The sequence below is a fragment of the Nelumbo lutea genome, chromosome 5 (assembly GCF_056320005.1).
Source record: "Nelumbo lutea isolate HS-2025 chromosome 5, American lotus-T2T, whole genome shotgun sequence".
Taxonomy (NCBI): Eukaryota; Viridiplantae; Streptophyta; class Magnoliopsida; order Proteales; family Nelumbonaceae; genus Nelumbo; species Nelumbo lutea.
The window spans coordinates 9,480,969-9,540,996 of NC_142688.1; the positions used below are offsets into that span (position 1 = coordinate 9,480,969).

The 60,028-nt window shown below is 38.7% G+C and overlaps 3 protein-coding genes and 1 pseudogene across 7 annotated transcripts in view; 3 read left to right on the forward strand and 1 right to left on the reverse strand.

The window, feature by feature from the left end:
- The first annotated feature begins 13,944 nt into the window (after nucleotides 1–13,944).
- On the forward strand, nucleotides 13,945–14,909 carry LOC148850233 (F-box protein GID2 pseudogene; annotated as a pseudogene).
- A 10,381-nt stretch (nucleotides 14,910–25,290) lies between these two features.
- On the forward strand, nucleotides 25,291–36,626 carry LIP1 (lipase 1). Of its 4 annotated transcripts, XM_088944583.1 has the most exons (10): nucleotides 25,291–25,548; nucleotides 25,665–25,958; nucleotides 26,040–26,147; nucleotides 27,524–27,664; nucleotides 28,982–29,092; nucleotides 29,200–29,343; nucleotides 29,432–29,472; nucleotides 29,581–29,657; nucleotides 30,762–30,857; nucleotides 36,144–36,626. In XM_088944583.1, the coding sequence occupies exons 2-10, from the start codon at nucleotides 25,749–25,751 to the stop codon at nucleotides 36,458–36,460; spliced, it is 1,245 nt and encodes a 414-aa protein (XP_088800709.1). In that variant the 5' UTR covers nucleotides 25,291–25,548; nucleotides 25,665–25,748; the 3' UTR covers nucleotides 36,461–36,626. The 4 variants fall into 4 exon arrangements, with proteins under 4 accessions (XP_088800709.1, XP_088800706.1, XP_088800707.1 ...); XM_088944580.1 differs by lacking the exon at nucleotides 25,291–25,548 and having other exon boundaries at nucleotides 25,669–25,958; nucleotides 26,034–26,147; nucleotides 27,494–27,664; XM_088944581.1 differs by lacking the exon at nucleotides 25,291–25,548 and having other exon boundaries at nucleotides 25,669–25,958; nucleotides 27,494–27,664.
- A 5,284-nt stretch (nucleotides 36,627–41,910) lies between these two features.
- On the reverse strand, nucleotides 41,911–45,257 carry LOC148850235 (ATP synthase subunit epsilon, mitochondrial-like). The gene is made up of 2 exons (XM_088945040.1): nucleotides 44,961–45,257; nucleotides 41,911–42,246 (listed from the first exon to the last, which is right to left on the reverse strand). Exons 1-2 carry the CDS (start codon nucleotides 45,154–45,156, stop codon nucleotides 42,218–42,220), a joined length of 225 nt encoding a protein of 74 aa, XP_088801166.1. The 5' UTR covers nucleotides 45,157–45,257; the 3' UTR covers nucleotides 41,911–42,217.
- Nucleotides 45,258–57,268: 12,011 nt separating this feature from the next.
- LOC148850236 (Pseudouridine synthase family protein) overlaps nucleotides 57,269–60,028 on the forward strand; it is an 8,203-nt gene continuing 5,443 nt past the window's right edge. For both annotated transcript variants that reach the window (XM_088944584.1, XM_088944585.1), the window contains exons 1-5: nucleotides 57,269–57,856; nucleotides 58,851–58,925; nucleotides 59,033–59,170; nucleotides 59,256–59,303; nucleotides 59,380–59,460. In XM_088944584.1, coding sequence (XP_088800710.1) covers nucleotides 57,503–57,856; nucleotides 58,851–58,925; nucleotides 59,033–59,170; nucleotides 59,256–59,303; nucleotides 59,380–59,460 — 696 coding nt within the window. In that variant the 5' untranslated portion in view covers nucleotides 57,269–57,502. The remainder of the gene's footprint in view (nucleotides 57,857–58,850; nucleotides 58,926–59,032; nucleotides 59,171–59,255; nucleotides 59,304–59,379; nucleotides 59,461–60,028) is intronic.

Below are 60,028 nucleotides of genomic sequence, written 5' to 3' on the forward strand. Positions count from 1 at the left end.
CAACAATGCATGAGAGATGTATCGGTTCTTGGATGAGCCCCTCTCCTATAAATGAGTCCCCCGTTCAATTAGGAGGGTAGAACACTGCTTACACTACTATGCACAAGATAGGTTAGACACCTCAACACATGGGGCTCTCTAGTTGGACCAGATCCCCTTACAAGCTATTCAGCTCAACACATAGAGCTCTTTAGCTCTCCCTACAAGCTCTTCGGCCCATCCATACACGCTCTCCAGCTCACCTTACAAGCTCACTAGCTCTCTTCTTGAGCCCTTGAGCCCTCTAGCTCTCCACACGATCTCTCACCTCATCTCACTAAAATCTCCAATTCACCTTATTTTCCCTTGGCGTTACTGACTTAACTATCGGAATTCATGCCCCTGAAATGTCACCTCGAGGCCTCTGATGTATCTTATAATTACATGTCTCTCAGCAGCCAAGGTGACACCTTACTCAAGCAACTTTCCATCCTTGCCCTTGTGGGCAATTTTGATCTTCATCGGGTCTTTTAGGCTATGTTTGGTTTGAAGGAAAAATGTAGGGAAATGTAGGAAAACCCATGGTTTTCAAAACTGGACCGGACCGGAAAAATTGGGAACCGGTCACCTGACCAGTTCCGTTTTCCCCCAAAACCTCTTTTTTTCCCAAAACTATTGATTTCGGTCAGCAAACCGCTGAACCGGCTGGTTAACCATTCAAACTGTTCAAACCTTTGACTGTTTTCCATTTTTTAAATTTTTTTGTTAGAACAGGCTGATTGTTTGGATCGAATGGTTGGACCATTCGAATCGGTAATCGGACCCCTGACCAATTCGATCACCGGTTCAGGGAAAGGATCTTTCTATTCATTTAACATCCTAAGCTTGGGATTGAACGGATTCTTTGCCCCGGTTCGAATAATTACATTTTGTCTACTTAAAATACCAAAAAAAGAAAATGAGTATCACAACTCAAATAGATTTGAAATTAGAAACACAGTGCTTTGTTGAAGGGCCGAAGGGCCGCCAGTTGAAGGTATCTATACTACTTTATTTCTGTTCAAATTCAAACGATGCTTTGTTGGAACTGTAACTCTGTAAGATATGGCTGCAATAAGTCGTACCATGTCCGATTCCAATGTGAATCCGATCCAATCGAATTTGGATACTGATGGAGCGCGATCTGGCTGGTCTTAGCTGTCCGCTGCCTTGCTTCCGAATGGGGTAGCAAGGAACCTGAAATGGAGGACATGGAGAAGCTCCGGGGGGAACCCGGTGTAGAGGTTCCGAAGCTCAAGTTAGAATCCTTCAAAAGCAAGGTAATACCAGATAGTGTAAAGTTTGCATACCTCCGTTGTCGGGGGGCAGGGGGATCTTATAGTCACCTCGTGCACTCGTCCCGGGGCCCTTGTCAGGTCAAGTGTGATTACCCTTGTGTTTGTCAATTCGGCAGTCGTCCTTTCTGCTGAGATAGAACCGTCGCTGCCTAACCGTCATCTAACTGGAGATGGCGGTGTTAGTGGTGGTGGCAGGTGGCCGTTTAGGGTGCTGCCGCCAAACGTCAAATCCCAAGTCAGTCAGGCGCGGCGCCCTTGGGCACCAACTTCCTTAGTGTCAGGCGTGGTACGACTTGTTTGGTTTTGGTGCCAAGTGATGCGAAGTGCTGAGCGAGGCGGTCTTGAGCTCGGAGGTATCTATAGGGCAGGTCAGTTCGGCGAAGTGTATCCCGAGCTGTTACAAGGTGGGTCAGTTCGGCGAAGTGTATCCCGAGCTGTTACAAGGTGGGTCAGTTCGGCGAAGTGTATCCCGAGCTGTTACAAGGTGGGTCAGTTCGGCGAAGTGTGTCCCGACCTGTTACAAGGTGGGTCAGTTCGGGCCCCCGGTAGGGAGCTCAGTCCGCTAGTGTCCCCTTGTTCCCGCCTAGGCTTGGCCCCTTTTGTCGAGCTGTTGTTTCTGCCACGTGTCACGTAATAGAGAGGTCGGGCCAAATCTTCCTTCATCAATTGCCCCCCACTCCTTGCGCCGGGGGTCTTGCCATGGTGCGGGGAGTTTTCGCGAGGTAGCAGGTGGATTTGTCCCGTCCTTCGAACCTTCACTGCACGAGACGCTTTTGCTAGGGTTCTTTCGGTTTCCGAGAAGGCTGGAAACATGCTTACTCAAGAACGCTGGTGGTTGTGATAGCGCGCGTTTTAAATTTCAAACCAATTCGTGCCGCTGGGACGTGACAGCGGGTCATTTCAAAAAGGCGCACCACTGCTGTACGTGCGCGGGCGACTGTCAGGGAGACGTGTGGCGTGTCAGTTTCGGAAAAGACGCGTGTCGAAGCGACATCGGTTTCAAAAAGACGTGCGCTGACGTTTCGCTTTTTTTGAAAAGACGTGCGCCAATCACGTCTCGACCTTAAGGGTTGTGCGGTCGGTAAGAACGTGGGCCGTCGGATCATCTTCGGTCTGCACGGTCGATTCTTGGTTACTGTAGCTATAAATAGTGGGGGACCCCAGTTGGTTTGTCACTTCTGCGGTTTGTCTACTGAGTTCGCGTCCAACCTTTCGGCTCGCGTCCAAGTCTTTTCCAGCTCGCGTCAAGGCTGGTTATACAGTCTTCACGGTTCTTTGGCTTGTTCTTCAAACTTTCCGGTGAATACTTTCTTAAATCCATCTTTTCCCCAATGTCTAGCTTTGATAGCTCAGACGATTCTTCGAGTAGGGCCGACGTAGGTTCCACCAACCGAGCCGTGTCCCCAGACTGCCTCAGTGATCCTGAGGTGGAGCTTGAGGACTATGAACCAGTGGGCCTAGTCGCTTCGGGCAATTTGGCGTCTACCTCCCGCCGAGGTCGGATGCTAGACAGGTTTGGTCCTTCGACCATGACGCCTGAGGGGCTTCAATCCATACTTCTGTCTTACAATCTTCCTGGGGGTACACATATTTTATTCCTTCGGGTAGCTTTCCTTGGGAGCACGGTCTCGACGAGATCGTGATTTTTCGAGAGCAGCTCGCTGCAGGGTTGCAACTTCCTTTCCATCTTCTTCTCGTCGAAGTCATAAACCACTTCGATGTCACCATTGGCCAGCTTAATCCGAACTCTATTCGGAACCTGGTGGGGACAGTTTCCCTTTTTTGCGAGCAGAACTTCCCCTTGGACGTAGAGATATTCTCCTCTATCTTGATGCTCAAGAGACAGGCGGGTCGTCTTCCTGGGGGGAGACGGGCGTATTACCTTACTCCTCGCCAAGGTTTTAAGCTTCTACACGATCTTCCTAACAAGGTCCCGGTGTGGAAGCGGGACTACTTCGACGTGCAAAGTGCACAAGGATGGCGTTTTCAGACCGGGTGGGGTGAGGCCGCTCCCGATTTAGGCGTGACTCTCGATAAAGAGACGGTTAAGGGCCTCCGGCAAAGGGCGCGGCAAGGCTTAAAGTGCCACCACTACTTAACGGAGGCCAAGCTTATTGCAGCCGACCTGAGTTCGGGTAGGTTTCTAGCTATGCAGTTCTTGCTTGCTCTGTTCTTTTCATTTTTTTTGATGTCAAACTCGTTTCTGCAGGTGTGATGGACGCGGAGAGAACTCGTGGGGGGCGTTTGTTCCAAGGTATGAAGAGGAGGAAGCGGGTCGCCAAGCGAACTCGTACCGAGCTGCCCCTGGATGAGGAGCCCCAGACCATACGCTGGAGGATCTGCCCAGGGAGCCCGAAGTGACTCCACTGGTGCACGAAACTGCCGGGGCGCCTTACGCTGAGACCACTCATACGGGCGCTCCTGCATAGTCAAGTGCTCCTGCTCACTCCGGGTCTACTCATACGCGGGCTGGGCCCTCAGGCTCAGGAGCTCAAAGGGAGTTTAGGAGCGTGTTGACGCCGAACTACGCTCTTCAGAAGAGTAGGGATGCTACTTTCCCTGAGGAGGTCGCGGCGTGGACCGATCTTCCCTTGAATCAGGTCGCTTGCCGCGCCGTAACACATGCCATGGTGGTAAGTTAGATTCTGTCCTCCTTTTTTATTTTGTTGCTTCTGCTGTCATTTGCTCACTTGTTTCTTTTGGTAGGTGAATTCTTCAATTCATGCCTTGGCGGCCCAAGTGGAGGGGAGCTCGCGACAGGCGCGAGCTGCTGAAGCTGACGCTCATGTTGCTGAAAAATCCTTCCGTGCTGCAGAGGCAAATACCCGGGCTGCTGAGGCGGCTGCTTATGCTGCTGAAGAGGCTGTTCGCATCGCGATGGCCAGACAGGCGAGGTCTCAGTGTGACGTCGAGGCCTTTATAGGTAGTATCGCCTTAAGTTCACGATGTTCCACGTTCAAGGTACTCGTTTGCCTTCCAAAGTTTCGAGTTCGTATGTGCCCCCGAGCGCTCTTTTTACTTTATAGGGCCCTTCCCAATTAGGTCCATGCTTACCCATGCCGGGTTCGGGCACCATAATCTTACGAAGGACCAGGTCGCCGACTCGGAAGCTTCGTTGCTTAACTCTGCTATTGTAGTAGCGAGCTACCTGCTGTTGGTATGCCGCTGTTCGGATGTGCGCGAGGTCCCTTACCTTGTCCAGTAGGTCGAGGTTGGTACGTAGCTCGTCTCTGTTCGTCCGATCGTCGTATGTTTCTAATCGCAACGTTGGTATTTCGATTTCGGCCGGGATCACTGCTTCAGTGTCGTAGGTGAGGTTGAAAGGGGTTTCTCCCGTGGCTGCTTTTTCGGTAGTTCGGTGAGCCCATAAGACACTTGGTAGCTCTTCGGCCCATAATCCCTTAGCTCGATCCAAACGTGCTTTCAGTCCGCGCAAGATGGCTCTGTTCATTACTTCCGTCTGACCGTTTGCTTGCGGGTGCGTGACTGACGTGAAATTTTGCCGAATCCCCATGTTCTGGCACCACTCTTGGAACTTGATATCCTCGAACTTTTTGCCGTTGTCGGAGATTAGTACCCGAGGTAACCCGAACCGACATACTATGTTCTTCCAAAAGAAGTTCTGTATGTTTTGAGCCGTAACAGTTGCCAGAGGTTCGGCTTCTATCCACTTCGTAAAGTAATCTACTGCAACAACTAAGAATTTTCTTCTGCCTATTGCTGGTGGGAATGGCCCTAGGAGGTCGATGCCCCATTGTGCAAAGGGCCACGGGCTGGCGAGGTATTTGAGGTCGGAGGCAGGTTGATGGTGGATGTTAGCGTGCTTCTGACACTTGTCGCATTTTCTGACGAGCTTGATAGCTTCTGCCTTCATCGTTGGCCAGTAGTATCCTTGTCGAAGTGCCTTTTGGGCGAGTGCTCTGCCCCCCAAGTGTCCACCGCACAGGCCTTCATGAGTGTCACGGAGTACGAACTCGGCTTCGGTAGGTCGCAGGCAACGCAAATAAGGGAGCGTGTACGACCGTCGGTATAACCGTTCATCTATTATGACGTATTTGGCCGCCTGGCGCTGCACCCTCTTGGCCGCATTGCGTTCTGCAGGGAGGGTTCCGTCTATCAAGAAGCTCGCGAGTGGATCGATCCAGCTCGGCTCTGCTTCTAAGACGGGAGCGACCTCCTCTGTCTCCCCGAGAATACTAGGCCGAGGTAAGTCCTCTATGTACACAGTTCTCATATTGTTGTGACTCGTACTGGCTAACCAGGACAGGGCGTCGGCCTCAGTGTTTTTTGACCTCGGGATTTGCCTGATGATGTGTGACTGGAAGTTGAGCAGGGCTTCTTTTACTTTGACCAAATATGCGTTCATGGAGAGATAGCGTGCTTTGTACTCGCCGGTAACTTGGTTCACCACGAGCTGAGAATCACTGCAGATGACCAAGTGTTTTGCCTTTACCTTTCGCGCTAGGTCCAGCCCGACGATCAGTGCTTCGTACTCTGCCTTGTTGTTGGATGCCGCGAACTCAAAGCGTAGTGCGTATTCTAATTTTGTGCCGCTTGGGCCGCACAAGACTATTCAAGCTCCACTGCCTTGCCGGTTCGAGGAACCGTCCACGTGAAGGATCCAGGGCTCCTCATCCCAGTTCGCGCTTCGCCTGGCCAGGAGAGATGCCACACTGGCTGCTACTTCACGGGGTTCGGACTCTATGGGCTCAGGAGCTCCGGGTTCGCCTGAACTGGGGACCTCGGGCTCGACCTGTGGGGCTTCGTGGTTGAAAGTGCACTCGACGAAGTGTATCCCGAGCTGTTACAAGGTGGGTCAGTTCGGCGAAGTGTATCCCGAGCTGTTACAAGGTGGGTCAGTTCGGCGAAGTGTATCCCGAGCTGTTACAAGGTGGGTCAGTTCGGCGAAGTGTGTCCCGACCTGTTACAAGGTGGGTCGGTTCGGGCCCCCGGTAGGGAGCTCAGTTCGCTAGTGTCCCCTTGTCCCCGCCTAGGCTTGGCCCCTTTTGCCGAGTTGTTGTTTCTGCCACGTGTGCCACGTGTCACATAATAGAGAGGTCGGGCCAAATCTTCCTTCATCAGATACCTTCCTTAATTCTAATAAATCGGATGGGATCGGGAAAAGTTAACATATCGAATTCAAATATATCCCATTCTGATCCGCCACGATTAAATAATATAATAATATATTATTTATATTATATCATAATTTTTTTTATTTAATTTCAATTGAGTTGGATTCAAATCAGACATTCGATAAGATATTTAAATTCGGATTTATAAGATTGGATCGGATATTACTCTTAACCTAATCCCATCCGATCCGTTTGCAGGACTCCACCTTTTCGTTCTAATTTTTTTACGCCTTTTGATTCTAAATTTGTAATCACATAATATAATCTGATATGATGCTATCCACCATTCCACATGCTTTCCTATAATCATTTTTTAACACTTTTTTTTGGGGGAAAATTTCTGATTAGTACGCTGTATTTTGGGCCTAATGCTATTTTGGTCATTAATTAGTTATTAATCAATCATTAAGTGGCATTTGAAAAAAGCATAAATACCCTTCAAGTGTTATTTAATTTTCTTTATCAACCATCTAAATATTAACAAAAAAAAAAAAAAAACTATCCCAAATCTTTGCCTTTCCATTTAAGAAAGTTGGGATCACATTTTAGTGGACATTATTCTGGTGACCTCAACTTTCTTGAATAGAAATGATTTGAGACTGTTAAATTTTTGTCAATATTTGGATGGTTGATAAAGAAAATTAGATGATACTCAAAGGGCATTTGTGTCATTTTCAAATGCCACTTAGTTTTTGATTAACAGCTAGTTAACAATAGGTACTGGATTGTCATGTTTTGAAAATTTGGATACTGAATTGTTGCATTTTAAAGTTTAGAGACCAAAGTGACACTAGACCCAAAGTACAAGGTACTAATTGAGAATTTTTCCTTTTTTTTTTATTTTTACTTTATACTAGTCTAAGGGGAACATGATGGTAAGTGGCTTATCAAAGGTAAATTATTATATAAAAAAAAAATTGGGAAAGGTAAACTTTTTAAGGGCAAATTTCTTAAAGTACCTCTATGGTTTAAGAAATTGACTAGCTCTACCCCTATTGTTTATAACATGTCTTAAAGTACCCTTAAGTTTTCTGACAATTAACTACCTTCAGCCTTGCTGTTAGCATCTGTTAATATTCTATCACAATTTGTGTATATCTGACACCACGTGATATATAATTTTTTTTCAAAAACTCAATATTACCCTTTTATGATCAACAACGAGCCAAACATAATGGCTCAGCACCTCCATTCACACCCATCTTCTAATCTGCATTGTATTGCTTCCTGTAGATACATTATTACTTTTGGATTAGAAAACTAAGCACAACACCATTGATGATGGAGAGCAACCGGTTGTAGAACAACACTGGCGGAAGATTCAACGGCAGCAGGCAGATCACATTGGTAGTTGGAGACATTCACAATTGCAGAAATCTGAGAGGTAGAGAGGTAGGAGCAGACACAAGACTAAGATTAATATTTTTTTCTTCAAATGACCGAACTCACCAGTAGTTTTTCAAGCAGAAATGGAATTGCAAAGATAAAGGGGAATATGATAAGATGGGAAATACACGAAATTTGATCGAATGCCTAATCCATGAAAAACCGAAAAATTGAACCGAACTAAGAAAATTGAATCACAAAATGCAGTTGACAAAATCAATCGGTTTGGTTTCGGTTCAAGATTTTTGAAAAACCGAAAGACTGGTTCGATTTCGATTAACCTATAAAAAAACCGATGGTTAACTGAACCATCCGGTATATGTATTTATATGTATTGTATATATATTTTTAATATGCTACATATTTTCTATGTATTATATATAAATATATATTCATTATATATATATATATATATATATTATATTTATAATGATCTATTTATAAATATTATATATTATATATTTTTAAAATATTTATAATATATTATATATCATTTATTCTTATAATATTATATATATTTATATAATATATATTATAAATATAAAAAAAAATAAAAAAAGAAAGAATTAAACCGATCAAAAACCAAAACCGATTAACTGGTGGTACCAATTTAGTTTTGATTTGGAGAAATGAAAAACCGATACCACCATATGATTCGATTAACCGAACGTTAAACACCCCTCGCATGGCTATCACAACCTAAGCATAAAGAGATTAAATGAAAGAGAGGATGACTCGACACGACCAATTGCAAAAGAGATCCAAAGACAAGAGCATGACACGCAACTATCACAACCTAAGAAAAGAGAGATTAAACGAAACAGAGGATGACTCGACAAGACTTATTGCAAAAGAGATTAAAAAACAAAAGCATGATACGCAAGGCATGCGTGGTACTTGATTTGTAGATCCAAGAACATGGCCGCATTCAGTGTTAGCTTGATGGAAATTTTGCCATCGCCGTAGATGGGGAAGGTTGCATGTCGGCGACATGCCCATAATACCGATAAACGATTGACAATCTGCACCAAGAACCCAGTGTGGTGATGGTGAAGTTTCCTTAATCAGGTTTCTGTGCTGGAGAACCTATTGGCTACTACGGTAATGGTGAGAGTTTGAAAACTTGATGAACAATAGAGGGTAAATTGTATATTTTATTTTTTTTATTAGCACTTATCAATAAAGTCAATTGTCAGAAAACCTAGAGGTGCTTTAAACAATATATAAACAATAAGAGTAGAGATAGTCAATTTCCTAAATTAAAAGGGTACTTTAAAAAATTTGCCCATTTTTTAATTAAAAGTTTATTGGAAAAATATCTATTTAAAATAAATAAAAATTTATGGATAATAATATATTTAATTTAATAAAATAAAACAATAAATAATCACGGTCATCAAGCAATAGAGTGAAAGAGGGAGATATAACTTTTGTCATTGTATTTTTGTTTTATATAGTGGAATAATTGTAAATAGTTAAATAATAATTAACTTAATTTAACAAAAAAATAAATTTAGTAAAATAAATGAGATAAATAGAAAATCAAGTGAGAGAGTAAATATATACACGATCCTACGTCTTACATTGCTAGCAATAATAATTTGTTAGATTGTTAAATTATTAATTAATTAAATAATTTAGTAAAATAAGTAAATAAATAAATAAATAAAATTTTATGTATTATCATCATCACAAGATTGGTAAAGGCTATCTCAAATTATTTAATTAATTTATTTAGCATTGTTAATGGGTCAGGTTAAACTATCGAACTATTAAGCCCATGAACAGGCTTAGCCCAGTTCATGGCCCAGCCTGGCCTAAGACTTGGCCCACAGACCAACCCAGCCTGTGGCACAGCAGGGCCCATATAGGCTCGGGCTAAAATAAAGAATTAAGATCTTTTAATTTTTTATCTATTTTTATAATTTATGTTAATTTTTTTTCATGTTTTAAAAAAAATGGCTTAGCCCAGTTCGTGGACTAGCCTAACCTAAGACTTGGCTCGTGGACTAGCCCCACCCGTGGCATGGCATGGGCCCGTGTGGACTCAGACCATATATTATATATAATAATTATATAATATATTAATATATAATTTTATTTTCAATTTTATTATACACATCAAATTTTATATAGATGAAATTTTCATTATTTTTTCAAAATTTTTAAAAACATGGCTTGTGGCACAACACAAGCCCGTACAAGCTCTAGCCGTATATTATATACAATAATTATATAAATATATAATTTTATTATATTATTGCATATATAAACAATTGTATACATAAAAATCATATAAATTAAAATTTTAAGATATTTTTTATCTATTTTCTAATTTATGTTAATTTTTTTCATTCTTTTTTTCAAAAAAAAAACATGGATTAACCCAATTCGTAGCTTGGCTTGGCCTAAGACTTGGCTTGTGGACTAGCCCGACCTGCGACATGACATAGACCTATACATACTCGAGCCAAGGGCTATGCCAGGCCAACCTCCTAAGTATCCCATGGGAGGGAAGTACAACTCGACTCAGCACGGCCCGCATAACATGACCCAACATGGCCCGATTGTAAATAAAATGAGAGAGAGAGAGTTTCTAAATTGCATATCACTTAAATTTAGGAACTGTAGTGGCAAGTGAAAAATTCAAGTTGAAGGTTAAAATGATAATTTTTGTGGTAATCACCTCCGAACGGGCAGGCGGGAGATAGGGGTCTATGGATGTTTTTGTAAAATTAAAAGATAAATTTAAGAGAATTGGGAAAAGGTAAAGGGGAGTTTCAGGTAATAAGAGTATTTGTCAACTGTTATTTTCTTGAATAATACATTATGGTTTTGTTTATATTTTTGTAGGATAAATTTCATATTAATACATTGTATTGTACTTTAGTTGTAGTAATTTCACTTTCTTCACTAAAAAATGTGCATTTTCACTTTAGTACCCGAACTATAAAATGTGCAACTACAGTCTTTGAATTTTCAAAATGCGCCACTTTAGTCCGTTAACGAACTTGCCATTGGCTGTTATAAATAATTATTACAAAATTGACAAAATGTTTTTTTCATTGCCAACGGACGAGGAGCATAAAGTACCCGACTAATTGGTGGGTTGTTGATGATTTGGTCCCTTCCATATGTTTAGGGGTGTCAATTGGACTAGATTTCAATCCGATTCAGTTTAATGTAAGTCCATTATAAATGAACTAGGTCCAATCCAATTCAATAAATATCTTGGATCAATTTGGATTGGTACAATTCAATATCAGGACCATTCAATCTGTTCAAATTCATTTTGATATAAATAATTTCAATCAAAACACGGTCTATTGACATATTCTCGTTTTATATTAATGGACCAGATATTGGCTTAATCCAATCCAATCCAATCCAATATAAATTTATTACGGACAGACCAAGTCTAATCCAATATAATAAATATTTTTTGGATCAGATTGATTCAATCCAATATGTCTTGTTGTTTCATCCAATCCATCTAAATTGATTTTAGACTGTACAGGGTCCAATCTATCAATCCATTGACATCGGGGCATTCAAGAGGAGATGGATTGGTGATGATTTTGGGTTTCTGTTTATCAATGTTCTAATTTAGTCTCGAGAGAAAGACAAAAAATAATGTCTTCTTGTTAATGGTAATTTTGAGATTTTAAAAGTTTCAAATAGCATGTCATATTACATGCATCAAAGATAATTAATGGAAAGCAAACATAGGACGTAAAGTGATAATTTTTAAAAGTTCAGATATGACAGTACAGTGCCACATTTTAAAGTTTAAGTATCAAATTGAAACTACCAAATCACAGAATACTAATTTACTAATATACAATTTGCCTTTTTTTCTTTAATATAAATTTACTTGTATGTATTGGGTTTAGTGATGGTTACCGGTGGACAACTCCCGATTTAGTCCCAAAACCCCAAGTGGATATTCTACATCGCTCTCTCTCTCTCTCTCTCAAATTAGTTATAGGATGATCAAAATTCGGCTCTCTTTACTTTTGAACTTGCTTACACACTTTCCGGGTCAGACGCACCTCTCAAATTAAAATTAAGCCAAAAATCAACCGAGTGAAAAAGCTATGTTGGATCGGGTTTATGGTCAATCTAAGCCCGATCCTAAAATGTAGGTTTAAGATTCAAGTTTGATCTTTTCAACTTTGAGCCTAATCTGTATTGTAATTTGATGCTCTCAAGTTAAGTTTGGTTTGGGCTTAGCTGAGCTCGGGTTGACCAATGAACCCACTTCAAAATTATATATTTATATATGTATTTATGCAAATATGTTATATTTATGTATATATAAATATGTATGCAAATTATGTATGTATGTATAAACACACACATGTATGTATGAATGTATATAGTTAGGCTAGGCCCCAAGCCGGGTTTGGGCTACCTAAGGGCTAGGCTTGAGGCCGGCCTAAAAAATATAAAAAAAGCCTGACTTCTTAGACCCGAACCTAGCCTAAAGACTGAAAATCCAATCCTAACCCATGTAAAATTTTGAGCTGGGCCCGCCCCAATTGCATCTCTGAAAAATAGGGGTGCAAATGGATTGGATCATGATCTAGTCCTATTTGGTCAAATTTGGATCCCCCACCCGGTTTGGATCTTTGGATCAGATTCAAATCACTCCTATTTGATCTGAGAAGATCCGATATGATATATATTATATCTTTATAAATAAATAAATATATATATATGTTATTTATTTATAAATATATTTTTTATATTATATTTTATAAATTTGTTATATTATTTATTTTTATAAAAAACATGCATATATATAATGAAAATAATTAAAAAATACTTATATTTTTTTGTTTTTTACTTTATTTAGATTAATATATTTTATTTTTTTAATCATTTATTATTATTTTTAAATTGGATTGGATTTATTGATACGATTCATACTATAAATCCAATATAAACAGTGATGAATCGAATTTGAATATACTCTAATTTAAATCCGATCCAATCTGACCCATTTTTTTCCGTACTAGTTTCCAAAGATCGGGAAATTGACCCGGCCATAATACGAATCTGAAAGAGAACAAAACCATGGGATATGACAATTTTACCCTGATTGGCTAGAAAAGGCCGAAGTTGAATCCAAGCTAGCAAAATGGAGGTTGGGATGCTTACAGCAAGCAGTCGTGAGAATACTTGTGAGAGACATTGTGAGCTACGACAAAAGAGAGGTTAGTGCGGAGTCCAGGTCCAATTCCCACCCAGCCATGCTGGCCTCTCGTCGGGGCGCATGGGCGTGCAAGTGGGATCACATCACATGGGAGTTAAAGCGGGGTGAGAGAGACTCAGACGATAAAGCCTTTAAGTAACCAAACAAGTTATTTAATCACAAGAATCCATTGACGTTGGATTTGAGGACTGCCGAGTTTTGACTTGTATTGTTACTTTATTGGACGACTTGGATCCCAGCGATATTACTTCGTGCCAAAAGTTAATCAGCGTGTCAGTCGATGGAGCGGGAAAGAATCTAGAGGTTGCCGCTAAATTCCACATAAGAAAAGGTTGAAGGCTATCATCAGTCATCAGTCATCACTCCTAAAAGTAACTAAACTACGAAAAGAAAGTGTTGTTTGGCACAGCTTTGCTCTGCGCCAGTGGATAGGATATAATAAAGAGCGGCGATGATCAGTGATTAGGCACCATGTCCTAGTGTGTGACAAACGGATGCTTCGGCTGCGACCGCCAGGCGCCAGCACAGCACGGAACGGAAGAATTTGTTCCCTTCTTAACTTCTAATCCTTCAATATTTAATTATTCTATTACAGTTCAACGATATTGGGATTCTTATCTCTTTCTTTTGACCAAAATATCCTTTCACTTTGGTTTAATTTACGATTTTTTTTCTTTTTTATTTTTTATGTATGTATATTACAGAAACACCGTTCATTGATGCAATTCACTAGTTCAGGGTTGTTAGGCATCTTTTATTTTATTCAAAATGAAATTAAGGCAGAATCCACCGTACGTGAATGTGGTTGATCTTCGGCCAGTGCGAGGCCAACTTATTAATTATTGAAAAGTTTGGGAGTTGGGGACTGGGGTACCGAGAGTTAAATTGTCTACTTTACGAAAGGACTCAAGGGCATTTATTTTGCTCTTGTCGTCTTCGAAAAAACAAACCATCATTGGCACCCCTCGTCGTCAGACAGACCGTCGTCATCAAATCAAAGCCAATTTCAGAGCAGAGCTACGGAATCAGCGAGCAGAGAGAGAGGCGAGGGAGAAGAGTCCTCCTAGACCCAGACTTCCGAGATTTAAAATTTCCTTTAGATTTTATTTTTTGTTTTTTGGTTGTATTTCGAGATGAAGAGAGCACTCGTCACCGGCGAAGATCCGACGGTTGATGACGAGAAAAGGAGGAAAAAGAAAAGGAGCGAAGAAGAAGAGGAAGAGGAGAGTAGTCAAGAGGTTGGGTTTGTGCTTCTCGATGAGGATCTGCTCTTCGAGGTGCTGAAGCACTTGGACGCGCTGTCGCTTGCGATCGCGTCTTGCGTTAACAAACAGTGGTATAGGACGGCCCGGGATGAGCGGTTGTGGGAGTTGGTCTGCACCCGACACTGGACGAACATCGGCTGCGGCAATCAACAGCTCCGTTCCGTGGTTCTTGCTCTCGGAGGTTTTCGTCGCCTCCATTCTCACTGCCTCTGGCCCCTCTTAAAACCACCTCCATCACTGTCGCCGTCTCCGTGGGCGGCGTCATCGTCATCATCTACTCCCTCTCTCTCGTCTCCATTTCCGACTCCGGTAATTCCATCAAAACCGCCAATTCATTGGGGAAAAGACGAGGTTCAACTCTCCCTATCTCTTCTTTCGATTCGCTATTTCGAGAAGATGAATGTTAACAACAGAGGCAGATGAAAACGCTTTCTAATCTGTTCATCGCCTTAATTTTTCCTTCTTCTTTTTTTCTGTCGCGCTTGTGTTCTTGGATTTCATCTCTCTTATATATAGATCTCGTAATGCGAGAGAGTCTGTAATAGTTATACTCATTATTATTGATGAATTTTCTTGGATTTCTCTTTTATCCTTTTTATTATTTAATAACTTCTATCTAAGAAATGATGGTTTTGTGAAATGAAAATTACTTTTTGGGATGTTTATGTGTAAATGAACTTAAGAATCTGTAGATTGCTGGTTTTGAGTTTTGTTTTAATGCTTGAATGGGAGGTCAGGGCTTGCTGCAAATGAAGCCGGGAGCCGGCCAAAGTATGTTCTCTCTCTCTGTTTGACGATTCAATTATCACAATACAGTGATCTGATACACATACGGTGTCTCTCCTCCATTGCTATTTTGTTTGTGTGTGGGTGTCTTGTACAGGAATCAACACAAACAGACAAACAAAGTTGGAGTTGTACAATTGTTCTTATTATATGTCTGTGCTAGAGGCCAAGCCTCCCAGCCACGCCCCAACTGTAACATTTGGCTTTCTAATTGCAGGGATGTATTCCTTTTGTTGTCTTGTTCTCACAAGATCCAAAGGCCTGGAGAAAAGCTATGGTGTAGATAATAATGAAATCAAGCTATCCAAAATAAATATTAGGGTAAATTGGTGAAACTTTTTTAAAGTTTGGTAATTGCAATCATCGTCCTCAATTTTTTGGCATAATTGCAAGTTGGCCTCCTCTTACAGATTTATCTTTTATAGATTTCTCTAAAAGAGGCATGATTGCATGAAAATGTTCAAAATACTCTTTATTTAATTTAACCAAAATGTTTATTTTTAAAGTCGTTACATATGAAAAATTACCCCAAATCCTTAGGTTTCATTTGGTTTGTGGGATGGGATGAGAAAAAGGGAATTTTTTTCTTTCATTTGTTTTGTGGGAAAAAGAGAGTTGGAATGAGAAAAATGTGGGATGTCACATCCCGAGTGAGGAACGACTTGTGCAGAGAATACAGAAGCATGAATTGATTCAGTGACAGAGACGTTCGAACCCAGAAGTAGGAGATGGAGGAGTCGCATCAAAACCATCGGCGATCTGCTAACTCCCCTTCCCCATTCAAACCCAGAAACAGGAGCTGGTTCGGTGAGATTTCACCAACGACTCTGGTACTCTGATGTACTTCTTCCCTAACCGCTAACAGAGACGTTCGGCAGAGGATTAATGAACAGAGAATAGGATGGAGGGAGAAGGAGAGGAATATGCGAGTAAGATTTAGAAATGGAGAGAGCTGGGGGTTTGGTCTGTTGCTACCTGTTAGTCCGAAGGTAGGAGATGATGAACAATCACTCCCCTTCCTCTTTTTTCTTCTTCCGAATAGGAAAATTAGGTTTCTCTTTAGTCCAAACGATATACTGCTACGGGCAAAACCGGTACACCAATCACTTCATACCACATATCATCTTGGGAACCTCGGAACTTGCAATAAAGAAAGGTCGGGACTCATTCGCCATTAGGGTGAGTTCACGTTTTATCAAGAAATCTTGGGAGGTAGGGTGAGAGAAAAAAATGAAAATTTCGAAAAAATCAACTGAAACCGAACCGAAAAATCAGTTAACAGAATTGGTCGGTTGGGTGTTTTTAAAAAACCGAAAATATCGGTTCAATTTCGATTAACCAATATAAAAAACCGGTGGTTAATTGAACTGATCGGTATACGTATATTTTTATATATTATATATATATATTTATGTATATTATATATTTTATATATTATAAAAATATGCATTATATATAAAATTATATATTTATAGTATTATATATTATTTATTATTTAAAATATAATATTCTATATATTTATAAATTTTTTCTATATATTTTTATAATTTATATTGTAAAAACTAAAAAATTGAAAAACTGATGAATCGAACCAATGGTTAATCGAACTGATCAATCAATTAACCGACCGATTTCGATTCAATTCCAATTTTCCAAAAAACCAGTACTAGCGGTTCAATTTCAAAAAGTGCCCCAACTGAACGTGAGCACCCCTACTGGGAGGTCATCGAAGACAGTTCGAGTGGGCCACCAAGGCCTCAGTTTCGCCTTAAACACCTCGGGACACCTAAACAGGCATCCCCCAAATCGGCTCTCCAGCCTCATACAGTTGACCTGCCACGTCAACAATATGAATGCGTTTCAAAGCATTCAATGCTTCTAAGATCTCTGAGGCATGTTGTACGCTTAGTGGTAATAGTGGGAGTCTCCCCGCCTGTTGGGAAACGATAAGTGGCCTGTCCAATGAACGCTCCCAAAAATCCCTAAGAATCCGGCCATAAGGTCCGTTACTTCCGAGAATTCTGGAGGCACCTTATCATTCCTCATCTATATAAAAGGGAAGAAATTCTCCCTCGCAAGCCACCCTCTTAGAGAAAAGAATAAGCTATCTACTTTGCTCGAAGTTCTCTTTCAGATCGTCTACATCAACACTAACTTGACCGTCCGAGTTCTTACGCCTAGTCTCACAACCGACACACTCTAGCTCACCCTCTTACCAAGACCCGAGCAGATCGAGCCACATCACCTTTTAATCACTCAAAGGTAAATAAGCAATTTTAAATTCAAAGTTTTTTGGGTTTCATAAAGTTATACTATTTTTTCTACCGAAATCAGATTCAATAATAACTGTATGGGTATCATAAAGTTAAGGGGAGGTTTTTGCAACTGTCTAAACTTCAGGACAGGTTTTAGTAATTTACCCTAAAAATTAAAATAAAAAATCTCTCTAAAAAGTAAAAAAAGAAAAAAAGATTGGGGATTGAAAAGTAAAAGTAAAGACACTAATTAAAGCAATTTATAGTCGAACTCATGTGTAATTGCTTATTATTATAAGATGGACCCATGTTTTCAATGGCAGGATCTCAGAGGTCGGTTGGAAACCAGGACCGAAGATATTGGCACGGCTGATTTTTCTACAACAATAACTCGCCTTGGTTATTCTTTCGCATAGAGACCGGGTTTAATTAGGGTATATTCGATTATGACCTGATTTTAATTCGAATAAGATGAGACTGTTGATGAATGGTGATTTGGCTCGATTTCGTAATTGAGAGACATGTGGATGTGATTCAACATAAGTGATAATTCAACACAATCAGATTGGCACGTGGGCGTGATCCGATACGAGTGACAGATCAGTGTGATTAGTTCACTAGAGAGCAACCTCGGTACCCTGCTACCCCGAACCGAAGCTACTTCAAGTTAAGATCACCTTGATACCAGATCACGACCAGGATAGAGACCAAGTCCGTTGCACATCGAGCCCGGACAGATGAACCACCTCGGTGCAAGATCACCTCGGTACTAAGGCACTTCTGCATGCGAAGCAGATCAGGTTCGTAGAACGCGAGTTCAAGCAGCCCGACACTTCACGGGCAGCTCACTACCTAGTCAGGTTGACCTTCACATGGCAACCCCGAAGATCTCGCCACCAGACCCCGTGCTCTTCGGGATCACGCCTCATAACTGCTAGCACTATTTCCCCGCCCTATTCGGGCAGCAGTGATAAGCCTTATCGGCTAGCAGCGTTATATCCTATTAATACGGAAATGGGCCTCATCATAGCAAGAATCCCAAAACCACTCCGAAAAACCCACGATGACTCCAGTATATAAAGGCTCCACCCCCTGGAGGTAAAAGGTATGCGTAATCTCTGCTCACTAGCTCTCTTGCTTTCTAAGTTACCATCAGTTTGCAAATTACTAACTTAAGCATCAGAGCGACCTCACCGGGTAAGCACCCCCGGGTTCTCTGATTCCCCTTTTGCAGATTAGTCAAGTCCGTTGTCTACTGGAAGCCAAGTCATCACCAGCTAGGAGCAGCTAGATTGCGTCGCATCAATTATCATATCTTCAGATCTAATATGATTTGATCATATTTTTTTAAATAAATAAATTATTAAAAGACAAATAAAATGTAACAATTTAAATAAAGAAATACAAAAAAAAATACAAGTATCTTTTCAACTATTTTGATCATATATATACATGTTTATTTATAAAAAATAAATAATATAATAGATCTACAAATATGCAATAAAAATAATATATATATATATATATATATATATAGTGTGTGTGTGTGTGTGTGTGTGTGTGTATGTTATAGAATCTGATCTCGGATCGGATAGGGGGATCTAAATCCGATCTGATTTCTAATTGGATCCTATTATCTGATCCAAACCTATCACTAAAAAGTTGCATGTGGCAATTTCAAATGATAACAAAATACAACAATAATTGTAAATATATATTGGTGATTTATTGCCTTTCAACCTAAAAACTTGTATCAAATCTTCTTACTTTATAGATTATATCAATATTTCCAATTGATTGTGCTAATTGAACCATTGCTTGCCTAAAGACCGATTAGACTAACTGAATTGTTACTTGACCTAGATTTTAGGTTCATTTTCCACCAAATTGCCTGTCTATAAAAAAGCCATTGACTTGACCAACAACATGGTAATCTAACTAATCAAACCATTGAATCATTTGATTTGTTTAGTAGGGTGATGGAATAGACATTAATTTTATATTTTCGTAATTTCTGTATTCCATTTCCATCATCTAACAAACATGAATGTGGTTTCATTGCTAAGGCTGTTTTAAAATTTTTATTCCCTTTCTATCATTAATAACTTTTTTTCTTATTTATCATACGTAAAAACTGGTTTTATTTCCAAGTTGATTTTCAATAGATAAGTTTTTGTACTATTAAAATTGTTATTCGTGAACTTAATTAGTGAAATTTAATGATGAGAAACAAAAAATACATTAAACATATGATGTAATGAGGGAGAATGGAATGAAATAAAAATGGTATCAATTTACAAGAGGTATTTTAAGTCAAGAAAAAGTCTAAAAGCCTTAGAAATCTATTGCCACTTCTTATAGATTTCAAGTAAATTGTAATTTATTTACAAATCAACATGTAGCTCCAAGTGTCTAGAGTAGTTAAACTTGTCCAACTATCTCCATGCAATTACAATTACAATTCATTAAGTTTTGTGATTTACAGATGTCTATTCAGAGTCTTAGACAAATCTCTAATAGATAGATATCAAACATGTTGTGTAGTTATTTAATATGCATAAAAGAATTCCATTTATGAGCATTTATACAATTCAGCAAGAAGTTAACAATGGAGGGCTCAATTTGTCTTTTTTTTATTTCATTTTAAAGAATCAACAAAATTCTTGATTTTCCCTCAAATTCAAGTATGAAAGCATTAATATATAGGGGAGAAATACTCCTTATAGATTTTTTAGAAACTCCAGGGGTTCTTAATGATTTCCCCATAAATAAAGTCACTAATTTCCAAAGCCTTTTCTAACTTATCCTACAATTTCTCCCATGCCTTCTCTTGGGCCTAAAAAAACTGACTTTGAATTTTATTAATCTTTTTAAGGGAATGTTCATTTGAACAACATTTGAAATAATAGAATTACATGTTATTTTTTTTCTTTTTATTTTTTTTGCTCTATGGGGCTACACAACAAGGGTGGCCCATCCTCTAAGCCCATAAACCCCCAACCCAGGTGTAGGTGGGATATGGTTCCAAGTTTCTCAGTTACAACCACCAAGAGACCTTACCGACTGGCTAGTTGGCACCTTGTAAATAGAAGAACCATATTCAAAACTTATTTGATAAGGATAACTCTTTTATCTTTAAAAGGATTTTTCAATTTCCAATCCTAAGCTTTCTTCTTAATTTTAGTTGTAATGTTATTCAAAGCCTTTTTATCAATTATGCCTTGAATAATTGGAGCACCCAAATATGGGATGCTCGTAGTCTTATAAATCAATTTTTAAAGCCTATCTAGATTTTTTTTTTTAGAAAAAATGGACTTTATGAAATGGATATTTTGGATTAGACCTTCTCGAACAGACGTGGGATCTCCTACTCACGAGAACTCTGCCCACATCTATTCACAACACACTACCCCCGTGAATTGAGAACATCTCCCCTGCATAATACTATGTAGGAGGAGGAGATATCCTCCATGTGTGGCTGCAATATTACGTGAGCAAATGTGGGCAGGAGATCCCGACTCTCTCAAACATCTTGAGATTGGGCATAAACTACTTATAAACCAATGGGAAAAGCTAACCCAAAAAATAAAAACCAAACCAAATCGGACAATCAGACCATTCAAACTAGGAATTGGTCATAGTTCTAGGTTCGATTTTGGATTGGACCACATTTTATGAAAAAATAACATTGGCTTTGTAAAAAAAAACATTGACCCGAGCAATTGAATTGCTAAACCGTTTGACCCGAGCAACGGTTTATAGGTTTTTGGTCAATTAACGTCTCTCTCTCTCTCTCTCTCTATCTATCTATCTATCTATCTATATATATATATATGAAAAAATAACATTGACTTTGTCAAAAAAGAAAAGAAAACGTTGGCCCAAGCAATTGAATTGCTAAACCGTTTGACCCGAGCAGCAGTTTACGAGTTTTTGGTATCTCTCTCTCTCTCTCTTCCTCCCCACCCCCTATTCTATCATGCTATTCTAACACACTTTCTCTCTATCACTTCTCACATCTTACCTTTTATCTCTCCCCCTAGTGGGTGGTAGTTTTCCTCATTTCCCCCATCCCCGTGGGATCGCCCTGAATGGGGCGGGCATGGGGATGATTTTCCCCCCGTAGGGACAGGGATGAGGAAATTTTCATCCCCGTTAGTGGGGACAGGGGGAGCACTCCCGACCCTGTGGGGACCTCGATCCCTGCCCCATGGGATCTCCACTAACACATATGTATATATGTATGCATACGTTATTTACGTATATATGTACACATAATTTTATATATTAATATTTTTAAAAAGATGGTTGAATATGTTTGAATCTTTTCTAATAGAATTGTAAATTTTAATTATTTCATTTTTTTAAATAAAATAAAAAACAAAAAAATGGTTAACATTATAAAAAATAACAGGGAATGGGGATCCCTGTGGGGTTGGGGATGGGGATAACCTTCTCCCTGTTAGCAGGGACAGGGAAAGGGATGGGGATGGGGATTTTCACATGGATAGGGATGGGGAGAGGCTCCCTGTCCCCACCCTGCCCCGTTGCCATTCATAGTCCCCTATAATGCTCAAAATCCAATGGTAAAAAACCATAATCAAAATTATGGAGCCACACTCAAAATCCACATTTTAAAATCATTAAATAATGACAACTGGGCCTACTTATGAAGATGATCAAATAATAGGTATTTGATCCAATCCAAATATCCAAACTAGGGAGATTAGAATTTGAAAATTAGGGTTAGATTGAATCATGATCCAATCCATTTGCACCCTAGTTTTGGTCTAGCTTCAGCCCAGGAGAGGTTTGTTCTCTTTAGGATGGGAACAGTAGGTATTCTCTCGAGTCTTCTCTTAACCCTTCTTATTTACTTCTCTTCTGCTTTTAATTACCATCCACCTAGGTATTTATAATTGTAACCCCTCCCCCTTTCTTCTCTTTCACATGCGAGAGGGGAAAGGCTTCGAGGTTTGATTTAGGGGTAGCCATGAGCTGAGCTACCCCTATTGTTATTATTCTTAATTTTTATAATAATAATAATATATAATATTTTTATTATTATATATAATAATAATAATTAATTATTATTATTCTTATTTTTTTTAAGTATCAAATAAAAATATTATATATATATATTTATAAAACATTTTTCTCAAGTTGAACTTGAGTTTACGAGCTTTTCACTTAAGCCAAACTCGATCTTAAAGTTCTAGTTCAAACCAAGCTCGAGCTTCGTACTACCTTGATAAGCCAAGCTCAAATAGCTTGACTCAAATCCACCCTTGGTTTCGTTATTGGGCAAATAGCCTTTCCGGTTGAGAGAGCTTCTGAATTGGGCATATTACGATCAGAGTGGGCAAATTAGTAATTATATTCTGATTTATTTTGAGTAAAAATAAAACATGCCTGTGAATCGGTGAACTGCTCTAAACATGCCCAGCCCAGAAACGCTCAACAAGAAAGGCTGTTGGCCCCTAACAGCCAAAGTTAATCCTTCTGTTCCTCACAAAGTGTGCCTCACAACATATCCTAGCCGCACATTTAGCTGTTGGCCCCTAAAAACTGCCCACGTCTACTCACAACATATCCTAGCCCACGTCTACTCAGGGTGGCGCTGTGGCGGTTTGAATCAAGTTGGTCCTTCATCATAAATGTCCTATGGGTGAATCACATTGAGTCCCTTTGTGATTTCGTCGTCCGCCACATATGACCACTGGGCCCTTGGATGACTCATCATGTTTTAGTTACAACACATATCACCCCTCTATCTAAAATATGGGATTTTTTAAACAATTGTTTAATAGAATACCAGATTAATTTGGTTATTGAACATAAATCAATGGCCTAACTATATAATTTCTTTTAATGGTCACTAATAGAGGGCGAAAATATTTTCTTTTGAAGGGGATGAAGAAAGAGACTAAACTACACAAAACAGGGGCAACTCTAAAGAACGTTGCCTTGAATTTCATTATCAATTTCATAAATGTTTTTTTTTTCACCATTCCCTCACAGACGTGATTGCATTTCTTTGACCCATGAGAGAAATTCTCTACTAAATTAGATATAATTTAGGAGATAAATAAGAGTTAGAGATTTAGGAGAAAGTGGGGGATAGTGGTGCCACTTTACTAGACATTAGAAAAACTATTGTTGGAGAGGAGATTATTTAGGTGAGGGAGGTAGGGATGGCAATTTTCCCCATCCTCAATGGAGACCCAACTTTCCTGACCCCATCGGGTCGGGGATGGGGATTGAGGTCCTTGCCCCACCCGACCCCGATTATGTATGTATGTGTGTGTGTGTATATATATATATATCAAAATATATTTAAAACAATATATATATATATATATATATATATATATATATATTTATGTTATTTATATTATATATATATACATATCAAAATATATTTAAAACATTGTTTATAATTTAAATTATTTATTTATTTTAAAGTAAATTTATTTTTCAAAAAAATATTGTTATCTAAAAAAATTTTGGGGATTCAGGTCCCCATGAGGAACCCATCCCCGTTGGGGATCGGGGATGGAGGACAAATTTTACCCTTGGCGGGGATCGGGGACGAGGAATATGATCCCCGCCTTGAACCTGCCCCATTGCCATTCCTAAAGTAACGTAGTTTAGGAGAAATTGAGGAGATGAGATTATTTAGGTTATTGGGGAAGGGGTGTGTGTGTGTGTGTGTGAGAGAGAGAGAGAGAGAGAGAGAGAGAGAGAGAGAGAGAGAGATGTGAGTATTAGTTAAAATGCTTGCATGTTAAGAGAAAATGAGGGGAAAATATGAAAACAAGGGAATCTAAGTGCAAAGTAGCATTTTCAATCCGCTATTGGTCTTGGTAGTTCAATCTTTCGAATTGTTACTTGGTCAAGAATCAAGATTTTAGTGTGGTTTAATTTGCATAAAACCTGTAATTTGGTAAAAAAAAAATTGTCCAATCCAAGTAGTTGAATGGTTGATCTATTTGACACTGTAACTAGGTCACAAGTTGCACACTCAATGTATGTGCACATTTTTGGAGGCCATAGCTTTGTGCTTAGATATTGTCCAATTGTTTTTTATTTATTTATTTATTTTGGGTAACTTTTCAAGATATATGCATTGACGCCTTGCCTTGCTATTTTTTCCAAAAATAACTCCTTTTTTGGCTTCAAATCACAATTTTAGCATTTTTATAAATAAAAAAAAATGAATTGAAAAATATAACTCATTGCCACACAGACATAATTTCTTAAACTACCATTATGATTTAGCTAATTGACTAATTCTACATTTACTATTTACATATTGTCTTAAAATACCCCTACTGTTTCTGACAATTAATTAAAACCTCCCTTATTGTTAACTTTCCATCACACTCCGTTTGCATGTGATTGATATTATTTTTATTTCTTAAAATACCCTTCTTGTGACTTGTTCATCACCCTCAACCTAGAGCTCTACCTTCTCCCTTCCCTCTTCCCCCCTCCTTATTTCCATGGCCAACTGAACTACCATTTCTCCCAAAGCTCAAGTTTCAATTGAAATTCCCTTTCTCAATGAAACTTGGAATTTCAAGTCTAGTGATCTGCTCTTCAACTTGAAAAACAATCTAAATAGAACTAGGTTCACACTTCACATCCTTGGCTGACTACAGGTTAAAAAATGTGAATAACCAGTAGATTGGAGCCTTGCGTCATTTCGAGATTGATAAGTCATCATTTCACAAATATTATTATACGATAAATGAGTTATTTTAAAATTTGTTAAATAAATGAGCAAGGTTCAAGTCTCGCACACTAATAATCTTTATTTCTCTCATTTTTTTTAGTTTAGCTAACGTACCAACTCATCCACCCCTGACTTCTGTTGAACTTGAACAAATAAAGAATTAAATGGATAACGTGTCGCGCTCAAAAACTCCGAAGCAGCCCAAGCTGTTTTTGGAACGGCGAAACTTTTCCCCAAGTTTTGGGCCAAGGCCTAAGGCCTGAGGGTGTAATGATTTTATCTTTCCGTCTGGACTCCGGATCTCTGCTCACGAGAATACTGCAAACGTCTACCATAGTTTGATGCGCAATGCCTACCACTTTCACGTATTTTCTATTTTGTGTGATCCACCTCAATTACTTCCCCTCTCTTTTCTGCCAAAACCTCCTTGGCGATCTTATAATAATACGGTATCTCTTCAATATGAGCCACTAGATATGAAAACAAGGACAAGAATCAATCCATGAACTTGTCCTCTTATCCAACGGTCTTTAGTTCATCTGATATCATATTAAATTACGTTCAGGGATGACTCAGAATTCCTTCGACCAGGCAACTACCTCTTCGGCTCTCTCTGGAGCAAACGAGAAACGACCGTGTGTTTGTGAGGATGAAACCCGACAGAAGAGTGTCGAATTGCTCTCTTCTCACGCTTCGTGGGATGCTGAGGGCGATGGTAGCTTTCCTCCTTGTGATCTTCTTTGTATTCGCCGGTGAAGCCAACTGTTCAACTGAACACCCATACCTTCATCGTCGATCAGAGAGGAGTTTGTGTGCTGAGCTCATTCAACCCTACGGTTATCCTTGTTCCGAGCACACCGTAATCTCAGCCCCCCTCTCTCTCTCCCTCCCTCCCTCCCTCCTTATTACTGAGAATTGAGTTTACTTTCTTTAGGTTCAGACGGAGGATGGTTACCTCTTAGCTCTTCAACGCGTTTCGTCTAGCAAGGGCGGAGTTATTAAAGTCAAACCGGGTCCTCCCATTCTCCTTCAACACGGGTTGTTTCAGGTAGTCTTCTTGATAGCAGTTCTATCATTCGTATAATTGAACAACATACACTGTGCATTTATTGTTGTATCATCTGCTGAATGGGTACCGTGTGTTGCATTGGTGGATGCTGGATTGGTAGCTTTTATGTAGTTGGAAAATTTTGCTTTGCAATTGTTTCAGTTCTTGAGCTTTTTTTCCCCAATCGATTCACTAAATCGCCTGAATTCATGCCCATGAAAAGATGGAGAATAGCTGGGTTTTGATGGATTCGGTGAAGGGTGACGTTATTGTACTCTATCATCAATCCTAATTGATAGAGCTCTGAGGAGTATCTGGGAAACTGGAAAATGGAAACAGTGTATGTGCTAGTGGGTGTTATGGGCTAGTATGTTTTAATGTAAAAGGTAGCTATCTGATTTTTTCCCATCGCTTTCCTCCAGAGCAAAATGTAAATTAAAGGATTTGTTTGAATAGTTCTTTATACCACTTAAACTTCGAATCTGCTGATAGCAACACCAATCCTAATTCATTCCAGGGGTCAGTTTGTGGCTTTGTGTCAATAGGCCCATGCATAAACTATAAAGAGTTTGCTTGTGAAATATCCGTGATTTTCCTTTTAATGTGTTCGTTTTTTCATTTCAGGAGTTCAAAATGTTAGGTTGAAATTTGAAGATTAGGTTCAAGTATAGGAAGCTTGATCTAGTTATAAGCCTCGATTTTTTTTTTTTTTTAATTTCTCAATAGGGTGTAAATAAGCCGAGGGCTCTCAGTCAAGCTCATGTTTGCTTGGTTTTACCACTCGCTGTGCCACACTTATTATAGCTTAAAGTCAATAGCTGAATTTCCTTTTCAACAAATGATAATTACATGTGCTCATTAAGACTTTTCAACTTCATTGAGATGTTGCACTCTTTCCTGGATGGGTTTTCCTTCTGAGTGAATCTTTTCCTTCCATAATTTATATCACATGCGTTCTTCTTTCACAGAGGGTGTGCCCAATTTATCAAAAATTGCATGTGCCCAAATTAGCACCCTTTTATTTCTGAAAAGCAATATCTCAACTTTCATTTTTTTTTTCCATTTGCGATTAGTCTCAGGAAAGATATCTTCTAGGTTTTGCAGTTACCATTTTGACGTTTACATATTTTCCATGAGGTTTATTGGTGTTTTCAAAATTTAATGGACAGCTCTTTGGATTGTTGTCTTGTTATTATATTATTGTATCTATCTTGAACATCTCTGTCTTGGAATCTATTTATTTTTCATTTCCCCTGCTAGTACTTGGGGCCTTATGAGATTGCATTTTTATAACTAAGGAGAAAATGGTCTGTAAATTTTTGAATGATTAAGGTAAAAATTGGCAGTTGATTTGGATAATGGTAAAACATGGTCAGGGAGGAGATACATGGTTTGTAAATTCGATGGAACAATCGTTGGGCTTCATCCTTGCAGACCATGGTTTCGATGTGTGGGTTGGGAATGTACGCGGCACTCATTGGAGTCATGGACATATCTCTTTATCTGAGAAAGATAAGGTATGCATACTTTACCATATTTTACCCCTTCTCCTTCCCTTCAAAACGTGTGTTTGTGTGAATCCTGAGGTTCCTATTTGAATATTATGTTTGAACCCTTTTTTGGAAAAAAAAAAGAGAATTACTATTTGAATCATATGATTTGATTCATGAATCTTACCATTTATAAGATTGATGTGATTTGAATAAATTCAATAGATACATCATTGTACTATTTTTTTTTTCAGGGGCTTTTGGCTCAAACCATTACTAGAATATGATTTAAAATACAGGTTAAAGAGACACTATATGTGGGTTAATCAACTTCCAAGTCAAACTAGAATATATTATCTTAAAATATGGTTACGACTTTTAGAATTTGCAAGGCAACAAGATAGCACCTTGTTTCCAATGCATTGCTTATTTAAAATATGGTTCAAGCTTCTCTGTTAAACATCATATGTGACAAAACAAGCCAAGCATTACATAAACAAAAAATGAACAAAAATAAAAATGGCAAGAATAGATAGGATAGAACTCCTATTCCTTTTTTCCAATATATACAGGGATAGAGAGCTAGAGAGAGAAAAAAGAGAGTGAGGATTGGCAATATGAAGGAAAAAAACCTAGGGGATGGAGCCCTGCCTTTGTTCACAGAAGATAACAAAATTAAAATATAGATTTTTTTTTTTTTTAATTTGGATCAGTAACTGTGAGATTTCATTAATTATATGGTAAGACTACAATTTTATGAACCAGGCTGGACAACTCAACCCAAAGAAAAATTGCACCACAGCCCAAAATATTTGATCCTTGGAAAGTGGAAATACTTTGTTTGGCTAAGGAAACTGCCAAATATACAAATCGCTTTACTTTATATACGTATGTACCTTTATGTGGGTTTGATTATTGGACTCCTTATTTCTTTACTTCTCTTCTTTGATCGTGTCCTCCCCCAAGCCCTTGATGTCAACAGTAAGCCCTTGAAAATTTGTTTCACATTAATATTTATAAGTGGTGATAACACACTGAAATATCAAACTACATCTTACTAAGTAAACAGATAAAAGGCATTTGTTGCCAATTTTCTCATGTAGGTACTTTCCTTTTGCTTAAGTTGGCACACTATGTATAATACATACGATGTACTTTCCTTTTGCTCAACACACCTTATTGCATGAGCAGTGCATTGGTGCCAACTTGGTGATAGCGTGATTACTATGGTATATAGATAGAAATAAGGAGTCTTATACATATACATACAAAAAAATATCAATTTGTGTGTATCGTGCATGTGCTTTTGTTTTGTAGCATTATGAGATTTTGCCTCTGTTGCAGGAATTTTGGGATTGGAGTTGGCAGGAACTTGCACTGTATGACCTAGCTGCAATGATCAACTATGTACATGCAATGGCAAATTCCAAAATTTTCTTTGTGGGACATTCCCAGGTCCAAACGTTAAAGACTAGATTGCCTTTATTTTTCCACTGATTTTCTTATAGTGTTGCTGCTTATTCCAATTTAGAACTCATTTCCTTTTTTTATACTCATCATAGGGAACCATCATGGGTTTAGCTGCTTTCACTCAGCCAGAGATAGTGGATATGGTTGAAGCTGCTGCATTTCTTTGCCCTATCTCTTATCTGAGTCATGTCAGTGCTCAATTTGTACGTAAAATGGTCAACATGCATCTTGATCAGGTATCCTTCATATCCAAATATGTTCGAGTGGTCAAGTTTTCTATGACAAATGGTTTCCACTAATGGAGAAGTTATGCTGTACATTCAGATGCTTCTGGCCATAGGCATTCATCAGCTTGAGCTTAGAAGGTCTGACCAGTTTTTTCCCTATGCTTGGGTTGGAATATATGAATCCCTACTAGTTCTGTCTCGATATGAAATTATCATTTTATCATGTGTTTTTGTTGTATCATCCAGTGATACAGGTGTTCGCATAATGGATTTTGTATGTGATGGTCATATTGACTGCAACAACTTACTATCTTCCCTAACGGGTTCTCTCTCTCTCTCTCTCTCTCTGTCTCTCTCTTGATCTATGCGTGTACATGCCCATATTTTTGTTGTTGTCCATCTATCCATAAATTATTTGTACACACATTTACAGATATGGTATCACCTGTAGAACTAGAATTTGGATCTATCTAAAGTCAAGCCCAACCTCACCCAATACAGGTTTGGGACTTGGATTTTGGGCTCTTAAATGCACTTGGTCCTGGAAACTTGGGCTTGATTTGAGGCCTCCGGTAGCTCCAAACCAACCAAACATACAAATATGGAAAATCAGAGATGACAATGTCTACAAGCTGGAAAATGCTGACAAATCCATATACTATGGTCATTCTGATGGAGTCTCATAACATGGTCATATGTGCCATTGTTAGACACAAATATGAAATGTCACATGTATTCATATCAACTAACCTAAAACACTATTATATCCTTGGTTTCTCAAGAGTGCATTCCATGTTATATCTGAGATATTATTTCAAAATATTTTAGTTAATGTAGTTATGTAAGTTTATAATATAAAAAGAATTTATATAGTCTGATAATACATGAAAATTATATGATTGGTATGTAACCAATAACCCAATATTAGAGAAAAGAAGAGCAATATCATGCAGTTGACATGAGTATGGAACAGAGACTTGAAATGGACCTCAAAAATGAGATGCCCTTAGTGTGTGGAATGTGATCATGAAGTGATGTATAAGCCTATCGCAGTACTAATGTTCATTAGTAACTTAGCATATGACATTAAACAGAACGGAATGGTAAAACAGGATTCATGTAGACAATCCCATATAGTTGAATAATGCTTGAGTGATAATGATGATCATCTATTTAGGAGGCAGTACTAAAATGTTAAAGCAACACGGTAATCCACCAGTTGACCATTAAAAGCTACACAACTTACTGAAATGAAAATGCAACCACACATCAGAAAAATTTTGACAATAAATTGACATTAAGAATTACGAGAAAGTTTTAGGTGCCTTAATTGTATTTAGAAAAAGTACTTATATGTATTCTAGTATTTACATTGCCAAATTTCTTCACTTGTATTATAATCTCTTTGAATGCAATTCCATCTGCAGGGAAAAATTGCTGCTTCAACGACTCAAGAATCGACTACTATCTTGATTATGAACCTCATCCTTCATCATCAAAAAACTTGAACCATCTATTTCAAAGTATGCTTTTTAGATTTTTCTGTAGCACTTGGTTTTTGTGGTCCATCTTAGATTAACAGGAAACTTGGAATTTCTTTTACTACTTGCCAGGCAAACTTTATTGTTTCCATTGTCACTACATGATGAATTGATGATCTTGAAGCTTTCCGGTTGACTTATTGTGCCATAAGTGTTCTGAAAAAATTGTCATGTTTGCATAGTAAATTCGTTACAGCATCTTGGTGCTACACGTTTAAAAAAAAAATCTGCTTTACAAGTGTAGGGCCCAAAGGCAGTGGAAAATAAGGTACACTACATCACTATTTTTGCAGAATCTTAAACTTCACATGATAACATGGATGACTTGGCCATATTTTCCACTTCCTGCCTGGTCCTAGGCTCTTGCAAGAACAGGAGTGGAAGTGAACTCAATGTTACATTCAGAATAAACTCAACATTTTTATTCTCATGAATTAAAGTTTTATAGGTCAAAGTTTATCATTTCTATTGTCTATAGGTTGGCATACAAACTAAAGGCCAATTATGTCATGTTGCTAAGGCTTGTATGATATCTCATAAACTTCTTGGATACATGCATTGTTGTATTTCTGGTACGTTGGTTTCCTAATCTTATTGTGAATAATGAGAAAGAAAAAATAAGAGAGAAGAGAAAAAAGAGCAGAGATCATTGGTCAACAATACCACATACCTATATATCTCTCTTAAGAGAGAGACTCTTAGGATTAGAACTATCATCCAAAATAAAGAAAAAGGGGTTCCAATGGCTGATATTACATTCATTTAGGTACATATATATATATATATATATATATATATATATACCAGCTTCCATCATCAGGAGCCTTTGCTTGGTGGAACGCTTTGCTTTGTATAACTAAGTTTTCAACCTCTTACCATGTAGTAAAAAGATTGGACTGTATACAATCTATCAGTTGTAGGAAATTCTTTCAATGTGCAGTCTTTCTGTCCATGTCCAAAAAATGAGTGTGGCAGAAATGAATATGCTTGGATGGATGAATGGTCATGTGCATAGAAGACCATCCACAGTGCCTGTTAGAAGAATTGATCTGTTATAAGTTACAGGGTTTGGACAGATCAAAAAGAACTTGGGCAGAAATAGTAAGAAATGATTTAAACACCCATAATTTGATGATGGATATGGAACTGAACAGAACGGAATGGAAACAGGATTCATGTAGCCAACCTCATATAGTTGGGAGTCTTGGGACAAGGCTTAGATGACGATGATGACAGTACCACAAAGGTTCTTAATTCCATTTCCTGATAAAAAAGGAGTATTTATTTGATGAGAATGAACAAAAATGCAAGCAGATACAAGTTTTTAATAATTAATGTACCGTTTCTGGATTTTTTTTACTTTTTTTTTTTCAGAAACAATTAATTTGCACTTATCAGAGAGAAACAATTAATTTGCAGAAGAAACTCTAAAATTAATTCACTGATAAGAAGAGATCTAAAATAGTCTGGAAAAGAAAGGAAAAAGAGGATTTATAATAGATCCCAAAGATTTAGACTGCATATAATCCACAGAAGAATTAAACTCCCTCAATGGGCTATCAAATACTTAGATGAATGGATCAGCTCAACTCTTTAGAGATTAAACTGGGTTCTAGCTATGTTACCCAGATACGGCAAGGGCATAGGGCTGCAAATAGATCAGATAAATCCAATTCATTTAAGTTAGATTTGAGTATCTGTTTAACCACAATCAGATCAGATCAGATTTAAAAATGTGATTAGTTTATTAATTGGATTGAATTTGGGTGATCTGCTAGGATCTGATTTGATTATATGTAATTATATGATAATATATGTGTTTATGCATGTGTGTGTTTTTTACTATTAGACCCTTTTTAGAATTTTAATTCAAAGTTATTTAGAAGTAGATTTTGGGATTTAGATAAACATATTTATATCTATTTAGAATATATAGTTTTGGTAATGGTCCACACAACAGGGGTTTGCCCTCCCCCAGCCCAGGTGAAGGTGGGACTTGATCCCAGGCCTCCACTACAATCAGCCAGAGACTTTACTGGCAGATTAGATGGCACCTTCCTTTTTTTGGTTAACAGGAGGTTATCCCTATCCAATTTGATCTGATCTGTTTGCAACCCTATCTGGAGATTCTGGGCATGATGTTGGATTGAAATTTATACTAAAAATTGAAGTATTCTATAGCACAATAGGAACCTTTTCTACAGGTATCTAGGTATCATAAGGTTCTAGTAATCCAATTACCAATTATAAGAAATAGAAGATGAAGTCCAGTTCTAACACTCCAATAACCAACTAAAAAAACACATAAGCACATAGACCAGATGCCTGGAGTCCTAAGAAATGTGAATCCAAGATTGACTACTAAGGAAACTACAGTTCTAAGTAAACTAATTACTTCTAGTCAAACCCATATTTGAAATTTTAAACCTCTAAGTGATCCCCAATCATAATAAGAGTTGCTTATAATCTTGGGGCAGATGCAAAACTTTCCACCACTTTACTATAGAAAAGGAAGGCATGAATGATAAATTTGAAATTACTATAAACATTTCTATTTACTGTAACAAGTAAATGGGAGTTTGCTTTAGTAGCTGAAAAACACAAATTACTGAGGATAAGTTTACAGCAGGTATTGAGATGGATGAACTTTAAGGAACCTAGGAGTAAATCCAATAGGTGTGATAAAATGAGGGAAAGTAGACTAAGATGCTCTGGTCACGTGCTGAGAAGACCATCTACAACACCAGCAACAAGGGCACTGAAGTAATTGGGGAAACCAAAAAGGGCATGGGTCTAAGCAGTGAGAAATGATTTAAGGGCCTATAATAATGGATATGGCACTGAACAGAGTGGAATGTTGGATTCAAGTTGAAGTTCTAGAATTAATTGGGGCAACCAAAAAGGGCATGGATCTAAGCAGTGAAATGATTTAAGGGCCCATAATAATGGGTATGGCACTGAACAAAGTGGAATGATGGATTCAAGTTGAAGTTCTAGAAGTAATTGGGGCAACCAAAAGGGCATGGGTCTAAGCAGTGAGAAATGATTTAAGGGCCTGTAATAATGAATATGGCACTGAACAGAATGGAATGGTGGAACAGGGTTTATGCAGCTGGGACCAGGCTTAGTTGAGTTGAGCTGAGTAAGTTTACAGCAGAATTTTAATTTTGTTCCCTTGTCTATAGTGATCATCATCATCCAAGCCTTTAGTGCACCGGCATTTTGAGAAGGTATTTATTTTTTGAAGGCGGCTATGGAATTATATTCTATTAAAAAGAGAATGAATCACTCCATAAACATCAAGGCACTATACATGGAAAAAGTGCTCTAGAAAAAGTCATGTTTGGACAAAGAGAGTTGGAATCAAGAAAGGAAGCAAATCTCATGCCTCTGTACTTCTGAACTGATGGCCAAGATAGGATCATTCCAATTGCATGTCTTTGTACTTTCCTCAAAGGATTGACTTCTGCACATGAATATTGAATTATTGATATGAAGTGTGTACTTCAAATGTTCCTCCACCTGTATGAACCAATGACCACATCACAATCTTTTTATAGACAGCAAACAGAAGACAGAGAAAAGGTAGAAATTATATTTCTTGTTTATGAAGAATACATTTGGGTGGTGAGAACAGGCAAGTCAGTACATGGGTGCTGAAGTTGGAGATTGTGTGGTTCCAGTGTCTTATGGTAAGAAAAATGAAAACAAGGATGGGGAAGGGTGCCATCACAAATTGAAAAGAATGTGGAGTGAGCATTTGCTTCAAGGGAGAAGGTGAGAGACATAATGTGGTGGAGTGAGCATTACCAAGTGAAGTATATCATTGCCATGATTTTAGGGGCTGAAGGTTTGAATTTCTATTTCTAGGTCTGAAATCTAAGTAGAAACTAATGTATTTAATAATATAATGAGAGAGCATATATATGAAGAAAAAAAAACAATGGTATATTCTATGAGATACTAAATTATATGTAGAATAAGATAATAAGACAATGATGTTAACTTCCTAGTATCTCCTTGTTAAAACAAAATTGATATATGTACGTTGATGCTGTTGCATCATTCTTTTGATAAGCATTGGTTTCATTACTGGCAAACTTTTAGCTGTATGAATCATCTACAAGTCCTTACTGGCAAGAGTAAAATTCTCCTTTCTGTTCTGCTGTTTCCTCCTTTCCTTATAAAATAGATCTATTGTTGCATCATTGTCTCAATTGGATATATATGCAGACCCTTCACAGTTTAAAATGATATTTCTGTTGGAAAATTTGCTGAAACTATAGATGCTTTTATACTTGATCTTGGAATTTCTCCTAGCCTAGCCATTATAAAATGTTGCCATTCTACGAGAAGATCCAAAGGTAGGGTCCAGAGAGACAATTTTGACTAAGAAGGATAAATGGTCCATGCATTTTATAGAAGAAAATTTCTAACATACAGGGTACTGGTGACCGGTAGTTGGCCGGTGGTGGGATTTGAAAACCCTGTTATTAATTTTCTTACATATAAGAGCGTACAGTAAAGTGGGCCTATCAATCGGTCATATCATCTCCAATCGCTCCCTCTCTACACTTTATTCTCTCTTGTCAAATCTAAAATCTCTTAATCCCATGCTCTCCCTTTTATATTCCAAATATCAAAATTTTCTTCACCATAAAAGTGAAATTATCTTTTATAGAATTCTTCTTCTTTGTTTTATGATTCTTTTTTTTTTTTATGAATTTCTTTGTTTTACGATATTATCATCTCAGTTGGCCCATTTACACTCCAAGGCTCATAATGAGAGATTTAGTTTCTGAAGAAATTTCTTATTCTACTAAGGTCAGTGTTTTAAAACACAGTCCTTAGGCTGAATTGCTTTCCTCTCCGGGCTAATGGGTCATCATCTAACCGGGTCTGTAAACCCATGATATTATAAAAAAAGCAATAAGATAAAAGAAAACAAAGAAAAAAAACTGGAAACCTGTTAAATGGATCAAATCGATCAACCTTTCATCCGTCTGAATTGACAGGTGACTGACCAAGTCAACGCTATCATGAAAAGTTGAGTTGGAGGTTGACCCAAACTGGAATTGCAACTGGGTGGCAAGTCAACCAGTCGGACTGGCCAGGATGATGGGTTGTAAACATTGATACAGATTTAAATCTTTGGAGTTCCAATACTTTTAAATTATCTCCCTTCACATAGGCATTCGCCAATTTTGTTTATTGGAGGTCATGAATTTGATATTTATGTTTTAATGACTTTCTAACACTGTTTTGCAGTGATACGGAAGGGTACTTTTGCAAAATACGATTATGGGTGGTGGGGAAACATGAAGAAATACGGCAATTTGCAGCCCCCATCATTTGACATCGGTTGCATACCTGAGTCACTGCCATTATGGATGAGTTATGGGGGTAATGATGCCCTAGCAGATGTGACAGATGTGGAGCATACTCTCAAGGAATTGCAATGCAAGCCTGAGTTGCTTTATCTTGACTCTTATGGGCATATTGATTTCGTACTGAGTGTAACTGCAAATGAAGATATATACAAAAACATGATCGGGTTTTTTAGGTCATGGGGGGAAGCCCAATAGTTCTGAAGTGACTGGTTACTCTACTACCTGCTGCAGTATGGAATATTAATTTCTAGTCACTAAATGTAATTGGTAGTTGCATATATTGTAAGTATGATAAAAGTTCATACAACTCCTTTTTCCTTCTAAAGAGGAAATAAAGATTTCAGGTACATCAATTGGTGTATTCCACGTGCACCGCCTTTATAGGATTGGAGATGAAGCAAATCAAGAATAAGGAAATGAGAACAAACTCTTCTGATTTGTTGATCTTACTGGAGAAGCTATCAAGCATATAGTACAAGACATGGTTCTGTGGGTCCAAACTCCAACGTATTAGAATGCAACATGGTTAAGGTTAAGTTCATAAACAAGTATGAGGTTTATCAAAGGCCCTCCACCTTCATTCAACTGTTCGTAAAATAGCAGTAATCCATATTTTTTGTCTATTTTTGGGCGGTATATATATATATATATATGTATGTATATATTTGCCTCTCTTCTTTATAAATTGCCGATGCGCCCTAATACATTTGCAAACTTCGTGTAAAACTTGCAACAAATTTCGGTTATTAACCATATCAATTTTGAGAGGTCAAAATATTTAACATGTGCAGGTGCTAATTGGCGAGTAAAGCCAGAAATGTAGCCAACAAAAATTGTATACTCTACCTAAAAAGCTAAAATATAGGGTAGATTACATAAACGCCCATGCTTTTCAACACTTTACCGCCTTCCCCTATTATCTTACGAGTCTATGATAGAAATCCTTAGTAGAATATGTGAAATAACTAAGGTTTTAAAACCATTGTTGATCCGGACAGTCGAACCGCTTGGCCCATAAACTGATTACGGTTCCGTTTCATCCCCAAACTGTTTCTCCAAAAATCCTTGAATTGGTCCTGGGCGATTGAAATTTCGACCTGTTTAACTATTTTTAATTTTTTAAAGCATCACAGGTTGATCTATTCAGACCAGACGGTTAAACTACCGGTGGCCAAAAGCAGGTCCGATTCCAGAACGGTTTTTAAAACATTGGAAATGACATTACTACCCTGATGCTTAGTTGACTAGAGAAATGAATTGATCAGAGAGGTTACATTTGCTCATCCAGCATTAAAAAAAAATTCAAAAAAAACAAAAAAACGAGACATGGATTTATCATCCGAAATGAACCGACACAAAACCAGACTAATGGGGGAAATTGATATTGTCGTTCTATTCCTCCCTTTACATACTTTGATATGCTAGTCTCTCTTTTTTTTTGCTTTGATAAATTTGATATGTTGGTCTATGAGCCATCTCATTTTCCTTTCTACTTCACTCCAGTATAATTATCAATCTACTTGCAAGAGGACATGGGATGGTTTAAATCACAAAATATAGTAAACTAGCGAGGCCCCGTGTGATGCACGATAAAATTTGAAACCAAATAATAAGATTGAAGGAAAGTAATTCATAGTAAAATAATAAATGCACAAATACTATTAAATTAAGGTTAATTAAACCATAATTATTATTAATAAATTATTGTTAATTTGTAAATAAATTTAAATAATTGTTGTTAGTCGATAGTAAAATAAGTAAATCACTATTTATATAAGTAATTGAATGGTGATGGAGCGGGTTTGGGGCAGAGACCATATTCCCCATTCCCGACCCCAACCACTACTAGGGATAAAAGTTACCCTCTATTCTTGATCCCTGACAAAGACGGGTTTCTCGTGTGGACCCGAATCATCAAATTTTTTTAATTAAAATTAATTTTTTGGAAAATAAATTTACTTAAAATAAAGAACAATTTAAAATATAAATAATATCTTAAATATATTTTGATATATATAATGTAAATAATATATACTATATATTTAAATCAAAGTGGTTCATGTCAATTACCCTCTCCTTTCTCCAAATCCCCTTCCTCCTTAACTCTCTCTCATTTCCACTTCCCACCACTCCCATTTTGCCAATTCAGCACCCTTTCTCTTCATTCCTTAAATAAATAAGATAAAGAAATTAACCAATTTACTATTAATTATGTAATTAAAGTTAATTAAAAGATTTTTTGGAAAATAGATTCACTTAAAATATAGGAAATTTTTAAAATATAAATAATATTTTTAATATATTTTGATGTATATATAATATAAATAATATTTAATTTATAATCAAGGTCGAAGCAAGGCAGGGTAGGGACTCCACTCTCCATCCTTGTCCCCATCCCCAATTAGGGATCCCTATTAATCCCATTCCCCACCCTCGCCCTATCCCTACCTTATTAATCCCCATTGGGTTGAAGAGGTCAAGTACCCAACGAGAATTGGGGAAATTGCCATCCCTAAGTAATTTTGTTAATTAAACAATCTAACTATATTAAGCAACCTAATAAATTAAAGGTTTAAAGTGTTAAAAATTCAGTAAATTAACTAGTGTAAATTAAGTAATTATTATGGAAACTTATAATTAACCATTTTACTATTAATTATGCAAATAAAGCTAATGAAATTAATTAGTGTTAATTATGTAAACCATTGGTGTTATATAACCTAAGAGTGGGGTCTGCAAAGTTTTGACTCAAGATTTCAATGCAACCCATATTTTTCTTGGCAATGGAAGAGGAATATGGAAATGGAAGATTGTTCAAAATCATCCCAAAATACTTTATCCAATTTTTTAAGGAATCGGGTTCTGCTCTATGAGATGTATATCTCACTAATGAGATAAACTATCCTAATATGAAAATGTAATGGACATTAATTAATTATCAATATTAAAAGGGTGGTGACATGACATCATGAGAGAGAGAGAGATTATAGGTAATATATTGAATTAGTTAAGGAATTGAAAGAAAGGGTGCTAAATTGGCAAAATGGGAATGGCGGGAAAGGAAGAGGAACAGAGAATCAAGGAGAATGCAAGGTGGGGGTAATGAAGCAAGGAGAGATATGGCAACTCCTCCTTTCAATGCTTCATTCACACCTTGTATAACTGCAAGCCATTCAGCTTCATTTCATGCTAGAAGGTTAGACCGTTAACTACATTAACATCTCGTCCTTTCTAGAAAATTCATCAACATCCATTTTTTTTAAAACTGTTTTTGATCTCCCTTGTCATACACATTTTCTAGTTATCCACCTCCTCTCTTTTGTTATTAGGAGCTTAGGATTCCATCAATTATGAAAAGCACTTTATCTAAATGAAAACTGGGCTGTGTTTGCTTATAATACAAACACCGAACCGGGGTATTTATATACCCTAGTTTGCGTTTACAAGCGTTTCATTGCTATAAAAAAAAAGTAATGATTAAGATATCAAAAAATGTTTTTTTCTTTTACATCTTTGTATTCTAAGAAACACATATTGTTGTACCTATTTTTTTAATGCATACACGTGCTCTTCTTGTAAATGATGTGTTTGACAAAAATTGTAAGGCATTTAATGATAGAACCCATGTTTTACACTGATTTTAAACAAACAGAAAAAATACAAAAAACGGACACTTTGCATTCATAAGCTGGAAAGAGATTATTTATGCAGAATACATATTTACATTTTCATCGCAACCAAACCAGCCTCAATGGGGCTTAATAGACCTAGTGACCTACAATTGATTCCGGATTTGCTGCACTTGTTTTTCTAGTTATTGTAAGAAAACTATCGTAGTTATGAGTCGGGACCTGTTGCAATTTTTTTCCTACACTTACTGTACAAGTGTCATTGGTACTCTGTTATACATGTGTAGAGGCCCGTGCATGTGAAAACAACTAAATTTTAGGCTATGTTTGGTTTGAAGAAAAAAGTTGGGAAAGGAAAGCAAATATAGGAAAACCTTTACAATTCCCTACCTTTTCCTTCAAAGTAAACATGGCCTTGAGTCTTGGCCAACTTTCAGTGTCAGTCTGTCACACATATTGAGTGGAGGAAAAAAAGTGCAGCAGTCCTGACCAGTAAAATTTAATAAAAAAAATGAGGTTGATGCACAATCTGCTTGTTGACTTGCAACAACGCAGACTAGACCTGTTCATGGGCCGAGTCGGGCTGGGCTTTTATTCTTCATAAACATGATTTTGTTAGGCCCGGGCCCGAACTTGGCCTGACCAATGGGCCTATAACATGGGCCCGAGCCCAGTCCTAAGAAAAAGCCCAAAGCCTAGGCCCAAAGCCCGACCTAACAAAAGAAAGAATTCACCGCCGATGACTGTGTTCACCAGTGCTGAGTTTGTGTGTGTGTGTATGAAAGAGAAAGAGAGACTCACTGCCCGTCTGCCGGAGTTGTGCCGGTGAATATTTGCCAGTTCTACAGCTGCTTGAGAGTGTGAGGAGGATGTGAAGAGAAGAGATGTTAGACTAACAAGAAATGTGGAAAGAGATGAATGAAAAGAGTTAGGCTATTAGGGTTTTTGGGTTTAGTCTATAGGTCGAGTCAGGCCGGACCGGACTATTTTGATAAATCCTGAGCCTAGTTCGAATTTATTGCGGGCCGGGCTTTTTGGCATGAGGTCAAGCCCACAGGCTCATTTGTGTGTTCAAGCCCATCTGAGGGGCAGACCGGCCCGTCGGGCCACCCGGCCCATCAACAGGTCTAATGTAGACCCTCAAGACGAACTCGGCTTCAGTTCAAACGGAATCCGTGTTCTGTGCACCCATGGGTGCATTGGACAAGTGCACCGACGAGCCACGAATCACGTTCGAACACGTTGACCAGGGGAAACAAGTATAACGTTAATGGTCAAAGGCCTGTTCACATGGATTCGGCGATTCAACCGAACACAAACAGCCACAAAATGACAGAAGGTTAATGAAGAGGAAGCCCTGGTCGCATTTTGCATTTCGCCTGTATGCTTTTCCTCCCTCCACTGAACCAGCAGCCATCAATGGCAATGGCGAGAGCTCCGGCGGTATGTTTCTGGCCTCTTCTTCTTCTTCTTGCAAGGGGCTTTTTGTGTCAACAGAAACCACCCACCTGAACAGCCACCAGCGGAAACCGCAACCACCTACTTGGACAACCACGGCAGGAACAGCAGCCACCCGTCTAGACAACCACCAGCAGGAAAATTGTGGCCGGTTTGTTTTCGGTTGAACAGCCAAACCCATGTTAATGGGCCTTTGACCGTTGATGCTATGCTTGTTTCCCCCGATTGACGTATTCGAACGTGATTCGTGGATGCACTCGTCCAGTGCACCCATGGTGCACAGAACACGGACTCGTCCCAACGGGCCTTGCACTGACTGAAGCCGACTGAGTAGCACACTCTGCTTCACCTTCATCCTCGTAATTCTTCAACAATAAATACAGCCACCATCTGTGTATTAAGATGTGTGCCTGCTTTAAAGAGTGGACCAGAGTATTACTTTGGTTAAAGAAACGCAACAAAGAATAATTCATTAGTCATGGTTGAAGGAAGCAAACCTCCAACACCCAACCCCTAAAAAATCAGGGAAGAATAAAGACAAAAACATGTCTTTGACACTTTGTGAGGATAAAAAAAAAATGAGTATTCTCTAATGTAAACCTTTGTTGGACATAGGTCAAGTTTGAGCTGTCTATCGAATTTCCTTACTCAAGCTATAGAAGCAAGAGGCAGAGCCAGAGTAAGAGTAGCAGTAACGACCTTATTACATAACCTCTCTTCCCAAATATAAAATCATGTTGAAACCTGTCTTTAAATGAGAGGTATACACATCAGAGTGAAAAGTCTGTCTATCAATTTAAAAAGTGGAAGAACGCCTTGTTGAGGCAGAATAGCAGTTCCCCGAGATCATTGAGCCTGTGACTTTTCATTCTTCAGGTGTATCCGAACGAATAGCTAATAAACAAATTAGGGAAAGTGTTAATTAAGGAAAAGCAGAAAAAAAATATTCTGACAGGAAAATAGATACCGGTCACTAGGATCAAAAGAACAAAGCTAGGTATAAATAAAAGCAAAAATTGTGGCACAGAATTTGGTAAATAGTAGAGTATTATTTTGCCTACATTGTCTCAGAAACAGCAACATTCATGTTGATTAATCCAACCTAAGAGATCTCTTAAACTGAAAATAAGCCTAATCAGCTAATGCACAACATCTAGTAGAATTCAATCAGATAAAAGTTTGGTGATATGAGATTCCCTACTAAGTGGGGTCCATGTTGTGAGGGCTGGTCTACATCTTTTGTTTGCAAAATCCTGTAGTTGTTTGAGTTCGAGTTTCTACCTTGTTTACAATATTTAATTGATTGATATAGAACCTATTTTGAAGAAGAACAGAGATTCAAAAATTACTAAATTGTTGGCTTCAAATCAGGGTTTAGGTAGACTATTTTTAGAGAGAGATACTGTAGCTAAACAAGACACTGATTCAGTGTTTGCTGAATCTGTTGATAAATTCTCTGGCTAGTCATAGAAGAGACTTGGGATTAGATCCTGTTGCCACCAGGGTTGGGGATAGGGGTGCTCAACAAAAACCAAAAAACCAAACCGAAAATTCCAGTTAACTGAACCGGTTGGTGTTATCGGCATCTCAGCAGATCTGGTGGTTCTAGGAAAAACCGAGAAACCAGTGAAAAGCCGAACCAATCAACTGGTTAACCGATTGGTTTCAGTCCGGTTTCATTTCATGGTTTTTCAAAAACCAGCATTCCCAGTTCGGTTTAAAAAAAACAATAGCCCATGGTTTGGTACCAAACTGTGAGAACCCCTAGTTGGGAGAAGCCCCATGGAACAAATTAAAAGATCCATTGTTTGCTAATAAATTACAGTCAGAAGGAGCGCATTATCTCCAGGAGGCTAGATTTTTGGCTACTAACATGAACATCTCTTCAATTGGGCCCCAAGATCAATAATCCATTGGCTGATAACCCTGGCTATGTATTAGCAGGCCTTGGGAACCAGCTGAATGAGATATTCGTTGTAGATAGCAAAGATCTAGCCTCTCATAAGATTCATGGATTACTCCTTGTCTGTCACATCCATCTGATAATAAGTTAATAACAACCTGAGACTAAGAGCCACCACCAACAACCTTCAGCTTATCCACAATCCACACCTAAGGAGGGCATCTATTCAAGGTCCTAATGCAATGCCCAAATTTCTGGTCTAATCAAGGAGCCTGGGCCATTAGGGCAGAAAACAACAAGAGAACCTCTCTCATCGTGAGCCCCAGAACACCTCCAAATCCCAAGGCCCATGACTTACTAGATATAAAAATTGAATTTGAATACCACTCCCTAAAAGAATTCTGGGGGAGGGGCCAAATGCACAGGATGTTTTATTAATGACATGAGGTTCTTGCTACCATACTCCATCAAACAATTTCAGAAATTGAGACTCTGTAATGCTAATCCACTAGGCAACTGAAAGTGATCGTGTCAATTAGAACTTCCAGAACAGTGAATCTTCTTAGAGAAGTTTCTATTGTTTCACTCTTCCCAAATGCTTCAAAGTACCATTGGCATTGCTTAAGACCTTTTAGTAGACCACTTTACAATCTTCCCTTTCCTAGTCCTAGTAGGCAGGAAGAGAAAGATGACCTCAAATAAGGATGGGACCATGGAAGGGATTCTTATTGGTATGGACTCCAAAATAGTGGAAAAAAAATCCCACAAGTTGGTGGCATCATATTGAAGAGGTGATGAATAGTCTCATCACTAGCCTTGCATAAGATGCCAACCCTAATTTTATATGGATAGAGGCTGAAATCATGTAACTTAAGCATATTTTCCTTGTTGTCTAACATCACATTTTATCAACTGGGGCTTCAATATTCCTAAAAATCCATCACAGAGACTTTCTAGCTCATCACTGCCCTACATCAAACGCATTCCCCTTAAAAAAGTTATAGGTTAACCAAAAAGAAATGTAAGTGATTGAAGTTGTATTTAGAGTAGAAATAAGCATGATTACCCCAATCAACAAAGATTTATTCCAAGTCTTATAAGGACAAATAACATATAGCTACTTATGATCAGAAGCAATCCAGGAATGGCAAAAAACGGCCGAAGAAAATCATCCCAACAGGATTTCCGGAAAAGGTATTCTTTGGCGGCGAATGCCATGTGTTTCCACTCTCTGCCGAGCAGAAACAACTGCACTGACATTGTGAATGAGAAATGGATCTCTGGAGGAAAGAAAAGGGAACGATTGATCCGAAATGAAGTTTCCATAAATGAATTTGGTTTTGTAATATTATCCCCGAAATATTTCCACATTAAGGCCATTAAGACCATTGAGATCCTAAACACTGGAACAGACTTTTCATAACAGAATCCACCGAAAGATCAAGGGAACTAGAATCTCGAGTTCCATCTCATCTAATTCGATACTTCCAAATTGACCATTCAATTCAGTAATCGCAAAGTTTTATGCAAGAATAACCTTTGCGGGATTTCAGATTAAACAAAATGCAATAACGGATCAGAAACAACAATCCAGAGTTACTTCACTATTAAAAAGATGCCAATCATCCATAGAATCACCAATTTAGATAATATTATTCATTGAAAACTGAGAAAACAAAACAAGCCAAGAAGGAGGGAAGCATACCGGGTTTCTGAGGTTTGCCGTCGGTCCATTTGGACACAGCGAAATGGACCTTCTCACGAGTTAGGGCTTCGGTTTTGTAAGGTTCCTTGAGGCAATTCCGTAGCAAAGAGGCGCAGATGTTGGAGTATGTAATGTACGTCATACCAGCTGCCCTCCAGAATGGCACTGCCGCGCTTGAACTTGCCGCTGACGCCATGGAAAATCGAAATATCGAACCCTCTTCTCCTAATCTCCTCTCCTCTCTTTGCCAATTGATCACTGGTTTTGTATTTCTGGATGCCGATCAATGCCAATGCCCAATGGTAGTTAAAACGAGTTCAAAGCAGATAATCGGTCCAGATCGTTTCATCCGACTCCGAGACCCAGTATCCCTTCCCTTAAAGGATGGAGCCGAGCCGAGCCGAGCCGAGCCGAATACTTGACCATTCGAGCTCGGCTCGCTGAAACTGTATTATTCTCGATTTCAATTCGAGTTAGACATTTAAAGCTCGCAAGGTAGTTTTTTTGTTTTTAAATAAATATTATACATATAAAAATATTTTTTTATTTTATATATATAAATTATTTACTATTATACATAAAAATAGAAATATCATATATATAACAAAAATTATATATATATTCATATGTATATATGTATATAATAAAAAAAATATTTATTTATTATATTAGGTTTGTGAATCTCACAAACCGAATTTCACTAAGTTCAAGCTCGACTCGATTAATAAATGAGCGTATATATCAGGTTCGAGCTCGAATAGATCAAGCCAAGCTTTTTACAAATCGAACTTGAATGGCTCATAAAAATCTTGACTCAATCCTCACTTGGCAGCTGACAGATCAGTCCTGCATGGTCCAAATATTGGCCCACCAGTGGCCAGTTATGTTGTCAACACATGGGTACGTACCCTACTTAGGCCCGTTTTTAGAATGGCCTAAAGCCTAATCTCGGCCCACTGAAATTGATATTAGATCTGAGACTGGGCTTTGTCAGAAATCGTAAAGGATAGAACTATGTTTGTTGCGAGACCGAATCTATTCCTCACACGCACATTCTATCATGTATTAAGAACATCTCCCATACTTATTAGTTGTTATTCACGGGAGCTATTTCCATTGCACGGTGGATGTAAATGTGAGACACCCATTTGTGAGGAGCAAATCCCGTCTTATCTGCTGCAACTTATCTTTCCCTAGTTTTTTTCTTCAAACCAAACATGACCTTATGCGACAGTTGGACACAAGTTAACTTGGAATTAATTAGTTTATTTCGTTTAATATCCTGCTAGTTTCCTCTGCTGATATGATTGGTAGAAATGCTAGTTCCTCGGATTTAGATAGTGATAATTTTAATATCATTGAATTTTCGACCATTCTGTTATGATATATTTGAAAATCAAGAAATGACTATTTTCAATGATGCCCCCTAATCCTAATGCCTCTATCATATTTGCTAATAAGATGATGAAGAAAGTGAAAGACTGTTCTTGTCTCCTCCAAGGTTCATATTCAAGATGATTCTTTAAAAAGTGATTTGGTTAAGGATTTTAGTCTTTTCAATGCCAATCGGTCGTAAGGTGTATTTTGTTGTTTGTCTTTTGGTTTAGATTTTATTCTTTTTCTTCCCTTTCGTCACTGTTAGCTCTTTTTTTTTTTTTTTTGTTTGGTGAATGAATTATCTTTTCTAACCCCCCCCCCACAAAAAAATAAAATAAAATAAAATAAAAAATCCCGCTGGCATCAAGATTGGGGGTTTATGAGTTTAGGGAATGGGCTAAGCCCATTGATTGTGTGTAACCCTGCCACGGGTTTAGGGGTCTGTGTTTTGAAGTTTAAACGAAATGCATACATTAATTAGGTCCATAACCCAGGGCGGCCACAGTAAGCAAATACATTTTCAATATGTTTGGTGAAGTTGGTCCAATCAAAAGGAAGAAAAATGGAAGACGAACCAAACAAGAGACAAGAAGAAAAGTTAGTTTGAGATTCTCCCCCAAAAAAAATAAAAAACACTTATTTTACCATCACATTCCCAACCACATCCTTGAGTCCTTGACTGAAAAAAATAGAGAAAAATAAACAAACGACTGTTACAAGTAGAACTGTAGATGACTGAAACTCGTTTGTCTCAGCTGAGAAAGCTAGCCCACCTTTTTTTTTTTATCAAAAGAGAGAGATCTTCGTTAACTGATTGTAGAAATAATTACATGAGAAGATCGTCTAGAGTCGTGTCTAATGCGTAGCTGTCCCATGCAAATAAGCAAAAACGTGGGGGCAGTCTGATTGTATTGTGTATTAGTATGTATCAAGTTTATAAGCAAAAAATCAGACCTAGCCTGCCTTAAACTGCAGCGATGTAGTTCATCCACCCAAGCTAGCCCACCTTACAGCTTACAGTGAGTCATGAGTGTACTCCATTTGCAAGTTTTCTTGGTAATACATGTGAATTGGTCAATACTGTTATTGGTTCAGTCAAAATTTTGGGCCTGCCCTTACTTTTCCATAATATATATGATATATTATAAAATAATTAAAATTTAACAAAATTTTCCAATTTTTTTCGAAAAAAACAGAAATTCCCAAATTTTAAAATCTTGGTTTTAATAGATTACTTGAACATCAAGTGTTTGAGGTCAAAACCTAAAGCTGGCACTGGCAATAAACTAGCCCTACAAAATGCATTGGGTTTGACCAATTGATCCGAATGGTTATTGGTTAGATTAATATAATCTCCGCTTTCCAGTAGGTTATGTTTGTTTGAAATGCAAATCTCAACCGGATATAAATTTTGTATCTAGACCATGATTTGCATTCTTATTCTCATTTGCATTTCAAAATTAGCAATGCAAATTTTGTATTTTAAAAATTGATGTAAATTTTACACTACTTCCTCCTACCTTAATTGAGTTAATTCTTGGGGGATCACACATCATTTTACGTACTACCTTACTCCCACCAGATAAATAACCATCATCCCGCCTCGTTTCTCTTTCATATATATAAATTGGGGGACTATATGCACCATTTTACTAACTATTTATTTCAAAAAATAAAAAGCAAAACAAGGTCAAATCTAAGCAAAAAAGTAAACCTTAATTTACACTCAGTTCAATGACACTCCTAGGCATTTTGCACCGGTGCAAATGATATTCATACTGCAACCAAACGGAGCCTAATTTCTATCTCCCGATCGATGTGCATGCAATTCCTTTCCACAAACCGAGCATGAGAGGATATAATCGTACCCATCATCTCTCTCAAACCCAACTGGTTCACATGGATTCTTTATTTTGGCAAGGGAACAAATTAAAGACCTCTATTCCTGACTTTATATTATCCAACTCATCCACCATGAAGTAGTCAAGGCTTCGGCATCTTCTCCTTTTATATCTGTAAATCACTGCTTTCCAAATTGAAATTGGACTCCATTCACTGTCATATTTCCGGACCGTACGTTTAATGAGTTGTCATTCTTTGATAAATGATGATCAAACCATCAACCCCCCGAGTATGAAGCTCCGTCGGTGGTTCGTCGATCGATCGCATGAATCAGAGAAGACAATCAAAACTCCCACATGTTTTAATTTTCAAGGGGCAGAGACTTGGTCAAATAAGACCCATCCATAGCAGACTATATCATATAAATTAAATACGAAACCATGCAATAACCCCACGTCGACCCAACTTCATAGTCATTATAAGTAGCACCTTCATTCGTAAGCTTTGGCACTTTAAATCCATTAATAGTATACAACGTACATGGCTAGAGTGATCGATATCGCTTTCCTTCTTCTCTCTGCGATGCTCAGCTCTACGTGCTTCTTGGCAACAGATGCCCGGCCGTTCCATATTCTGAGGTCAGGTTCGGGTAGTACTTTTGAGGGCCACTTCACAAATGGGTTGTATCTGATGGCGGTCAAGAATTCAGGCCCTAGCCCCGGCGGCGGAGGCCACAAATTCGAGAATGCTCAGCCTCAAACTCTACTTGGACGGATTAAGGACTCTAGTCCTAGAACAAACTCTTTCATCACAAATGCGAAAACTCTCGGAGGAATTAAAGTGTCTGGTCCTAGCAGCCCTGGCGGTGTCGGCCGGTCACAGCTTCTTCATCACGAACGAACAACCTCCGGGAGGAATTAACGTCGTCTCTGGTCCTAGTAGTCCTGGCACTGGTAATTACATGTTCGCCTACTCTCAAACAACCCTTGGAGGCGTTAAGGATGCTGGTGGAGGTCACACAGCTTCACGAGTGCACAAACTCTTGGAGGAATATAATTAAAGTTTCTGCTGCGCTGGTCCTGATAGCCGGCTCCCTGCAGGGCCCTGGCTAATAGCGAGCTCTGGCTAGATCTGCTAACAACTTAATTACGCCAACTATCAAACCTTTTGAGGCATTACTTAGCATGCATCGATCAGAAAGGCGTGAAGTCATGCATGGAAATTAACGTTAACCTAACCAAATATTTGTGATGATTTCTTTTCATTTGAACATTAATTGTAGGATGTGAACAAGTTAGGTTTAACGAACCCATCAATTGGCCTGGTAATTAAATTGCTGTGGTATCCAACAAAGCCATACTTTTCTTAATTTGTATAACTCCACTACTTTTGTTTGATTTCGAATCTCAAGTAATTAATATTGCACTTGTGTAGATTCGAATTGATCGTTTTCCCAGTAATTAGATGAAGAGATTGTGTCATAATTATATTCATTAGTCTTGTAATTTGGTTGGTTGTTATATATTCTTATTCACCAACCATTAATTAATTGATCACTTATGGCTGTCGGTGTGGAGCAAAATATATAGTTGATCCCACACAGCCCATATAACAGCTCAAATTCAGCTAATCCATTTTTTGATTAATTTGAAGCGTGCATGTTTCTTGGATCAAACATGATCGGGATTATTATTATTATAGTGAGTGACAAGCAGAGAAAATAATTATATATACTTTGAGAAGACTACGAGCACGCGAGCAGCTAGCTGGCAATATATTTTGGTATTTTCACCATCCAAAACCTACTTGCATGCAGCTGCTAGGTAGGAGATGACCATGACCTTGACGATGACGGTGCAATCAATAGTTGAGGGAAAACGGAAAGAAGAAACGAAAGTAAATAAGGATTTGCAAAGTGTTTTTGTCGTCGTCCCACGGATGGAAAAAAGTAGGAACTAGGAACAAGGAAGGATGAATTGAAAAGCGAGATTATTAATTCTTGGACGTACGATCATAAAATTGAAAGCTTTCACCGAACATTGCACATGCTGGGACACACAGTGGACCCACACAAGGTGGAGATGACGAAGGAGTGGAGTGTTGCTTTCATATGATTCTCATGGATCCCTCATCCCGTGAACAAAGGAGAAACACATTCCTACATATTTATAGTAACATAACATATATGCATACAGAAATGTACAAACATGTGGATATATATTTGAACAGATCGATGCAGGTATATATGAGAAATTATTCAAAGCGTTTATGGTCGGTCTCCTAACTCCCAAGAGAAGTGTTGGGAGAGAAACATATCCCTACTTATATCCAGTATCCATTCTTTAATTATTGGGATTCGACAATTCATGCATAGGTTAACAATTAATCCATGCATGGATTAATTAGAACAAACCTAACATCGAACTAAATGGACTCGATGACCAAAAGGGTTTGGATTTCTTAATTTGTCGTCTTTTGAGTGTGGTTTGCCTCATGTGGATGTACAAGGGTTATTGTATTTGCATTCCTCAATGTTAAGGGCCCTCAAAAAGAGAAGGATTATTTGTAGGGTCCGTTTGTTTTGTCTATGTTTGGTTTGAAGGTTTGTAAAAAAGTTCCCTACTTTTCCTTTAAACACCAAACACAGCCTTTGTGGTTGGAACTAATTGCATATTCCCCATCTGTTTGGTACATGGGAATCCGAATTTGATTTCATGAGATATGCATGCATGATTCCTAAGGAGGATTGGCATGAGGTAAAGAAATATGGGGTTAAGGTTTTTAAGTCACATGTCCTTTCATCAGGAATAGAAATGACAACCCCATATTGTACAACCAAATGGGTGGAATGGGCCATTCCAATTCTAAGATCCCTACCTATTCCCACAAACCAAACACGTATGATATGATATGTGGAGACTTGGGGAGCCAGAGTGTCACGGGGGTAGTTCTACAGCGGAAGAAACCCGTGCGGCGTCCAGGCCAAGGCAAGCCAGGACAAGCCTTTATGTGCTGCAAGGCTAGGAGTTGCCCGATGATGATGGCTCCACCAAGGCCAATAGAACTAGATCATGACCTCAAGTCGCATGGCCGGTCCATGGGAGGCGCCATTTACGTGCTAAAGGGGGACGACCATGATGTGAGGCGACTGTGCGCCAAAGAGGTGACTTGGCACCAATGCGAAGGGTCTCCTGTATGCCAATGATGATGGGCACCTGTGTGCCATGATGATAGGCAATCGCTTAGGCCGGAGCACACTCGTGCGCTATAGGCAACGGGGTAGCTCACTCAGCTTGGGCAAGGGACTGGCGTGGTGAAGGGTCATGCTTGAGCTAGGCCCGCATGTCAAGCCTCCCTTGAGTGTCGGCAGCGCAGTGTCGGTCCATGCACTGTCCCCATGAGCAAGTGTGCGCCCATGAGGAACCCTGGTAGCCATGCTAGCCATTAACCAGGGCCACCCCGCAAGGTAAGTTGATCTAGGAGTGCCAAGGTTAGGCACCCAAGGAGGTCGACCACCCCTCCTCAAAGAGTACGTTAAGCTTTTGGTGGTCTGCCTGAAGATAACATCAACTCTCCCAAAAATCTTATAGGCGAAAATGACGGTGATGTCCCTTAACGTAAGCCTGCCAAGTGTAGGCAAGGCTAAGCCTGTGTCAAACCGTAACAGGCTCCCCCACTCGATCCATTGTCATCCTCGACAATGGTCTTCTTGTGAATGGGTGTCTGTGTCCCGTGCCATCCACTTCTTTGCCAGTTCCAAGGCTCGCTTGGCCAACCCGGATCTTGCCTATGTTGGTGTCCATTTATGGGGACGGAACCATTTCACCATGCCAGCTTGCCTAGACTTCACCCCCTATGTTGAGGTTACTCAAACCGTGCAATGGCTATGCCGTTGAACTGTGTGAAAGAAGGGCCCTCGAAGAAATTATGTGTGGTGCTTCACGGAGGTCCGCCCCATGTATTATCTTTACCTCAAGGTTTGACCGTCTTCTTGGTAGCTTTTCAGTGGTGCTACCGAACACGATGTGATAGATATACTCCTACTATTGGCGATGTGTCCTGGGTACCCTTTCACCATGCTGGCCTACAGACTTCACCTCGCCGGTTCGGGTTACTCAAACCTATCCATGGCTTATGCTCTCTTGGCCCTCGAAACTACACTTCGCCTCGCCGACTTGGGCTACCTCTTCGCTTCGATGGGGCCCCACTGTTGCTGCCTCAAGGAGATCTGACCGCAATGTGTGCGAGTGGTGGCAACTTTTACCCATGATGTTGTCGAACATGCACTCGCCTTGTAATCCGTTGTCACTGCTACGAATGTTCCAATTGATGATGTTGAGCATGTCCTCCTGATACCTTACCGATGCAGGGCCGCCATGCTCCAACGGCCAATGTACCCACATTCCTAACATTCCAATATATTGTGGCTTCAACCGAGGACCAGTCCTGTGCAAAACTACCACTTCAGTGATATTCCTTGACCAACCGTCCACACCAACCAATTTCGGAATGTTGTCCCCGCCTTAGTAGTGCCTCAGACAAAGGTACAAAACAATGGATCATCTTTCATGAAACTAAGATGTAGGCGCACCACCCAACACCTCACCAAAATGAACAACAACTGATGTCTATGAGGAAGCATGGCACTCCCCCACTCAAGCTGCCACAATATTCCTTCCAAAAAAGGCTTACTCATCTACCCCTGCATGAGCACAACTACCAATGTGTCTGCCCCCGCAAGGGAAGCTATTTTAGGGTCATTGGAATGGGGACACGAATGAATGGCCTCTTACCAGGCCTGATATGAATGCTGCTTGCTTGAACCCGAGTGGAATTGCCTGGGGACCGCACCCCATGATGTGTAGCTTGTTGAGATGACTGCTTCAACTGGCTCTAGACTAATCTGCTTGACACCAACTACGGCTACAATTGGAAACCTGGCTCTGATACCAACTGTTACGGGGTAGTTCTACAGCAAAAGAAACCTGTACGGCGTCCAGGACAAGCCTTTGTGTGCTGCAAGGCTAGGAGTTGTCCGATGGTGATAGCTCCACCAAGGTCAGTAGCACTGGATCATGACCTCAAGTCGCATGGCCGGGGCACTCTGTTGGCTCTGGCCGGTCCATGGGAGGTGCCACTTACGTGCTAAAGGGGGATGGCCATGATGTGAAGTGACTGTGCGTCAAAGAGGTGACTTGGCACCGATGTGAAGGGTCTCCTGTATGCCGATGATGATGGACACCTGTGTGCTATGACGATAGGCAACTACTTGGGCCAGAGCACACCCGCACGCTATAGGCAACGGGGTAGCTCACTCAGCTTGGGCAAGGGGCTGGCATGGTGAAGGGTCATGTTTGAGCCAGGCTCGCATGCCAAGCCTCCCTTGAGTGTCGTCAGTGCAGTGCTGGTCCATGCACTGTCCCCATGAGCAAGTGTGCGCCCATGAGGAACCCTGGTAGCCATGCTAGCCATTAAACAGGGCTGCCTCGCAAGGGAAGTTGGTCTAGGAGTGCCAAGGTTAGGCACACAAGGAGATCGACCACCCCTCCTCCAAGAGTACGTTAAGCTTTTGGTGGTCTGCCTGAAGATAACATCAATTCTCCCAAAAATCTTACAAGCAAAAATGACAGTGATGTCCCTTAACGTAAGTCTGCCAAGCGTAGGCAAGGCTAAGCCTGTGTTAGACCGTAACAAGAGGGCAGGGCAAGGAAGCTCCGGCTCCAACAATCTCTATCTTACTCAGTTTGGTTACAAATTAATCCTTGGTAGAAAGAGTCTCATTCTACTCCTCATTGCGTGTCCTGGTCGCACATGGGAACATCTCCCACACTTGTATTTATTATTCATGGAGAGATATTCCCAATACAAGGTGGGATGTGGCTATAAGGTTGGTGTGAGGCCTATGAAGAACATATCTCAATTCTAGTGGAAATCTTAAATATTAATAAACTACAAACCCTTTTTGTTTAAAGGGTTTCCTTTTCGATTGTAGTGAAAACATGAAGAAGTCAAGATCATCTGAGCCAAAACTAAACTAGAATTTGTACTCTCATGTTAACCTAATGCAATGAAAATTTCACAACAAACAAATGAATGGAGATAAGGATGCAAATGGATCGAATTGGATTCGAATCAAGGTATATTTGAATCTAATCCAACATTGTTCATGTCCGATCTGAAGATCTGGTTGGATCTGATAAGGCTCGATTTGAATTCGAATCTTATTAGTAAGTCGGATCTTTGGATCTGATCTGATTCAATTTGGTTCGTTTTCTTTAAAAGTTAATAAATTATTAAAAGAAAAATAAAATATACTAATTTAAATAAAGTAATAAACAAAAAATACAAGTATTTTTTAATTATTATTATCATATATATATATATGTGTTATTATAAAAATAATAATAATATAACAAATTTAAAAAGTATAATATAAAAAATATATTTATAAATAAATAAATAGCATACATATATGTATTATATATATTTATAAATATATAATATATATCAGATCGGGTAGGGATTATCCAGTTCAATCCGATTTCTGATCAGATCCTATTATCTGATCCTATCCAAAGATTCAGACCAAGGTGACCCAAAGACCAATTAGGGTCGGATATCAGAACGTATCATGACCCGATCCACTTTTTTTTACGGAAAAAAAAAATATTATATTAACAAGGAGAACAAAAAATAAAGTTTTGGACAGGAGGAACAAGAGGATGGTACTCATAACATACAAAAGAATCCTTCTGTAATATCTTGGCTAACTGAGCTATTTGATGAGCAGGAATAATGTACCTCCTTTTGATGAAAATTAAAAGATAAGTTTCAAAAGAAAGCAGTAAATTTTTGGTCTTTGTTAAGAAGCTTAAAAGAGACCAATGTAAAGAAGAACGATCTTCAAGAGCTTGGATAACTGCTTTCGAATCTGAATAGAGCAAAATGTGACATTTTCTTAACTACTACTGGGCGATGGAGTGTCCCTTCATGGATGGCAAAAAGTTTCGCTTCTTCAACTGATTTTAAAATTTTCCTTCCTCCTGTAATTTGCAAGCAGGATAGTTGTGAGTCAAGTAGAATAATATCATAAGAGTAAGAAAGTTTATTAATTTCCCTACATCAGTAAAGATGATATAATCAATAATCTGAATAGTCTTTAGGTAAAATCGTAGAGGAAGATCAGGATTTACGTCTAAGTCATTTGAGGAAATGTTATGAAAGATACTATTAGTTTTCCAAATTATCCAGTGATTAGAAATAGTCTAGTTTTTTAAAATACGTTCATTTCGAGCAAACCAGATATAATAAAGAGAAATGGCATATCAATTAAGAATTTGTTTAAGGAGATGCTTATCAGAAATTTTATGCAAAAGATCTTGAAGCCCTTCATACCAAGAATGATAAGGGGAATTAGGATTTAAAATATTTGAAGGAGCGGCAAAAAGAATTGATTTTATGCAAAATGACAACTTAAAAATAAATGCTGAACAGTTTCAATTTCTATATGACAGAAGCTACAAGATTGATCTTGAAAAGAGGAGAAAAGTTTTTCTTTAACTAGGATGAAGTTGTTGATGACATTCCATAATAGGAGTTTATACCTTGGGGGACAACTCAAACTCCAAATAAGACGATTGGGAGAGTTGGTTTGAATGACATAATGAAGGATACCACCTTGTAGAACATCTAAGTAAGCTATTGAATTTTTAAATTTTCCTAAGAAATGTTTTGTCCAGATCCAAGGATTTGTTGTATTATCAGGAAAGATGGGGGTATTGAGAATTGCCAAGACTTGATTAGATTCAAAATTGTTTTGGATTAAGGGAATGTTCCAATGATCATTGAGGGTTAAGTCAGCAAAAGATAAGTTTCGAAGATGAGCTGGTATAGGCTGATTTAGAAATGAAAAATTGTCACCGTTTTGGATTCAAGGATAGAAATTGATATTTATCTCAGAATTATTGGTGACAAGGAAACTGGCTTCTTGAGATAAAGCTTGAAGCTTAGGGGCAACAAGTTTCCCAAAGAATGAACTAGATCTAGGTATGGAGTAAGGAAAAAGAGTATTAGAAAATAAGTACTTGGATTTCCAAATTTGGGCCTCCTATTTCTGAGGTTCATTTAATAAATGCCAAGCGAGTTTTCTGAGAAAAGTGATATTTACTAGCTTGGTTTTTCGAAAACCTAGACAACCAAGAGATTTAGGTAAGGACAATTTGTCCCATGGACCCTAAGAGTTGTTTTCAATTTTACCCCACCAAAAACTTTTAATGATTTGATCAATACTATTGATTGTTTTTTGGTGTAATTGAGAAACCGACATAACATGGGAAGGGATAGCTTGAAGAACAGACTATATAAGAACTAATTTCCAGGCCTGACTAATAGAGGAAGCTTTCCAATTATTTAGTTTACTTTTTAAATTATCCAAGATAAAGGAAAGCTGGGAATGTTTATTCCTACCCCAAATGAGAGGGAGACCTAGATATTTTGAATTTACAAGGATATTTCCAATTTGGAGTTGTCTACGGATTATTCATTGGTAGAGGAGATTTTTCATATTATCTAATCCATCTCTATGACTTCTTAAGAATAAAAGAATATCATCAGCAAAAAGAAGGTGAGAGATGATTGGGGTTTGTCTAAATAACTGGATACCTGTTAATTGGTTTTCCATTTCAGCTTTCAAAATCATTTAAGTAAAACATTCTATAGGTAAAATGAACAAGTACAGCGATAAAGGGTCTCCTTGCCTAATCTCTCTAGTGGGTGGAATTTTCCCCTATGGGGATCCATTTATAAGGACATAATAGAACAACTTCGAATATTTTGAAGAAAAAATATCATTCTAGGCGATCATAGGCCTTGGCATATCAAACTTTATATAATTTAAAGAAAATGGAACATTTCATGAACAACTAAGTGTTATTTGTCATTTGCCGTGTCGAGACAGAAGACGAGAGAAAATGCATTTGCCTAAAGTACGAAGTTAGTTTGCCACGATAAGTGCATTTAATCAAGTAACTTTTAGGCACTGTTCATTAAGTTACTTATCCGCATAAATGCATTACCGGATAAGTGCATTTAATCAAGTAACTTTTCCCATCTCAAAATCCAAAAAAAACACCCCCCTACTGGCCGCAAAGGCATTAGGGCTATTAGACTTCGATAGTAACGCGCCTCGCACCATCGTCAAGGAGTTGTGAGAAGAAAGTAGTCCACCGACCAGTGGCCACTGTGATAGAGTATCGACACAATTGCTTTCCCCTTCGTTCGGGGTCTTCATATATCGACGCCCACCCGACCACCCCAACCGAAAAATGTTTGAAGCTCTGCTCGTTCGGCGAGCTTCCGTTCATTCACCAATAACGCAATCGACTTCGAAACTCTGCGCTAATCTGTCGTTGCAACTGTGCACTTGGTATAACACTGCGGCTGCTGCCTCGAAAGAAGAGAAACAGAAGAAGACAGAAAAGGGGAGATGGCTCATTTTACCTCCCGTCTCTTCCTCCATAGACGCTGTATCTGTAGTCAAAGCGCTCTCGTGTCGTCCTTCCGATTTGAAGGGGGACACCACCAACACCACCACCAGCACAACGGCTCTGAAATGGGTTCTCCGTTGCTGCCCTCACCTCCCTAGGAGCCTTGTGCAAAAGCTCTTCCGCCTGAGACAGGTTAGTCTTGTGGATTAACTCAGGCAGTTCTTGTTGGAAACTTATTTATGTTTTTCACATACATGGGTTTTGCCTTCTCCTACTCTTTCTATAAGGATGTTAATTGTGCAAAGTTTGGTAGTGGTAATCACAGGTTTCAGGTATGTTTTTTGAAATACCCGGTTATAATGTTGGAATCATAAGTTTGTATGTGATTCAAATTCAAACCCTTGTGAAAGTCAGTGTCGCCCTTGCTATATGTTGAATTCTGGTTTTAAATCCAGTTAAATACGTAGCTATTAGCGGCTTTCATTACTTCGGATCAGGTAGAGACACGTTGAACTTGGGCATGCCCCTCTGCTTCTGAATTAGAAGGTGTGGCTTCTGAGAGTGTGGAATACGCATAAAGCAGCTGGAAGGGCATGGCCTTGAAACAGGGGTGGTTCATGATGAAATTCCCTCAGGGAGGAGAGATTAGGGAGGAAGAGGGAATCTCTGTTGAAGAACAGATTGAAGCCTTGAGTGGGCAGGGCTGTTAAGAATTGATTCTAGCAATCAGTCAGTTTAGGTTTGGTGGTAGTTTGAGAATCTTTTTTTATAATTTTGCTTTAGGTGTTGCTTTGGTGCTTCTGAGGGGAGCTGTGTTGGGGCCGTTTTGTTGTCTTGTGTGGGATTATTTGGGTAGTCATGTCTGTGTTTTCGGGAGGCATTATATATCTTTGTAAAGAGGGGTGTTGGTTGTAGTGCCCCCACCCCCTTCTCCCTCTCTCTCTAATTTTATTACATAGTCAAGAATTTTAAAAGGGAAGAGAGAAAGAAGGTTATGCAATGGGATGAATTGTCTCGGTCAAGCAGATGGTGCTCAATGCTCACAATTTAACCCTTGGATCATGTTTTGATTCACCTTACTCAGAGAAGGGTTCTTAAAGAACAAGGAAAAGGAAAGGAGGACCTTTTGTTTACTTATTGATTCTTAACTTTCTTTTCTTTTCTTTTCTTTTCTTTTTTATGACAGGTTCGAAGAGAATCTTGTGATTCAATGAGTTTTCTTGATATAGGAAATCATGCTCAAGAACATAGGCTGAAGAGGGTAATGAAATTAGCTATACCAATTTATTTGCTTAAATTTTGCCCACTATTATCTATTTATAGATTATCAATGTTAACAAGGCTTTGATTATTTAAATTATTGGTAAGGTCACAGCAAAGGAGGTTATGAACTTAGGAGATCGAATCTTTCTTCCAATCACTGTTCAAGAGCTTCCTTCTGAGACACAGGAACACTACTGCAATGAGGATGAAATAAGCTACATTCGTAGCCTTGAGTTGTACAAGGTCTCCAACTTTTGGCTCTTCAGTTTGTAAGAATAGTATTTTGTTTCACTTTTAACACGTAACCACTCATAATTTTAACGTTTAGGATCCAGCCATCATTGCTGTTAATAAGCCCCATGGTATGCCAGTTCAGGTAAGTTTTTTGAAACAGAGTGGAATGCTCTATGTTTGGCTTCCTTTTTCCATTACTGATTCTTGCCCACAAACAGGGTGGGATTGGCATCAAGAAAAGTTTGGATGAACTGGCTGCAACTTATTTAAGATATGACTACTCAGAACCTCCTCGGCTGGTGAGTTTCGTGAGAAAATAGGTTTTATTATTTTCAAGCAAATGATATCCGCAACAGTGCTGAGGAGACCTGGTCAGGTTCCAGTCTCAACATGTATAGGAACATAACTTATAATCTGTGACACCAATCCTAAGGAAGCTACTGCAACCAATTCTTCTTCACTCCTGCCATCAATTTTCTTTTTCCTTTACTTTTTCATCAAGGTACGAAACAACCACCCGATGGCTAGGCTGGTTGTGCCTCACTTCTTTCAGCCCTATGGTTGGTATGCCATCTAGAGAAGCCAAACCCCACACATATTGGAAATGTTAGGCCTCTGGGGTAGGGGTGTTCACAGGTTGGCTTGGTTCAGTTCCAAGCTGTTTGGCCAACCAAACTGATCTGACCAGGTTGGGGAGTTGGTCACCCGAAACCAACCGACCAATGGTGAAAACTGGCCAACTCGGGTGTATCAGTTTGGTCAGTTGGTTCAGAAGATTTAAATTTAAAGAATTGTAATGGTATTATTAAAAAGTAAATTTTTAAAAAATAAAACTTCCAATATAAAATACTTTAAACTAGGAAATAC

What these genes read in the sequence shown, in the direction of transcription:
- LOC148850235 (XM_088945040.1), bottom strand. Translation starts at nt 45,156, where the DNA reads ATGGCGTCAGCGGCAAGTTCAAGCGCGGCAGTGCCATTCTGGAGGGCA. An exon ending in CGGCAAACCTCAGAAACCCG is followed by an intron (nt 42,247 to 44,960) that starts GTATGCTTCCCT and finishes TTTGTTTATTAG; the next exon opens with CTATTCGTTCGGATACACCT.
- LIP1 (XM_088944580.1), top strand. Translation starts at nt 25,749, where the DNA reads ATGAAACCCGACAGAAGAGTGTCGAATTGCTCTCTTCTCACGCTTCGT. An exon ending in TTCAACACGGGTTGTTTCAG is followed by an intron (nt 26,148 to 27,493) that starts GTAGTCTTCTTG and finishes AAAAATTGGCAG; the next exon opens with TTGATTTGGATAATGGTAAA. An exon ending in CATCAGCTTGAGCTTAGAAG is followed by an intron (nt 29,473 to 29,580) that starts GTCTGACCAGTT and finishes TGTATCATCCAG; the next exon opens with TGATACAGGTGTTCGCATAA.